The sequence below is a fragment of the Tyto alba genome, unplaced genomic scaffold, assembly GCF_018691265.1.
Source record: "Tyto alba isolate M040663 unplaced genomic scaffold, T.alba_DEE_v4.0 Super-Scaffold_13, whole genome shotgun sequence".
Classification (NCBI taxonomy): domain Eukaryota; kingdom Metazoa; phylum Chordata; class Aves; order Strigiformes; family Tytonidae; genus Tyto; species Tyto alba.
In genome coordinates, this window is record NW_024881275.1 from 17,972,599 (window position 1) to 18,043,438 (window position 70,840).

General features: G+C 38.2%; 4 protein-coding genes across 7 annotated transcripts; 2 read left to right on the forward strand and 2 right to left on the reverse strand.

Moving 5' to 3' along the window:
* Nucleotides 1-231: 231 nt before the first annotated feature.
* CDO1 (cysteine dioxygenase type 1) lies at nt 232-10,771 on the reverse strand. Its single transcript, XM_042788041.1, has 5 exons — nt 10,473-10,771; nt 7,955-8,032; nt 5,836-5,993; nt 3,180-3,349; nt 232-1,007 (listed from the first exon to the last, which is right to left on the reverse strand). The coding sequence occupies exons 1-5, from the start codon at nt 10,649-10,651 to the stop codon at nt 978-980; spliced, it is 615 nt and encodes a 204-aa protein (XP_042643975.1). The 5' UTR covers nt 10,652-10,771; the 3' UTR covers nt 232-977.
* LOC122152900 lies at nt 10,716-14,912 on the forward strand. 2 transcript variants are annotated; one of them, XM_042788039.1, is made up of 3 exons: nt 10,716-11,172; nt 12,174-12,294; nt 14,803-14,912. In XM_042788039.1, exons 1-3 carry the CDS (start codon nt 10,716-10,718, stop codon nt 14,885-14,887), a joined length of 663 nt encoding a protein of 220 aa, XP_042643973.1. In that variant the 3' UTR covers nt 14,888-14,912. The 2 variants fall into 2 exon arrangements, with proteins under 2 accessions (XP_042643973.1, XP_042643974.1); XM_042788040.1 differs by lacking the exon at nt 14,803-14,912 and adding an exon at nt 14,619-14,713.
* Nucleotides 14,913-19,673: 4,761 nt separating this feature from the next.
* On the reverse strand, nt 19,674-22,943 carry ATG12 (autophagy related 12). Its single transcript, XM_033000989.2, has 4 exons — nt 22,727-22,943; nt 22,440-22,576; nt 21,056-21,118; nt 19,674-20,701 (listed from the first exon to the last, which is right to left on the reverse strand). The coding sequence occupies exons 1-4, from the start codon at nt 22,893-22,895 to the stop codon at nt 20,642-20,644; spliced, it is 429 nt and encodes a 142-aa protein (XP_032856880.2). The 5' UTR covers nt 22,896-22,943; the 3' UTR covers nt 19,674-20,641.
* A 174-nt stretch (nt 22,944-23,117) lies between these two features.
* AP3S1 (adaptor related protein complex 3 subunit sigma 1) lies at nt 23,118-58,150 on the forward strand. Of its 3 annotated transcripts, XR_006164848.1 has the most exons (8): nt 23,118-23,309; nt 26,710-26,801; nt 29,313-29,424; nt 37,328-37,399; nt 47,480-47,587; nt 50,597-50,638; nt 52,306-52,432; nt 56,874-56,980. XR_006164848.1 is itself a non-coding variant. In XM_042787686.1 (7 exons), exons 1-6 carry the CDS (start codon nt 23,241-23,243, stop codon nt 50,630-50,632), a joined length of 489 nt encoding a protein of 162 aa, XP_042643620.1. In that variant the 5' UTR covers nt 23,119-23,240; the 3' UTR covers nt 50,633-50,638; nt 56,874-56,981. The 3 variants fall into 3 exon arrangements, 2 of the variants coding, with proteins under 2 accessions (XP_042643620.1, XP_032856868.2); XM_042787686.1 differs by lacking the exon at nt 52,306-52,432 and having other exon boundaries at nt 23,119-23,309; nt 56,874-56,981; XM_033000977.2 differs by lacking the exons at nt 50,597-50,638; nt 52,306-52,432 and having other exon boundaries at nt 23,122-23,309; nt 56,874-58,150.
* Nucleotides 58,151-70,840: the final 12,690 nt, after the last annotated feature.

A 70,840-nucleotide genomic window follows, 5' to 3' on the forward strand; every position in this document is an offset into this window, starting at 1 on the left:
GTAACTAAATCTGGAGGATAAAACTAAGCATCAGTGAACTCAGTGGCAGAACTCCCACCAGAGTAATTGGGATCAGGATTCTTTGCATGTTTGAAATACTTTCAACTTTTTAAAACCTTTTCTAATAGTGTATTGCTTGGAAAAGACTTAGGTGTTCATGAGGAATATGAGTTTTATTAAAGTGTGACAAATTTTTTAGTTACCACGAGAAAAAGGCTGAAAACTTGGAAATGTGTGCACAGATCCAGTTTTATTTCAGTAACCTTCCTCAGTAGCTATACAGAATACTTTGGAAATTGGACATTAGCTGAATTAAGTATGATTAGTCTTATTAAAAACCCAAATTGCTGTCCAATCAGTTTTGAAAATCATTGTGCATGAAGCATTTTGCTGTTCTTATTTAAAACAAGATCTGACAAATGAAATTGTAAAAAACAAAAAGTAAAAAATAAACAAAACTATCAAAACAGCCTAGAGCACTAAAACCTAAAAGTCTTAATTAAAAAAAAAAAAAAAAAAAAGCTGCTGTTAGTTGTATCTAGTGTGCTACCCATAGGTACAAGTGACTGGAAGCTTAGAAGTTTATATGGTTACTAATTACATTTAGAGCATACATCCACACATGACTAATGACTATTAAGTAGTGTCAGAAGATGTTTAAAAACCCTATTTCTGATTTCTCAGTGTGGTATCAGAAGTAGAATTGAAAGGAGGCTAGAATCAGGCAACAAACTACTTAATTCTGACAGAAGCCTAAGAAAAGGCATCTAACCTCTGAAGTAGTTTATGGCACTAGTTAGCTTAATGTCCCATAATCGGCATTCACTCAAGGGAACTGCGGGTGGCCTGGAAGCTGCCCTAGTATACTCCTATGTACAAGGTATAGAAATATAGCTGGCTGTCGGCCTTAGCCATGCAAGTCTTCTGTCCCTGGTTAAACATTCAGCAGGTCTTATGCAAACATGTGCTGGTGCTTCTCAGTTGTTTTCCTGTGGCACCGCTGTCGCCTAAAAGGAAAGAGAAGAGGTTGTTGTTTTAAGGAAAGAGACAGTCACCACTGACTGCATGTTCTCAGCATGCACCTTTATTCCCAGAGTAGCTCAGTGCCTTAAAACATTTAGTACACTTATTTTCAATACTTCTTGCCAGAGTTTTATAGAGGGCCCTGTGCACCTGACAAAATCACCCTCTCCGTTGGCGCTGTATTACCGTGAGCAAGCCCACAGCAGAGGGAAAAGCTGAGGAGTGCTTCCTCCTTCAAGCTACCTTGATACTCTGCTCTACTTTGTTTTGACAGGTTCTGCTTGAAAGTCCAGCTTGGAAGACAGGATGCTAAGAGAAACTGTCTCTCCCAGCAAAATTCTTGGCAGCAGGAACTGATGTGCTGTGACACCCAAGACAAAATCAGTTTTCTTTCGGTGAAGTTTCCTATCAGTATTCTCATGGTTTGTACCTGAACTGTGTAAACAGCTACTTCCACAGGCAAGTCCTTGGACACACTATATAATATTTTGATTATTAGGCTTATATAACTTATTATGTATTTACTGGAGAGTTAGTTAATTAAAGCTTCATAATGGCCAGAAACCACTAGGGATCTACCTGTGTGTGTTACCTGCAGAAAAAGAGGAAGCACTGGATTTGCTTTAGCTAGACAGATCTCCTCACTCATAAAAGATACACAAGTATACTTTTCATTACTCTCTTGGTATTTTTAACTTATAGCTCTGTCTTCCTACATCCTTTTGAGATCTGGTAAGCAGAAGAAAATTTGATTTTCCAGTCAGCTTTCCAGAAACCCTCAAAGAGACCAGAAGGTTTTTGTAGCATGAAGTAATTTCAGGCAGCTGGAGGGCTCAGACTCACTACCACTTTCCCCCTGACTGGAATTCCATTTACAGGAATTCATGAAAGAGACCCAATGATTAAGATTTACCTCTCTGCTGTAAGCCAGAACCAGTTTCCCACAAAAGGTACAAACATTGCCAGATGGTTACAGATCAAGAGTAGGAAAATAGTCCAAGTCAAAACATCTAGTCTCACTTGTTATCTTACATACTTCATATTCAATAAACACTTAAAAAAAAAGCAAGCAAGCAAACACTCAACTCTTGCATAAATTTTGTTCACTATTTTTTTGTTGTTCATTTCCCTTTAAAATCTGAATTATAAATTTGAGTTTACTTTCTCAAGGACCTTTCAAACTTGGGAAGGTCAAAGTTTGTGTTTCAGCTATTTGGTAAAGTTGTAATCATGTAATGTGACAAGCTTCAAAGAAATAATTTACATGGTACTTGTCGATTATATAAAACTTTAACAGGATCTTACTAAGGGCTCACTCCAGGAAACTCATGAGCACTGAATTTCTGGCTTCAGTGAAAGGTGAAATTGTTCTGTATCTAATAAAGCCAAACAGTCTTTGAACCTCTGTGGCTGAACATCAAGAATCTGTCTTTTCTCCTTGTATAAGTAGTTACGTTTCCCAATGCATGGAAGAGCTCTAAAAGGAACTCCATTGGACTCTCTCAGATGTCCTAGCTTGGTCCCCCAAAGCTGATCTTAAGATTTCTTCTCTATCCAAATAAAATCTCATGCCATTCCTCAGGAATGCAGATAACAGCCATCCAGCCTGCTGTCACTCTCAGATCAAGTCTTTTTGTGTCTAAGTTTTTTTGATTTTAAAGAATTAAAATAAATTCATTAAAGGATTCTTTACTCTACAGTAAACTACAGGGTTTAAAACAACTGGCTCAAAATGTGATGCTTTTTGGCAGAACAGTTTAGGCAGGAAATGTTACACATGACTTAAGTTGGCCAAAACAATGTAGCTGCTTCACGGTTTTCCATTCACTAGGTTGCATTTACCATCATTTTCTGCCTGAAGACACTTAGCTAGTAGCAAAATTCTCATTAATCCTCCTCTCTGCTGGGAACTGATTTCCTCCTGATGAAGAGGAGGCAAAGCTACAAAGCAGGGAGCTCCACATGAGGGAACTGCAAATTGACAAATCAAGTAGTTTTTGGAAGCAGGTTTTACTCTGGTCCTAGAGGGGGATGCCCCGAATAAGGCTGCTGGACCTCCTGCCTGTCCTGGGGCACCGGCGCTCTGCCCTGTGCGGGCAGGAGGGCAGCCCCTCGCGCCCGTCCCCACAGGGCTTGGGACCTCATCTCATACTTACGCAGAGAGTCCTTTCTCCAAACTGGCTGTAGAAGGTCATCTTGACTTTGTGCTTGTGTCCAGTCCTCTGATCAAAGGTGTTGCAGCTGTCGAAGGGTGGGCTGTACAAATGCAGGCTAACGGCTGTCTCAGTGTGGCTTATGTTCTCCACACGGTGCAGGCCAATGGAGTCTACACCAGTGAGGGCATGAAACGAGAGGTTGAGTTAGTGGGAAGATTTAATGAGGTGTCAGATGCCCGGAAAAATGCTTTCTAAACCAAAACTCACGAGCAAGCCAGTTAGGCATACCCATGCTTTAATGGGCAACGAGAAACTCAGTGCAGGGATTTTGACTGCTGTTCTCTAGCAGAGATTCCTAAATACACTGGTAATTCAAAATACGTTATTGCTTTCCACACTTCATGTAACTTCTGGATTATCTGCTACAGGATAAAAGCCAATAGAAATCCAGAGAAACTTAAGGAAGAGCATGCCGTCAGTAATTTTCTAGCCATCATACCCAAAAGACTTCAAGGTTATTTACTCTCCTAGGAGTATGCTGTTGTTATAGATACTTGAGAAAAAGGAAACTTTGTGTTTCTAAAAATTAGCAAGATGTTTTACAGGGAAAAAGTTTTTGTATTGATAATTCTTAGCCTGGTAACAAGGACATCAGTCACATTAAAAGTCTGTGTTTGGGGCATGGGTTTATGGACAGAGATATAATTGTCTTCTACTGCAGGCATCTGTTTCCTAATTAATCCTTCCAGTTGATTAGTTTAGAGAACAGCCTTTTTATTTGTCTGCTCTTTTGACTAAGGTGACAAATTAGTAGTGACTGGCGTACTTCCAATCTTAACTGAATAGTAAGCATAACTGAACATCTAATAAAACAAGGCACTGTCTGTTGTGTGGTTACTAATGAAGTGATGGTATTTTGTCCAACAGTAGAGTAGAGATCAAGCTATTACATAAAAATCTAAGAATCACATCCATAAAACCATTTCCATTCTACACTACAGTGGAGATTTTTAGTTACCTAAAAGAGACCTTGAATTTAAATTTATGACCCTGTTGTAAAATCAGCTCAGGTCTTTGTACTTGAATTAGTATGTTATATAATACCTAGGCCTGTGTTGTGCAACATAGGCATTGTACCCTGAGAATCATAAGTACACTCTTAACTCTGATACATTTGAAGTGTAAGCCCAAAGTGTCATTAACGTAGTTTATCTGAATAGATGACACAGTGGGGAAAAGTCCTAAATCTGTGCTCATCTAATCGAGATTCAAATAAACACTGTTTAGTGGGTTCTACCCTTAAGAATAAAGTACAAGAGCAACCAAGAAGCTTGAAATAGAAACATGAAGGTCACTCACTATTGAAGTAGTCCAATGAACACACTGTCAATGTTTTCCTTCTACTTGTTTTACCTGCTTCTTTTAAACCAAAACATTTGTTATGAAACATGGCAGAGATCCAAAGCAGAGAATTGGATACCAAATTTGTTTAAAGCAACCAAGGGAGCTTTGGATCAGATGCACACAGGATGCAACTGCTTGCATAGGGAAAGAACTACATAGGTAGGTAAACCTGACTGAGTCGGAGAACCCGTGTCCCTGGCACGGGAGCAATAGCAGATGTGTCAAGCTCCTTGTATTTCCTGTCCTATGGATTTTGTGTTTTCACTGATGTGGCATACCTTCAACAGAGGGCTGCAGAGCACTAGTCTTTCTTCCCCAATGCCCTCACCCTGTCTTAGTCTGCAACCCAACATGAGGCTCCCTTCAGCTGGGGAGTTCCCAAGCTCAGCTCCGCAAGCTGTGTGCTCCAGTTTTTAACTCGTCACATAAAAGGCAGATGGCCCCCTTCTCTGATGCTTTGCTTTTGTTCCGCTGAACTCACTGCTGTTCAGCATGATATGCAATGTCTTTCAAAGCATCAGAATACGTTACACCCAGCTGGTCATTCCAGGATGGCCTCCAGCACAGCACAAGGTGGTAATAGTTACAGATACATGTAATGGCATAGATTTAGGTACCTGGGGAGCCTTACTGGTGGAGACTTAGTCATCTCGCAGCATCTGTGGAGTCAGGCAAATTTTTTGTGGTTTGGGTGGACTTGAGCATTTCAATTCTGCTGATGCTGCACTCCAGCACTACAGTCTTCTGTCAATGTGGACAAGAAGTAGCACTGGGGATTGGGGCTTCTGATCCTGTCTGGTCAATTTATGCCATAGAGACCTTTTACATTTTTGGGATTTCCATGACTGACCAAAAGGATTATTTATTTGAAAAAAATCAAGGTGATTATGTTATCTAAACTTTGGTTCCCTTATTTCTCACAATATACTGCTCAGGATCTATGTTTACAAGCAATTTCAGATAGTCATTTGGGACAGTGCTGAAGGCTGCTTGGTCTAGAGGAGATAACCAGTATATTTAAGTATCAAGCTGTAGTGTCTTAAGAGTGAGTTAAAAGGACATTTTCTTGGTTATTTGTTTTACTCAATCCAAATAAAATGTTGTGCAGATTCTAAAGAGGCATGATCTTAAACTGTGCATAAAGGCATTGGTATTATACTGTTAAAGGTAGGAGACTAGAGAGCAGATGAATTCCTCTGTTAGGAATAAGACTCATGGATGGGTAGTTGTCAAAACAAGCTTAAGAGCTTACCATTTATGTAGGCACACTGATTTTCCCTCAAAACTCGTTCAGATTTCTTAGTCATTTCACCATTCCCCTTTTTCTCAGGCCATTCAAACAGTGTCTCCTTTAGATTTCCCTGGAGGATCTTCATAAAGCAGTGTGAATCAGTGTGATCATGGATGCTGCTATATATGTAAAGAGAATAATCAAACTCAGTGTGATATACATATTTAATTTCAGCACAGTGAACAGGAAAGATGGAATAGCATATTGAATCTGGACACAGCCCTAGAATGAAATATTATTGCACAGGGGTCATGCACAAAGGTCTTAGGAAAAAAAGCATTCCTGGTGACTAAGGTATGCCTACTTAAGACTATTACTTTAGAAATGTATTGAGATAAACTCACATACAGCAGGACTTGGAAAAGAGCCAGATATTGATCAACCTATGACTTTGCCACAGGGAAATACAAAGGAAATCTGAAGGAGGGAGAAGGACAGAAAAATTTTTCAGAACACAAAAACTCTTGTGAGCCAAGAAACAAAACGATGCTTTCCACAGTGACACCAGACAGAGACTGGTATGAATTTGCAAGTATGCCTGGTATTTGCAGATCCACCATGCTCACTCCCTAAATATGGGAGAACTTCTGCTTAATTTCTATGGTCTCTTTACTGCTAGGGTGCACAAACATTTTTTGAAGAAAAAATCCTGTACCTCTTACTCTGATAGTACTGAGTACAGTAAACTCTTAATTTCAATAGTTTGGCAAAATATGAACAATCCAGCAGGTTCTGGTATGATTTGTCTTCTTGCTTGATTTGTTTCCTTGCTCTGAAGTATGTTTTAATTGCTACATTTGGAGACATGTGAGCTAGATATGTAGTTTAGGTTTTTGTGTTTTTGTTTTTTTTTTTTTTTTTTTTAAATAGAGGATTAACTGCTACAGAAGTCAATGGGATTAGGACAAAAGGAGAGCTCTCCACTCATCAGGGGTGAAGGAGAAGAGGGAATTTGACCCTCCCAGAAGTAGAGTGCTAATGAATTTCAGTCAAAAACTTAGTACTTGTATGTTACTGTTTTCAGTAAACAAATGTCAGGGTTTCTTACAAACTGAGATGCCAACAGAGCAGAGCTTGCTTCAGGCACAGAACAGTTCACAAATGCCACGTTGTCATGCTCCTTCCACAAGCTGTGAGAACAATCTGATCCCCCTCATGTAGAAAGCAAAAACAACTTGTGGTCTCAGTCTAGCTCTAGCAAATGTGCATCCAACTCAAACACATTTTGATATAAATTACAGGCTTTGTGGGAATAGCCCAGAAGGAGTAGGGGTGGTAGGCTTGGTTCTTTTATCCCTCTGAATATAATGTCATGGCCTCCCCCAGAGAATACTGTAAATGTTCAATTGCATGCTCAATTAAAACAAACAAAAAATTGCTCTGACATCTCCTTAGGTTTTCTATTTATATGCAAGAATAATCTGTCAAAACCTGCAAGTTTTTTTATTGCCTATTTTGTTTTAGCCAACATTTTGTGAATGACCCTCCATGGGACAGATTCTGCCCTCATGTTTGTAGGACTACACAACCAGGTGTACAGTCTGTGTACAAAACTCAGGAGGCCATATCAGCTGTGTGTTATGTTTTGAGGGAGAAAATGGGATGCATGAACCTCAAGAAAGCCAATTACTCCTGGAAAGGGGCTCCCTCCTCACAGCCTGCAGACCTAGCCCAAACATACTTTTCTAATCTTGTCACCATGAGAGAACAAAGACTATTTAAACCGCACCAAGTCTTGCTTCTGCAACAAAGTGCTGTATGGGTTTGTTGTGTGCCCACAGGACCCACTGTATCTCTGGGACTAAAAACTTCCTCTGACAGAAGGGAAGATTAGATTTGGTAGGAAAGCAGAGCATTTTTCAAGAGAGTGCTTTAAAATTGTCCATAAGATACAGACTTGCAAAAGATACAGTCAATATTCAGGAATGTTATATCAGTAGGAACTCTGCACAGCTTAGTTTCCAGACACTTTCTGATAGCTCATATAGGTCTGATTGTTCTTCTCTTTTTTTTTCTATGACAGAAAAAGATACAGTGGTTTTATATCTGTTTGTAAAAACCATGGTCTTTGGATACAAACCTGCCATGCCCTTCACCCCAACATAAGATCATCAAGTTGAACTTTCCATTTCCATTGTCCACAAGATTTCGTGTATACCTGAAATACAAAGTGTTTTCTTTTGACTGTACTGATATTCCTATAAAAGACAAAATTACACGAACATGTTTATGAAGCAAGGTTGGGACATATAAAAATCCTTCTCTTCTTAAAAGCCAAGTTTTACTTGGGAAAAATGGAATTCTATTTATCAGCTTCTTTTTTAATAAGAAGCTTTTTGTTCTTTTCTTGGGGAAAAAATGACATATTTAATATTTTATAATCATAATCTTTTTGAATTACATAGATGATTGGAGTTTGGGAACTGTGAGTCTGAGACTAGAGTGGTAGACAGGATCAAATCAAAATAGTTATTGAATGAAGTCACTTCAGCAGCTGGTTTATAATTAGAAACAGAGGACTGCACTGAAACAAGAAAAATACATGGTTATATTCTTCTGCAGCTCCTTTTCAGATATTCTTGGCTTTCCTTCCATTATGCAGCACTCATTTGTACAAAGCCAAAAAACCCAAAGAAAGAAGATGTCAGGCTTTCTGCACCCGGTCCTCCTACTCTGTGCTTGAAAGTTCTATGTCTTGTACTGTAGCATTCGTGTGTGGATATAACACCTGTGGGCTAATTTCTGCCAGCACTTACTTCCAAACAAAGGTTATCAGAGGAAAATTTCTTACAAAGATTTTTCATGTGCTTACTGGTAGGTGGCACAGCATAAGCTTGCTTCTAAAGGCTTTTTATCGATATGCATGTTCTAGATTGATTTTCTTTCAGGGCTTGAAAACACCTTTAACAGCAACATCTCATGTTTGTTTCCTCGTACTCTCCTGCAAGCCTCCGCCTTGAGCTCGTCTCATTCTATTGAGAAGTTCACTAGAGAAGGGGCTGGGATTTTGCTCTACACATTACTTTCCATAGAGGATCTCTTCTGATCCAGGGCTGTTGCTTCCTAACTCTTATGTTGCAAGTATCCCAATGGGAACTTCTGATTTCATTTTAGCTCTAGTCATGACTATTCACACTTCACTTTGCCAAGTAAAGCAAATATTTGTGCCGATGACAGGATGCCTCGCTCTTGCCTAAAAGAGGGAAGCATGGGCACACAGAAAGTGCACTGATGTCAACTAAATGTTTTTTAATTAGTTTTGCTGTAAGACCACTCTGTTTTACTCAATATAGGATGGTCATAATAAACCACTTTCAAAGCATAACATGTATATCTATATACTGCCCCTCACTTCATCCACAATGTGTGTGTATATTAGGTAAAATATTTTTATTATGATGTCAGAACGTAAGCAATCAATGCTGGCATTTGACTGAACTTTTCAAGTGCTGTTATTTCTGTACAGCAGGTCTGGCTGGCCAAAAAAAAAGAGGCTGCCATGCATACTTCTAATGTTAGCACACTTTGTTTTTCCAATCCTTAGTTCTCTATGTTCTGTTACGAATTTTGTGATTTGTTCTGAATGGGGGATAATCAACATGAGGTGAAAAGAGGCTAAAAAAAGTCAAGACAGGATGATGTTTTCATGACAGCAAGGTTAAAATGAAAAGTTTTGGAATTTGCTTTGTTTTTAATGAAGTGCTTAAATTTAATATATTTATACTGAAATTTAAGATGGGGAAGCCACCAATGGCAGGATTAAATCAGTTGTTAGCAAAGCAGGAGGGCTAAAAACCCTAACAGGTATTTTCCTACCTCCTAGCAAGCAGCAGAAAGCCTCTACCTTCACTACGCCGGAGGAGGAAGGAGTCGGGGGGCAGACGGCTGCCGCCCGGCCGGGAATACATGCACCGGCTCCTCCACAGACACCAAACACCCACTTCGGAGCGGTCTGCTCCCCCACCTTTGCACCCCTGCACGCCGCGCAACCCCCGCACGGCGGTTTCTGCTGCCGACATGCTTCTCTTCGGCTTTCTTTTTTTTTTTTTTTTTTTTTTTTTTTTCGGTAGCTTCAGCACGTTCCTGTCTCCTCCGCGGGTTATCCCGGCAGTTAGTTCCCCGCCTGCCGTCCTGCGGGCCGGCCCCGCGGTCGCGGCGGGGGACGCACCACGCGGGACCGCAGCCGGAGGACCCCGCACCCCCGGCTCCCGGCGGGGCGGGCCCGCGGAGACCCCGGGGCGGCAGGACCGCAGCCGGGGGTCTCCGCCGGTACCGGGTGATGGGCAACCCCCCGCCCGCGCCCGCCGCCGCCGCCATTGGCCGCCGCCGCTCCGCCCGCTCCCCGCCCCCCGCCCGGCCCCGCCGCGGGGCTCCGCGGAGAGGTACGGGCCCGTGTGTGCCCCCCTCTCCCCTGCCCCGGGGGGCCTTTGCCATCCCCCCCCCCCCCCCCCCCCCCGGGGCACTGCCGGAGGGGCCGCCGGCCGGGTCTGGCGTCGGGGGAGCGCCCGGCGGTCCCGGCTCGCCGGCCGCGGCCCTGCACGGTTTGCGCGGTGAGGGGGGCTGCGCCGGGCGTCTCGCCGCTCCGGGGTGTTTTGTACCTGTACTGGTCGAATTTGGCGTACTGCAGCCACTCCTCGGGGTTGCTCTCGTAGGACTCCATCAGCGCCTGCACTTCCTCCACGCAGACTTTGTCCTCGGCGAATATCCGATGGAGGATGCGGACCAGCTCCTCCAGGCTCCGCGCCTTCCACGTCTCCGTCTGCACCGGCTGCTCCATCACGGCCGGTCGCTCCGTCGCCGGCCAGCCGCTGCCCCCGGCCGGCCCCCCGCCGCCTCTCTTTATGCGCCGGGAGGCACGGCGGGAGCCTACCACCGCCCCGGCGGGCGGAGGGGCCGGGCGGCGGCGGCGGGCGGGCCCGCGGCCAGCCGTGCCCGTCCCCGGGAGCGGGGCCACCGACCCCGGCGGGCGGGGGCAGCCAGCGCCTCGCACCGCCCGCGTCTGCCGGCCCGCGGGCCGCCGTCAGTCCGCCCGGGCAGGCAGCCGGGCGCGGCGGTGCGGGGCCGGTCCCGCTTTGGCGGTGCGGGCGGGCGGGCGCTGGGCTCCCCGGTATCCCCGGTGGGCGGAATGCGAGGAGAAAAAGCGGCGGTGGCTGCCGGGAGGAAGGCAGGTCTCCCTCTCCCCGCCAGGCCTCTTTGTGTGCGCATCTTCACCCCTTTGGGACGAGGTCTGCGCCTTGCAGAGCCCGTCGCGCCGTTGCCTCCCTTATTTATGTCACAGAGGAAGAAGGTTCCAGGCAGGTAAGCTGCCGCGAAGTGTTAGTTTGAGGCTGGCCCTCTAAAAACACATCTAGAAGCTGTATTTAAAAGCAAGACGAAACACGCTGGTGTGTAAGGCACACAGAAAATTGCTGCTGGAGGTTACATTAATACAGCCCGCCTGTTGAAAGTGCTGTTCCTTGAAAACTGCGCACTCTGCAGTCACGTTTAGGGCTGCTGCGACCATTAGCACTTAGCGTGACACCTAGAGATGTAATGAATGGGACAAAGGAGGCCACCTAAAACGACGGACCATGCTCGCACTCCTCCGCCTGCCAAACCTATATACTGGCCGCAGAGCCAGCAGCATCCATTTCCAGCATTCACTTCCAGAATGCATCTTCATTTCCAGTTCAGCTGTTAATAGGATGTTTATTAGTCATGAATTCTGGCAACGGCATTCACTATACATCATAGAATTTTGCTTTTTTTTTTTTTTTTTTTTTTTTAAATCTGTATTTTCTTTCTAAAAAAAAAAAAAAAACCCAAAATAAAATAATAGAATCCAGCTACTTAGGTCTGCCTGATGACTGTGGGGCTGGAAGTAAGCAGATTGGTGGTGTGGTCTGCTGTCGCTCTAAGGCTTAAAGGTGCTCTCAATACTGGCAGCTTGCAATTTCCCTTGGAGACCGTTCCAGTGAGGGATTTCTAGCATGCCTGCTTTATCTTCCCCTTTAATGACCTGTGCATCAATTACGTGTGAGAAAAGGAAACATCATTAATATAGTAGGTACAACTTGAGAGGCTGGATGAATTTCTGGCTCCTCTGCAGTCAGGAATACATTCCCATAGATTTAAAAGGGGCGGGGTTGTGCATTGGAGTGAAATCCAAACTAATGTACCAGTTAGGTACATTGTCAGGCATCAGTCTGGAACCTCTTCTGACACACAAAGCAGACGCAACCTTATTGCTACTTTTTTAACACGTAGTGTTTGTGTGTGTGTGCGCGTGCACTGTGATGATTTCAAGTGGATTTTTTAAGATCTGAAAGAACCTAAGACCATCCCAATCTCTGAAACTCAACCAGGATACCCCAGCACTGATATCAACAGCCTCTGTGTGACTGAAGGAGAAAACATCCAGTCTTCCTGGAAGAACTACAGGTAATGAACAAAAGTATCACCTCCCTTGGTAATTAATTCAAGCTCACAGTTAAGAATAAGTGCCTTACTTCTTCACAAAATTTGCCTCAGGTCCATTTTAGTTCTTGGTTCATGTCAAAAGATTGTATGGGCAAGTAGCACTTCTTTTCAGTATTTGCTTGAATATTCCCATATAGGCAGCATTAAAACTCCTGTAGGTTGCAAAGAATTAGAATTACTGTGAAACACCCTATGCCATTTATTTCAAAGGATAAGTTGTTGTAAGGATCACCAAAATGGGTTGTGAAATGAATAGTGGGATAAGCGTTTGCACGGTTTTTTCTTCTGATGCTCCCAGGATCTGATTTAAATTATTTTCCAGCAGTTATAATATATCTCTGTTTGTTTGTTAGACCTATGTGTGTAGTGATGTTCTGGTATTTAAATCCAGAAAAAAAATGAATTATGCTCCTGCTGTTAATTTCAGGAACTTCAGACCTTTCATTCCTTTGCCACAATGTTGATGGGATTATTAGTGATACCTTTAAATACTGCTAGTAAAAGCAAAAGGACATTTTATACCTTCCACTGTTACAACTAAGGGATCAGGCTGGATCTACCTATTGCAGTTGCAAACTTGCTGTTGTTGTACCTCACCTATATTGCTGTACCAATTTGTCAATTTTTTTCCTTGATTACCAAAACCTTAAATATCTCTAGTAGTAATAGAAAATCTTATATTTTTATTTGCTCCTATTCAAAAGCATTTACAGTTTTCCATTTTGAATCATTTAACGTTATTTGTTGACCCTGAAAACTTCCGTAGGAATTGATTACTTGATTGCATCAAAATCACTAGGAAGAGTATTTATGGCTCTCCAGCTTGTGTTTTTGCTAATACCATTGATGCATGGATCTGGAAATGGCGCAAGGATCTGCGCACATACAGCAGTTAACAGATTCTAGCCTCAGTCACTGTGGGTATCTGTCACTGAAAATTTTAAAAAAAGAAAAGACAGCATTGTAAGCCACACAGCATGGGAATTGTCTTCACATTCTCAGTTGTGTTTCTTATAAAGGAGTATACAGCATTTTAGCCATTTCTTTTTATTTCTGAATATCATATATTTATACGCCTGTAGAAATTAACTAATGTGCGTATTTCTCAACTATTCTTTGAGCCTTGCTTAATGATGGCATACCTTGGTGTTTTTTGGAGATATGTAATCACATTTGGTTCTCCTGCTATGACATCTGTAGGATGACAAATGGGTACTTCATACTCCTGTATTCAAATACCAAAGTCCCTAAAGTGGATATATATTTGGGCTACAGAGAAAGAACAAGCATGTAGCTTTGGGAAAGAAGCATAACGATGTAAGGTCTTTTCCTGTATTTCACATTATGCAGCCCCTGTGAAAATCACAGAACCACAGAGGAGCCACACAGAAACTGAATCATTCTTTCATTCTTCATGATATAACTTGAGAGGCAGAAAGGAAACCAATAAAACCATTCTTGTTGATACCCTGACAGTTAAAACCTTGTTTTGGAAAACGGGAGTTTGGGCTTTAACCACAGAAACTTGGCTTTATGGACAAACGCCAAACGACTCAACTATTATCCAAAAGACAGGTGTAAGCACTTCAAGCAATCATTAGATGTGACATCTAACTCCAAGAGAGACTTACCAGCTGAAGTGCCCAAGCATGTATTGGCACCTCATTTCCTATTAGGGTGCAGCTTACAGGGTTTTTCTCCTGAATTATTGAGGAAAAACATAAATTAAAATTGATGGTACTAATGAACTTCAGTGTTAGACACTTTGCACTATATATTGGGCCTGAATACGTAGCTTGGGATTGAAGACTTTATGATGCATCTTGTAATTCAAAATAAAAATTGTGGACAAGTTGAAAGTGAGATCCAAGGTGTCTGAACACTCAGACTGCTGTGGCAAAAAACTGTAATGTGTCTCTTTGGTCAGTTAGCCTAGACAGATAATAGCACTTCAACTCAATAATGAGCATTTATATCTCCTCCTCCAGATACTATGACTTTCACTCCTTTACCAATGGTATCAAGTCCCTGTTCACCTAAGTTTCTTTACATTTGCAGAGAGGGCTTTTGCAAGAGAAAATCTGTATCTGCATCTGTAGTGTGTGGGGCAGTTGACTCAATAGCAGTGCCTCTCTGAGGAAGCTCAAGAGAACATTTTGTCACACGGATCATAATACAGATAAAAGGTTAATAACCTGTGCCAAGGAAACTCACCTTATTGAAATACAGTATTGTGTTGAGTAGTCCCAAAGCGTTACAAAAGGTTTACTGCCTTTTCCTTTAAGCTTTGTGTGATTTATGGACTGCATCCTCCATCTGAAAACCTGAAGTGCCTCAGTCTATGATGCCTAGAATTCTGTCTCGTTTATTTCACGTGAAGGTCTTTGAACTCTTGGAAGGATACCAATTGCACAGAAGAGACCTTTTGGGTTATAATCAGGAGGAAACATAAGTAAATGTTTGTTGTAGACATCACTCAGATTGCTGTTTGGAAGCAATGTGCCATCTAAACCACCAGTTCCCGAATTCTGATCTGGAAGACCAAGCTAAATGATTATGGAGCCCTAAATCCAAGTGGGATGATTACTTCTGGGGCTGTGGTACAGCACTGCAGCTGCTCTTCAGTCATAAAACCTAGAAAGTGAGGTTGATGCCTCAGTACACAACGGATTTTGTATGAGAACCTGCTGCTTGCAGTGATTCACAAAAAAACCCTGAGAACAATGTGTAGCATAGATCACGCAATGAAGCATCACCAGGCTACAAAATGCAGTAGTGAATGAGTGAAACCAAGGCACCACATACTAAGTCATCCCATGCATTGAAAACACTGACAACTACTAAACAGCACGTGTACTGCTGAAGGAAAAAAATAAACTGCACTGAAGAGCTGTGAGACATTAAACCACACAGCACAGGAAGGACTCTTGGAAGAAATCAGTTTGTTCCACATGGTTAATACGCCATGCATGTGTTTGAAATAAAATATTGACACTTCTGTCAATTTATAATAAATATCTGTTTCTTTCAATTTGTGGTATCTATATGAGAAAGCTAAAGTGCTGGCTACTCTTCTCTGCACTGACAGTACTTACGGTGTAGTTTTCTGTTTGGAGCCCTTCTCTTCTTTGAGGTTTCCTCTTTCAGAGCTGAAGAGCTCTTAATGCATTCTATTTCGGAAGATTTGCTAGAGCTATTAGTTCTGTTACCAAACTTGGTTTGAAGGAAAGACATTTTTGACTGCTTTAATGTCATATACTGATTTTTGCAATTGGAACATGTAACTTGATTTTTTTTCTTAAATGCTTAAGCCCTCAATGCAATTATATTTTATGCAACTATATTCACTCAGTCCAACTGATACATATTTTTATATATAAATAATTTTCATGTGGAATTATTCCATGAGAAGACACAGGCCAAGGACAGAGACTCCCGTACTTTTCCCTAAATCCTACTAATATTTGTCATCTATTTCTAAAAAGAAAAGGTATGAGTGAATTGAGATGTGCAAGTAGTACTTCCTCACCATCTATAATCTGCACTTGTAATAAAAAATCTTACAGAATCTATGTATCGGTAGGCACTTAAAGCAAGCATATATGTGACGATTGCATGGAGGGAAAGCTGCAGAACCATTTTAAAAAAGTTCTGAGACTGCTGCTGGAGGCTGAAGAGGGACAATGTTTTTCTCCTCAAAGTTTAATTCTTCTCAGTGTGCATACAAAGGATCAAATCTCACCTGGAATTGGGACTGTGTATCTACTAACAAATATCCCAAGGACTGCACCCTGGCACAGAGACCAACTTGCAAAGAACAGTTTGCATCCACATTATTCACCTTTTAACCTCCAGAACAGGCTGGTCACGTCCAAAGCGCCCACCAGAAATGGTACCTTGCCAACTCCTGAATCGTGCATAGGCCAAAACCTGTGCCAGCAACTGTTCTATCAACTCACTGTACAGATGACTGAGCTACAGTGCCCCAGAAAATTTCCTGGCACTGCTGAGTTCAGTGGCACAGATGTAGTGTGACTGGCTTAACATTAAAAGCTTTTAACATACTTATTTCAGTCTCTCTTTAGTCAACAATGGGATTCATTCAACCTTTCTTAATCACCTTTTTCAGACGAAACAACATCCAGAGAGACAAAAACTCATTTAGAGATTTTGGCATCAAGTCAAAAGTCTTCGACTAAAATACAGTGAGATGCACCTGACATCTCATGGCATTATGGTTACCAAAGAAAGTGCAAAGCAGGAAGAAAAATACAGAGAATTTTATCATGTTTAACCTTGGAAGCATATTAAGTACGATGCTAGCAAAGCTGAGGCATGGTCTCCACAAGTAAGAGCAAACACATTTAACATGCTTTCTGGTCAAATGTTTTTCTTCTCTTGATGATCCAATATGAAACAAGGCTGCAAACACTTTTTCTTTTTTACTGCACATAGCATTTTATACAAGCTCATAATAGAGTCATGATCATAATGAAAACCCCAGAGTTAAAGGCAATTTTCACCCTTTTTTGTCTCATCATCCAAGTATGAAGGTGTTATAGTACAATCATGCCTTGAGTGATCTTTGTACATCTCTGAAGAACAAAGACTTCAGGATCATCAAGAACAAGGTGAGCCAAAAGCTTGTGCAATTAAAAGCAGAATTTGATCTGCAAATTGAGCATAAAAGCAGCAACAGTAAACAGAAGCTGCTTTAGAGTTGAAAAGGAGTTTGCAGAATGGATGTGTGAATTTCCACCCCCCTACACCTTGAATTTGCTGTAATCAGTATATGCAAGATTATGTTGTGGCGATAATTAACGCAGACACATCTTCTGTTAATACCTTAGGAGTAATTCTACATGACTTAAAAGTAAAGATGACATCCACTCAATACGTACATAAGTGGCATGACTATGCATTTTATGATTTCATTCTCGAGGTAATTTTAGTTTCACTTAGCTCCTTCATGTTTTCCATGTGCTTTTAAGACTAAGTCAAGCTACGAAATAGAAATCTGTAATTAATGATAGTCTTTAAATTATTATCTGAATAGTATTTCATACAAGCAGTGCATTCCAGTTTAGAGGGTTTGAACTTGGTGATTGTTACCCTGGAAACAAGATAACTGGATTTTACATAGCACGGTTTTTTAGTAGTAGGATGTTGTGAAGTACTAAGTCTTTCACAAAACCAGTATAACAATTTTCCTTTCCAATACTTACCTTTATGTGTCTATCTTTAAAAATTAGTTTACTTACTGATTTTTTCCAATTTGACTATTCTGTTAATTCAATTACATAAAATCAAGTGTATTAAATTATATTACAAATATTGGTAGCTCAGTACTGTAGCATCTTTGGATGGAGCACAATACAGTTCCAAGCAAGTCTACACTTTTTTGTCTCATACAACTCTCATAGATTTGCCCAAAAGTTCAGTCCTTACTTTCGTTTCATTTTTTCTTCCACTTTAGCAACGGAAGTCACTTAAACTTTACAGCCAAAACTTTTGCTCAAGGCATACAGAATACAGAGAACATATTTCATGCTCTACTTAAGCTTCTGATGTTTCCAATTTTCTGGAATTTTTATTTTTGAAGAGATAAGTACATATAGTTTAAAACATTTCAGGATCATCTATGATTTCAGATGCTGTAACTGTCACTTTTTAAAATAAAAGATTTAACATGTCTTTCGCAACTTTTGTCTTCTGCAAATTCTACAAGCAATGTTCTGCTAATTATTTATTTGTTCAATACCCAACACGTTACCTACTTAACATGTTTGCAGTCTAGGCTGTTATTTAAGAATATGTACAAGGAAAAGTTTCTGCCACTTAAAACAGTCACACCCTGACTCCAGAGTGAGCCAATGGTCCTTAAGGAGTAATCAGAGATAAACAAGCATTGACTACCTCCTTGATGTGAGAAGGTAGAAAACTACAGGCAAGAGTGGCAAAAAGGAGGACTCTCTCTATAAAGAAGGTAGGGAAGCTATGTGGGGGAATTAGTAGAATTGGAACTGGCAGTCATTAAAAGGCAAGTAACAGAAAAAAGGCAGCTTCTTAGAGCATTCAGGAAACAGAAAGCGGGAGCTGGATCAGGTGAACAGTCATTGTATACTGGTAAACTAGGGGCCAAGAAATAATTTGTTGGGGTGGCAGAGAAACTAAAAGAAGAAAAATTCTGGAGTAAACAGTAATAAATATTGTACAAGGCACAAGATGAATCTCAAATAAATAATTCAGATCTGCATGGGTAAGTTATCCAAGTTCAAAAATGCATGTGGTGAATAAAAGAAATCCAAACTATTACTGTGGGTTTTACACCACCTTTGAAAGGAATGAGGGAAACTTTTTTTTTTTTTTTAAGTTAAGAGGATAACAATTATTGATATATTCAACATGAAGGCCAATGTTCTACTATTAGCTGGCAAGGTAAAATGACCTACAGTTCTCCTTCACCTTAAGATCCTAGTGGGCTTTTATTTATTTTTAAACCAAACCAAAACAATCTCCCCCCCCCGCCACATCTCCCAGCCTTCTTGCATCACTTCTGAAGAGCACACTTGCAGTGTATCAGTAGTTCTATTTAAGATCAAATGAGGTGAAAGGCACCAATAGAACATTCTTTAAAGAGAGCCAGACTAGTAGCTTATCTCAGATAAACATACTGCAACACAGCAGAACAAACTACTTATATTTGTAAGGCTGGCAAGTGGACACATTATGAAAAAGATTGAAAAAAAAAAATCTAAGAAAAACTATGCAGATACCTTTGTCCTTGTGTACCCTCTAGTGGCTGTGCAAGGTTAGGCTGGCTTCACACTAACAGCAGGCAATTTCCTCAACAAGACAGAATCAGAGTGCTTACCTCTGCAATAGTTCTCTTAAATAGACAGAGATTCATGAGATCAGGGTTCTGAGCAGGCAAAAGTAAGCATTATTTGAAGTGTTTACGTTTAAAACCAATTGTGCCTTGATAGCTCAACCCAGTGATTCCAAGTTTTCCACTTAGAAAGTGGTAAAATATATCAAGCTGTTCATATAGCAAGCAATCATGGTGTGTGCCTGTGTTACTGTGCCATATATGCAGGCTGCACACAAAATGTAGCAACATCAGTAAGTTAAGCTGAATATTTGGTTCCACCCTTAGAGGACTCCTGGAGAACTACCTTATACACAGGTTGCAGAGACCACGAGAGCCACTTACACATGAAATAGCATTGAAAAACTCAAGACTATTGTAGAAGTATGCTTTGTTTTGCCTGTATGTGCTGAAGAAGTGGATTATGTCAGGGACCAAAACCGTCATCCAGTGTAAGAACACTCCACAAGCAAACAGCTAACATTTTATTTAGTTTAGCTTAAACAAAGATTGTACAATGAACATTTAAAATAAATCCACAAAAGCCACCCCCACAACCGAAACCTTCCAATAAATAAAAGCAAAGTTCAGTACCCTAATCAAGGTACCAAGGATGAAAAAAAAATTCCTTATTATGTTACAACTTAGCAAAAGAATACATAGTGCATTCTATTTTGTTGCTGGCACATGCAGCTGGTGAAACATGAAAACAGCAGCCAAAAGTAGTAGAGTAGGTTTTTAGCACCTCATGTCTATTTCTTCATTAACTGAAGATGCAACAGCCAGTTGCAACATTCAAGTAATGATGCTAGTCATTAAACAGTGCCAGAAGAAACACCTTGGCAACTGCTGAAGTGTTGAGCCTTCAACAAATCACTACACAATTTGGATGGGAGGAAAGTATTTCTGAGGCCTATGACTATGTTGTAACATATAAATGATATACTACCAATATGAGGAAGGCACAGAGTGAAGTAATTAGACTATATACTAATACCTACATATTAATTATGAGAAAAAAAAAATTCAAAATACCGCCTTGAAATGGCATAATAGATTTTCAAGATCAATAAAAAGGAACTTTTATCTTCAGTATTGCATATAGGGTAACAGAGCCATCCAGTCAGTCCTCCAGAGAAGCATGATACAGTTTCCCTTTAGATACAGCAATTGAGGACTCGGCAGCAAGAGAGCTGGCTCTACTCTTAGATGGCATATGCAGATTTTTTTTCTGTACCTCAGATGTACATCAGAAAAAAGCTATATGATCAGATAGCCTAGGTTGCTCTTTTTTTATGTTATTTATCTACATAATTGTTATAAATGTACAGTCATAAGCAGAAATGCAAAAATCCTTCTTTCTGTGTGTTTACAGGTTAACAAAATTAGTCCCTTTTCCATTTTTGAAGGCAACACCTAAACAACTGTATTGATTGTCATTCATCCCCATGCCTGAGTTTTGCAATAATGCAGTACAAGTTTGCCATCACTTCCAAAACACTGCAAGAAAAAAAGAAACCAAAACAAGAGCCATTATTCATTGGCTAGCATATACATGAAACAAAACAAACAAAAAATCCCTCCACCAGATAACTGTGTCTTGGAATACTGTTACTGATAACAAAGCTCTCCATCATAGTGAGAGCCATTACAACACACTGTATGAGAAGTAATGCATTTCCAGAGATTGTATGAAGTCATGTCTCTTTAACTAATACTCATACAGCTCTGTCAACTACATTACATTAAATGGAAGATATTAGCAGCATAGCTGGGGGCAGATATCAAGTGCCAAAAGTGTACTGACAAATTCTGCTAAGCGCATTTGGAAAGAATATTTAAGATAAAAGTCACCTCGTAGAGGGTCCCAACTTCTTGGTCTGGAGACGGAGCAAAGGACTGGTTTACATATATGAACTGCAAGAAAAGAAACAGAAGATAGAGATCTCTCAAAGATCTCACAGATCACATAGAAGAAACATTCTGCAACCAGAGGTGTGTGAATCTGACCTCTGTTCACCATTTATTTAATAATCTTTACAGTCCACACCAAAATACTACAAATTAATATATCTTCAGTGTGGAGGGGCAACATGACTTCCAGGAGTCACCCCTGACTGGCCAACCAGACCAAGCCAAAGCAAGCATGCTGACTTCCTTCTCCTGCAAGTTGACTCATTCGTCTGCCATACAGCAGCACAAAGTGAACTCACCGGTTTAATTCTTGCTCTTATTTCAAGTATCCAAACCATTCCTACTATTCCAAATTTGCTCAATTAGAGCAGCAGTCACAGAAATCAGAATTATTGTGTTCTTTTACAAAGTCATCTTTGTCACATCCTGCTGCAAATGTATATACGCATATAGCAGGTAGTCTATAATGTCAAAGAAGGCCTTGGGATCTGTAGTGCAAGATGATAATGTATAGTAGGGTATCATGTGCTATTTCTAAAGAAAAGTTATGAAATTCCTAGGGCTTTGCTCCTGAAGTATAGCCTTAAGCTTATACCACGCTGGAAGACTCCATGTCCCATCTTTTTTTCCTCAGGTAATGAGATGGCAGTTAATGAATTAAACTGTTGAGAATATCCACAAACAGTAAATAGCTGAACTATTACTCTTCTTTGAGATATTAAGCCTTGGGAAAAAAAAAAAAACAAACCTTCATGATTTCCAGGTGAAAGAGATGGCTAGCGAAACCATTTACAGCTGTATGCTTCAGTAAGAGCCTCCAGACCAAGAACACAGTGATTTCATCTACACTTTAGCTAAACACTTAATTATTTTAATGAGTTTAGCTTTAAATTTACATCTTAAACGAAAACTTCAAAGTGTATGGATGTTAAGAGTTTACTGTTAATTGCAAGGTAAGTACAATCATATTTCCGAATCTGTTCCAGCTCCTCCAGTGCTATGAGGAGGCCACCTGGGCTTCACAGGAAGGAACACATGAACAATATCGGCAGCGTGCTGCCAAACTGTGAACATTTCCCCAAATACCCGTTTTAAAATAGAAATTGGTCCTATTAAAGTAATTAAACCGTTCAAGAAGAACGAAGCAGACACCAATATTCAGAAAGTCAACCCCCAAACACTTCGGGCTTTTTTCCCCAAACACTCTTTCCGTACCCCTGACTCCTACGGCTACGCTGCGCTTAGGAGCCGCCCAGCGAAACGCGCTGCCGCGCAGCGCCGCGGGGCAGCATCGGGCGGGGAGAAAGGGAGGCGCGGCCCCTACCAGCTGCTCGGAGGCCATCAGCTTGAGGAACTTCTTGATGAAGTCAACGAGGCCCTGGATGGTGCGGGTCCGCTCCACGGCCCACTTCTTGGTCTTCATGATGGGGGTGTCGCCCACGGCCTTCAGCAGCACGTCAACTGCGGGGAAGGGGCGCCCGTCACCGCCACCGCACCCCCCCCCGCCCCCTCATTGGCCAGAACCACTCGCTCCCACCGCCGACTGGCCAGCGCACCCGCCCGTCACCACGCGAGCTCCCGTCCCCCGCCCGCGGCTTGTCGCCCCATTACTTTTCTTTTTCGCGTCGCCGGCGGGCTCCTCGGCGCCCGGCGAGCCGGCTGGCGGGGGAGCCGGGTCCGCAGCGGCCATTGCGGCTCCGCCCTCCGGGCCCTCCTCCCCGCCCTCGCTCCGGCTATCGCTCTGAGGCGAGGCGAGCGCCTGCTCCTCCGCCTCCGCCATCCTCTCGCTGGGCGGGCGGAAGTCGCGGCGGGGTGGGGGGCGGGCCGCGAGGCGGTTTGTCCCTTGCCGGACGCCGCCTTCCTGTCAGGTGACGGGGAGGGAGGGGCGGGGCGGGGCGGGGCGCGTGCGGTGGGGCGGCGCACCGCCCCTAACGGCTGCGGATCGACGTGGTGGGGGGCGGGGGGGTGGGGGAGAGAAGGAGGAGGAGGAGGAGGAGGAGGAAGAAGAAGAAGAAGAAGAGGAGAAGGAGGAAGAGGAAGAAGAAGGAGACGAGGAGGAGAAGAAGGAGGGGGAGGGGGAGGAGGGGCTTAGCGCAGCGAGCCCGGCGGCCGCCGCCACCCCACCATGATCAAAGCCATCCTCATCTTCAACAACCACGGCAAGCCGCGGCTCTCCAAGTTCTACCAGCGCTACGTACGGACGGGGCTACGCGGGGCCGGGTTCCTGGGGCGGGGAGGGCGTCCGTCCGTCCGTCCGTCCGTCCGTCCGTCCGTCCGTCCGTGCCGAGGCGGCGGGCGTTCCCCTCAGGCGCGGCGGTGGCGGGGCGCGGCCGCCCTGCGCTCCGGGCAGCGGCGTGGGCCGAGGGCGGGGGGAAATGGAGGGCGCCGGGACCGCTCGAAGGGCCGGCCGTGAGGAAGAGGAGCTGTCGGGGAAAGGTGCCCGCCCGGTCGGCGTTCTTGTCGCTGAGGTCGAGTCCTGTTCGACGGCCGGCTCGGTGCGGTTGCCCTTTAGTCGCACGGAAGGTCGAGTCCTGTTCGACGGCCGGCTCGGTTCCCTCAGCGTGTGTGTGGGAGCGCCGCTCTGAACTCTGCCGTGGTTCTCAGCCCGACTTTCGGCGTCTCGTGTAGTGCCAGGGGCGTTAGAATTGGGAAGACGGGTTTTATGGGACTCGTGAGTTCCAACAGCAGAGACTTTTCCTCTGGAAACTTTTAGAGTAGTATGAAAGCACAGTCAATACAAAAAAAAAAAAAAAAAAAAGAAATGGTCTGAGATAGAAAAGTGTGTTTTACTTGGGAGAAGGCAAGTAGCAAAGCAGATCTGAAAATGCAGCACAAGCACTTGATCTGAGCCAAAGGAAAGTGCAGTCACAAGGAATTAAGAAACAGTGTAGAAACAGTTGATTTAGTTCAAGGGTAGGAGATTTTCAGCTAATATTTTGATCACCTCCTGATTTCATAGCACATAGGCTAAGTTCTGCTTGGGCTGACCTTGAGCAGTAAAAAGCAAGAAAGCAACTGATGCTTTCCAGAATTATGTGAACAAAATACTCTTTTTCATTAATACTGTTATTTGGATCTGTGGCCACTTACTTGAAATTCTGGCTGTTACAGAAGTCATGTTTAACTTTATTGGAAGGGTTGTATCTTCTACATCTCAGAGCAGAAATGATGACTATGACACTTGAATTTGCACTGTCAGGCTTTTAATTAAAGGAGTGTAACTGATACAGGTCATTGCCATGGATGACTGAACTTGATCCCTTCTCCTTAGACAGGCAATTTTGGGAAATTCTAATATATGTTTGTGAACCCATTTTCTTATTTCTCATCAGTTCTGGGTTACCAAGCAGATGTCTTTCATTTATCATTTCTAATTTAAAAATTAAAATGGAATATTCTCACCTACACATATTGATAAGTGTTCCTCTTGTGTGCGTCCTCACTCTCTTCTTAACTTCCATTGCAGAGCTCCAGTAACTTATTAAAAAAGTTTTCTGGGTTTGTTTTTTTGTGTTTTCTTGTTTTGTTTTGTTTTGTTTTTTTACATTTTTATTCCTTTTCTTTTTTTCCTGTCAATGTGGAGGTAATAGTTAAATAGGTAGATGAAAGGCTTTGGAAAGGTGTACAAAAGTTGCATAAATGTGAAGTAGTTAATGTCCATTCTCATCTTCCCTTCAAATCTCATTATCTTTTTGTGTCTTCTGTTACTGTTGTGTCATCAAAGTCCTGGAAGGCAGAAGAAGCAGGGGTAGGAGAGGACCAAATGGCAGGAATATACCAGATTTTTTTGTCAACTCTATTCTACTCTACTACTTTCATAACTGGAAATAGAACAAATCCTCAATGCTTAAAGTAGGGTAATATGTCTATTTAAACAGAACGTCTTGAAATTTTGAAAACGTGGATAATAAATGAAATTAAGAAATTATGTGATTAGGTGATTTCCCTAAAGCTTTGTGGTGTACAGAAACATGTGCAATTGTCTTGATTATCTTTTTGTGTGTGACTTCAATAAGATAGGCTTATTTATGGGCTTTTTGAAACTTATCTACACTTTAATATCGATTGAACCAATAATGGAGGTAAATCTCAGGGTTTTTTTTCTACAAGTGAAAGCATCTCCTGCTTTCTGGAGAAAATTTGGTCAGATCTGTAAAAGAGGTATTTGTTTGCTTCATGATACCAAAACTTATAAAATGTGTGTGAGTTTTTTCCCTGATACATATGAAAATGGGAAGAGTTTCTACTGTAAAGTAAAGTTGTTAATCTTTTGCAGTTGAATAGCAAAATAATAATTCATGGCCATTAAATAGGAAGACGTTTCAGAATATAGTCCTGTGGTCATAAATTAAAAGTTAAAAATAAGTTTCTGAACAACTTTGTGAATAAGGGCAGATTCTGAAAACAAAAGTTATTTTAAATACTCAGTAACTCAGTTTCTTAGGAAAAAAAGACACATTGTTTCCTTCCTGGTACTATAGAAAATATGGGGGAAGTAACTGAGATAACTACAGAATAAGGCAGGCACAGTTTAAGGAAGACAAACTATAGAAGCAGAGGAACCTGCTTTTTTTTTTGTTCTGTGTTTTATGGATCAATTTACTTCTGCTGAAGCTTTTTACTGATGACTTCTTGGCTTCTAGAGGTTGTTTATAAAATAACACATGAATTTAAGGTGATGAATGCAAACCACACCAATGCCAGGCTTTGCTTGCTTAGCAGTCATGCAGAGTTCTCCACTGTTCTAGCTGAAATCACTTTTAAGATATGTGCACCAGGTGTGCTTATAATGTTTGTTCATTTAATGGTTCAAAATGCTGACTTACATGCTTGGGCAGTGATGAGGGCTATCTATGCTTGTAAAATAAATTCAGGATATTAAGAATTGTATCTAATTCTACTATATCTAATTGTATCTAATTATTTTTTTCTGACTATGTAAGTACAGACTTGTTAAAAACGAGTCCACTCTGAGAGAAGGATAGCAAAAGCAAGTGTGCCGAAATGATGCAGTTGCAGTGGGGACTCAGGAAGAGTCAAGTGAATTCAAACTCAGAAGTGATGTTTCTGATCTGCTAGAAGGGAAGTTAATGGCTTAGAAGAACCTGTTGCTTATGATGCTGTTATATTTTAAGCTATTTCTGAAAGAGTTATGTATTGTGGGATTTTTATCTTCCTCACCCCCTTCAAGCTTTTGAGACTTTGTTTTCCCCCCTGTTCATGGGTGAAAGTAGTTTCAAGACATGTCTGTAGCAGTTCAGGCTATGGGGAGATACAAAAAATTCAGAGTTCTTGAGAAGACTTCCTGTTTATTTGAGGAAACTATTTTTAGCTTTTTTTTTTTTAGAAGTTTCTTAATTGCTTTTTTCACAGTTGTTTCTCAGTAATATATTCTGCAACTTGTAAAAACTCCTTTTTGTATTGAAATGACAAAAGCAATTTGCAACTTGTTAACTGGCAGCTTGTTAATTGATTTAAGGCTTCAGAAGTAGATAGTTTGGAGGTGCTGATATACTTTGTGTTCTATTTATTAGCTGTGCGTGATGTGCATTGTTAATCCATTTTAGCCTGATAGCATATGTTTTCTTTCATAGAGTGAAGATACACAGCAACAAATTATCAGAGAAACTTTCCATTTAGTATCGAAACGTGATGAAAATGTCTGTAATTTCCTAGAAGGAGGATTGTAAGTATCAAGTTTGAAATAAATGCCCAATACTTATTGGCTAGAGAATATTATTACTGCTGATTGTAATATAACTGTTTTTACAGTTGTACGGTAAATGCCATGTCACGAGATATTATAATACACAAAGAATAATATCATGTTGCACCAAGTATACATACTCTTTACTAATGGAAGCATACATATATATATAAATATATATATATATATCAAAATGAGTTAGACAGTAAAACTTTTGCTGGTGCTGTAACTGATGCAGTGCCATATCTAGTGCTATAATTCTTTCAGACACGAGATGGGGAAGAAACAGGCAGATGGTACCTAGCCAGTTTCCCTATAGTCAAGCTAAAGATTTCTGATACCATTTGAAGAGGCATTGGCATTTGCCCTACTCACTGAGAAAATGGAAATATTTTGTAGCTGGTGCTTTGGCTTGAGCTCCTAAAATTTGAGTGGACGGCCTCTGATTTGTAGGATTCCTCAGCCTTTTATTGGGGTTCAGGCTTGCCATATAAACTAGGAAGGAAAAAAAAAAGTTTTAAGTGTGCTAATGAATGGAGTTTCAACCAAGATTTTTTAAATTAATATAGGTAGAGCAAGGTAGGAGGAAAGCCAGATGTATGTCTTCTGTCTCTAGAAGACACACACAAAATATTCTTCCTTGAATCATTTTGGTTGTTTTTTTAATGTGGTCTTGCTTTAGTTGAAGAGAAGAAATTCTGAAATGGAAGAGAGTTTTATTTTCAGATATTACTCATCAACAGTAAATAGTTACAAAGCTACCTTCTAGGAAGAGGGGTCATAAATGATGGAGTAGGCTCAGGATTTACAGACTAAACATAGAGATTGTCATAGCCTATTAAATAATGTAATTATGGAAATTTCTGATTATTGAAAGTTAGTATGTTAATGCCTAGATTTGCTATGTGCAAACTCAGTTAAACGTTTAGCTGTACTGTGCCGGCTACGATGTCTTTCCTGATCAAGCTGATTCCTGATTTTTTTGATTCTATTTTTTAAACTAAAATAGTTATCTGTCAACTACTCAACTGGTGATTCTATTATTAGGTTCTTGGAGATGAATTCAAGCTGGAAACATGCTGGCTTGAATTCTGTAAGTGAAATACAGAAGCCATTTGGAGCCTTTTAAAAAAATCACAGCTGTGCAACAAAAAGAAACTAAGACAGTAGTCACAATTCCAGCTTTCCTCCTACTGCTCATTTTCAGAGTTAACCATCTCAATATCTTTTTGCAGTATTGTTTGTTTTCAGGACAGGGATCACTTTATAGTTTGCGGTTTACCCAAAGGCATCAACAATTTATACTAACTCTGTGTATGGAAGTATTTGAAAAAAATTGGGTAAATTAAGCACAAAAGAGGACATCTCAATTGCCATTTCTTTCTACTTTCACATTTGTTTGTAGTAGTTTTGTCTGATACATTTTACACATAGTTCCTGCTCTACAGGAACAAAGGGTTCTCCCACACCCCACTCAAGTATTAATGCAAAACAAAATCTGCTTAAGCAAAAGTAACCTAAAAGATTTCTTGTTCTTTTTATTTATTTATGTATTCTCTCTGTATGATAAAGGCAAGAACTAAAGGGATGAGTTATGATACACCAAACAGGTGATTCAGTTCTGGTACAGGGAGAATTATGATGTTCATGGCCATGTAGGTTAATTTCTATTTGAGTGGGCCTCCTACTGCTCAAAGCAAATGTCAGTGATCTGTAGAACATTTCTTCTTATGATTTATGTACCTTAATTGGGAAGGCTATAGCAGAAGAGTGGAAGGAAATACCTGTTTAGACCTCTTATTTTCTTGTTCAGTAACATGATGATTAGTGAGTTCATAAAAATTTAATTGCTTCTGCATCACAAACTATTGATCATAGTACTGTCTTTAACACTGCATTACAAACTATTGATTATAGTACCATCTTGTTTTTCAAGATATCACACATTTTATATCACAAGAGTCTTACATGTTCTTGGTTATTAAGTGGACCATAAACCCCATTTAAGGCTCTTTCTGTAATCCAAATGCCAGTTTGCATTATAGTTTTCTTCTTCTGTTGATGCTCCTCTGAGAAGGGCAGGAAGGGATTCGTAGGCATATGGTCTGTTAATCTGTAAAGCAGATTAGTCCCTGTACAGTGCCCAGGAGTGTGTAATGGAAGTACCTTTAATACCCATTTTTTGATGAAACTGCATGATCCATTTGGATTGATTTTAATAAAAAAGCGCACAATAAAAAGGTTGATGTAATTATTATCCATATGGATAACAGTAAATGTGCTTGTGTGGTAAATGTAACTTGGGCTGTCTTGGTACTCCGTATTCTTCCATTGTAATTACATCACAAAATAAAAGTTGATATAGTTGGATTTGGGAAGGTTCCAGCCAGCCGTTAACAATAAGCCTCCTATTAACTGAAATAACTTTGAGGATTTGCCCAGTTTATCCTGAGATGCTAACTAAGCTTTCCTGTTTTCTTTCATGTTTAGATTAATAGGTGGATCTGATAACAAACTAATTTACCGACACTATGCCACCTTGTATTTTGTCTTCTGTGTGGATTCTTCGGAAAGTGAGCTTGGCATTCTAGACCTCATACAAGTAAGTTTTTTTTCTGCTTTGTTTTAATAACTCGAATTCTAAGTACCTTAGAACTTCAATATTCAGCTGTCTTTTTCTGTAGTATTTGGATGTGAAAGTGGCTTTCAACATGTGAACTCATCCAAAATGCTGAGTATTACTTTTAGATTGTTTGTAGTTTTCCAGACTGTCTTTGAAAAGGATGTTTCCCAGGTCAATGAGAAAGTAAAGAAACAGTTTGTTTGGAACCTACTGAACAACCAGTGGTGATTTTTTGCTGCAGCTTCTCAAGGCCTTCTTTTGGCTGCAGGTAAAAATGGTGCAGTTCAAACATTTGCTAGACAAGTTTAGATTAGGAGGACCTTGATACATAAAGCTCTGTGTGTGTGGATATATATATATACACACACACATATATATATAGACACAGACATATGTATGCATTCTTTACAAATATATAATGGATTAACACATCCAAAACCTCTTTGGATGGAACTTCCCTTGTGGTTTATAAGCCTTTGGTCAGATATACCTTAGAAAATGAGTGCAAATGCTGCTCTAGGCATGTGTTCTGCACCTGGCAGGGTGGATGGGGAGACATGAGGAGAAAAAGAGCCGGTGCAGGTTCTTTCTGCATCTCAGTAAGAAAGGCTTGACAGTACAGTGGCTTAGTAAGATAACTGCTTAGTGAAACAGAATAAGTAGAGGAATGTAGATAGTAAATCTTACACCCCTTCAGATGCTGGGCATCCCATGTTCATGCAGCATCCACTGGAGCCTAGATGGATTTTCGCATGTTGCACTGTGCAGAGCAGGTCCTGTCCGTGGAGAGAAGCTCTCCCTTTTTTGGACCTTTGAGCTATTACATAATTTTCTCACAAGAAAGCAACTCTGTTTCTAGAGGATGTTCATCTGAGAACTTTTCACTGCATTGTGAAATAAAGGCAAGGCCATGCAGGTGGTGTAACCACCAGTACCAAGTGGGGCCTGCCCGCAGGCTTCTGTGTTAGTGAGATGGCTGAACTTATCCTGCAGCCAAGGAATTTGTGCAGCAGAGCACAGGTCTGTTCCTCCTCAGATTAAGTGTTACGTGAATCACCAAATCCTAAACATGCAATGGTCTCTTGGTCAGGATCAATACATTTCACTCCTTGATCCACCTACAGTTTACCTTTCCCAAAGATATTGTAAGTTATAGATTACATTAGTAAGATACAGGCTTCTCAAGCCCAGTAGAGCAGACTTGGCCTGTTCAAGATCACTAATTCCTTGAATACAGCATGTGTGATATAAACTGTTAAATATGTCTGTATCAGCTCCGCAACAAAAATCATGTTGGATAATACGAACACTCCTCTGTCAAGAGAACTCCAACTACACCAGTGATTTTTCAACTTAAAATCTGCACATAGACAATTTCACTGTTGATAGTGTAGTCAGATGTTGCAAAAAATAGTTTCACACAGTGATGTATGTCATTACATAAAATGGGTCTTGGAGATAGATATATATATATATGATTCACTTACTGTTAAGCCTTTCAAAAGCTTGCACATCAAGAGAATTGATTTATTATGTAAGTAAAATCTGTGATACACTGAGACATGGGCCTATATCTATTGATTACTTCACTATAGAGAGCACTGTGAGTCTTAAAGGCCTCAGAATTCCCTGCAGACTTTTCCTGAAGCTGAATCACTTCTCATAGTCACCTATTCGTGATCTGAACAGCTCTGCAGTGTTTAGTGCTCTCCTGGACAAGACATCCAAATTGTCTTTCTGAGTGGCTGTGTGGGTAGCAGGGAAGGAAGCTCTTTTTCTAGATTCTTGTATCATCTTTGGCCATAGAAACATTCTGAAATATCTAAACAGTGCGAGTTACTGAGTGAGGTACACAATGAATGGACTTACCTTTTTCTATCAGTTTGTTGTACAGAGTTGCTTAGTTGCTTGTTGCATAGTGTGTCTTCTTACTTGGAGGTGCTACAATATTTATGAATTGAGAGAAGTAGTATGTTAATATTTCATGTGACTTAGGGATGGTTTTCAGATGAAGTGGATATTATAAACATGTTATTTTTAATTGGATAATAAGGATAGGAGGGACTATCTAGGTCAATCAGTCTGACCTGTTACATTTTTCAGGGCCACTGTGCAAGTTCAACTAAGATTTTATTCATTATGGTATATAAAAAATGTCACATCAGTAGCTTCCGGTTATTTCCAGTTACACAGTGTAACCTAAATTTTACTTTAGGGTGTTGAAGCAACTTGCTTGAGTTTACTACTGCCTGTATTTGTATAGCCCTCAAACTGTCTGAATTAGGGAGATCTTAAATTTTTCTCTAAATTGTATTGCTTCTTGTGCCAGAAGTACTTTGATGGATTTCAGTCTCTTAGTCTTTGTATTTCACATCTTTTCGTTACCCCCCAGTGTTTAATTACATGCCAGTATAATTCATTGAAGGAAGCAGAAATAATAGAGATGCTACTTCTATTTACGGAAATACTTCACTTTTTTTCTGACCCATATTATTTTGTTTATAAATACAGTCTCACCACATTACCTGCAGCTGTTCAGTATTCCCACTTCTCTAGATCATTGTAATTCAACAATTTGATTGTAGTAGAAAGTATACAGAGATTAACTGAACATTTTTAATTTTCAGTCTGGCTCACAACAAGGATCTGTTTAATCCTCTTAGCAATAGTAATCAGAATTAAATGCATCTTGCACTGGAAAAGCGCCCTCAAAGTTTATTATTACATAACCCCACATGCAATGCAGAGAGGCAGTATAGGCGTCTACTTAAGTGAATAAGCTTTTTCTTTTTTTTTGGTTGAGAAGCGTTGAACCATTTTCATACATCTTTGTTTGATGTAGTTCAGAGACAACTATGGTAAGAGTAAACCATGTGGAGTTTGTTATGAATCATACATATACTGAATTGTTCAGATAAGTAGTTATGCAGAGGGCCAGTTTATGATCTCATGAAAATAAACTGTTGAGATGAACTTAGAATTCAGTCTAGCACTTAAGTTTTCTGTCTTGTAAACAGAGTAAATCTATAGTAGATTAGATTACATATGACAATCCGCAGTTCTTTTCAGCATAAAATTTTTGTTTAAATAAGATACCTCAGTGAGGGCCACTTATATCACCATTAGGTCAGAACTGTTTCATGGGTCAGTCTTCTGGGCTTAGGCTTAATGAATGCACTGTATGTGTTACAGATCACAGACTGCCTCAGATTTTATACTGTGTTCAAACTAGATGTGTTTGTACACCTCAGGCAAATTCATACTATTAATTTTTGTTCCTTTTTTTCCTTTTTTTAAAAAATAAAACACAAAATTCTGTTTATTGGTTTTGATTGGATGGGAGATAAGTCAGCATCTATGCTGTGCTTGGTAAATTTTGCAGTCTTTTGGATTCAGTGTAAATTATGAGTTGTAGCTATTTAAGACTCTTCTTGTTAGCCTGTGAAGTGTAAGGTTATAGCGCATGGAAATAATGTACATAAGAAAATATGACTAACTGTAGACTTCCATTAGGAAAAATTGAGTGACATTTACAGTGGTACCTAACTATCTTATGGAACTAAAAGCCTATGTCAGCCATAGGCATTTTTGAGGATTTTAGCTCATTGCTGTGCTTCCAAGACATGTGGACTCAGTAAGCAGCTAAATCCATGAGATCAGTCTTCCATGAAAAGTTGTATATAGCCCTGCTAGATAATGTTCATTAAGATGCATATGGGAAATGCAGTGCAATTCATGAAATATATTTTTCATGGTTCTTAAAGATAAATCATCCTGACTAGAGAAGCTTTTATGCTAATTAAATAAAAAAAAAGGGAGAGTCGTGTGACTGGGATACCTGTTTTGGCAGAAAAATCCCCAACTAGGTCTCAGTTAGCACTATTCGTTTATTGTAGAGTTGGGTGGAAAGTAAAGGGCAGGAATTAAGAATAAAAATAACTTTTTGACCTAAAATCCTTATTGATAATGCAGTAAGTTTATTGGTAGGTCTCCTTGAAAGACCTAAGACACTTCTTTTTGACTAATCAGCAGGACTTGTACAGTCTTTCATTTACAGTGTAATCTTGGCATTCTCTGTCTTTAAACTACTCATAATCTATCAGTAGTTTTTTGAAAAAAAATGGAAATAAAACTGGGATATCAGTGTAAGTGTGGGAAAATGTAGTGGCTGCTCCAAGGATTTCACAGTTAGAAGGGGTGTGGAAACACTGTAGTTGATTTCATATGCTTGCGGAGATAGGTGAATGATGACTTATTAAAGGTCACTCAAAGCAGAAGATGAACCAGTCTTGTGTATGGAAAACTGGCTATATGATGATACTACCGTGTTCTAATATAATTGGAGTCTCAAGTAGCATTTGAACAATCAAAAGCACTGAAGGAGAAGACTCTTCATGGGCAGACAGAATGGATTCTGTCTTAGGGTTGCTGTTTAGCCTAGGAAGGAGGATGGGATATTCTTGATTTGAGTTACTCCTGTTGTTTTTACTTCATTTTTCTGTACCTGCCTTTGTTAGTATTTGACACGATCTAGCACTGGATGCATTTGATTGATTAGGTGCTCTGATTATCCTGCTAGCCTTGTTATCTTCCCAATATTAATGTATGTTTTATTCTTTTGTTGTCTTATTTGCCTAATTAAAAAATTAGATTTTCATCGTAAAAGTAGTGTTTTATGTTTTGACATATTGCTGAGTATAGGAAGCTCCTGGCTTCTATATATCCAATAACAATTTGGTATTTTGATTTATATACTTTACTGTCCAGGTGTGTGTCTGGCTTTGTTAAAGCATATTTACTACAAAAGAAAGGTGTGAGGTTTTTTCTTTTTTTTTTTTTTTTTTTTCTTTTTTCTGTTTATTTGCATGGAGATGTGCATCAGTTTTTCTTTGAACTGTAAAAGATTATGATTTCAAAAATAGAGCACAAGGGGGAGCTAGTAGTTCATGGTGCATGCATTCTTATTTTCCTGCTATTTGACTCTTACTTATGTTTCTTTTCAAATAACATTACAAGGTGCATTTGATCTGATGTGTGGTATGCGTCCTGAGGCAACTCATGTATTTTCTTATCTGGTTATTTTGATCTACAAGTCTGCAACATCTGAATTTCTGCAGTACTTAAATTCTAGCGCTTGTTGCCATACTGTGCAATTCATTTGATTCTGAACTACAATTATGGCGAAAGTGCCTCTAATTTTATTTACCATATTGATTATTTGAAGATGTCTTAAAATAGGTCAGGGAATGTTAGTGTAAAAGAATCTAGTTTAACTTGTAGACTAAGGCTTCTGAAGACCAGTTATTTGTAGTAGATGTATGCTGTGTCAGTGCTGGCATTACTCAGAGCGACTTCTCCATCACGAATAGAAGATTGAGAAAGTTTCTAAAGTTTCCATGAGGAATCCTTAGTCAGTGAAAAATCTCTCTGAAGAATACTCAGTGCCATCTGATTTCACTTAGATTAAAAAATGCTTGGTGTGCATTACTGGTTTTGCATTGCAAGCAGAGATCTGTGAGTTCATTCACTATGTGGTGTTGTCACTATATAATGAGTAAAGTTTTAAAAATAACCATTGTAATTGGATCGTGTTGTTATAGGAGAAGCCCTAGTTACTGGAAGGTCACAGAAGCAGAACTTTGTTGTCAATGTGGGGGCATACATTCTGCTAGTAAACACATATATCTTTGGGGGGCATTTTTGAGGATTTTTAAGTTGGATGTCAAATCAGAGTATGTGAATTCATGTACAAATTTGTTGATGTATATGAGGAATATTTTATTTTCTTTCAATAATAGTGTCAAACTGTTAGTTCTTGTAAGTAAAGCCTTTAGATAAAGATTATGTTTACACTCTATTTCCAATCTTCTTTCTGCAGCTAATACCAAACAGCACTGTCCTTGTAACCACATTCTTCTAAGGTACAAGGAAAGTAAGAGAACATCTCTGGTCATTTGTCTTGCTGCACATAGTTGTAAACTGTGTAGTTTGTTCTGCTTAACATATAAATTTTTTTGTTTACTCACATCTCTTCTTTATAGAAGATTGTTATTTTCACAACAAATTAACAACTGCTTGAAGAAAAAAAAGATCTACTTTGCTTAGCTTCAGTATAATTTAACAGAAGCATATTAATTTACTTAGGTTCACTGACAACAGTTAACTTACTGTCTTGAGTCTGCCTGTGAAAAAGCTCTATGTTCCTAGTTTAAGTTTGGAATTGATATTTTAGTATTAAAAAAAAATCTTTATTCTAAATGCACGGAACACAAGTTAGATGTAGTTTGACTTTAAAATGGAGATTGATAATAGTAGTAATAGCAACAGCAGAGGGTCATCCTCTTCTCTTTTATAGTGTAAGCAGGATCTGAGACCAGGGATTCAGGTGTAAAAGTAATCTTTCTTGATATGCAAGGTGGACAGCTGGAAATAGCTGATGTCAAGTAGACTTGTTTCTCTGGGTCTGTAGACATACATATGTATCTATAGAAGCAGGCCTTTTATCCACTTTATTTTTGTCAGCAGAATGTGGCTTCTAATTCCTGTTTCTCTGGATCTAGACGGTTTGAAATCTGGTTCCTCTCAAAGACTAAGATGGGATTAATAAACCATGTTGGAAAGAAAGAGAATCAAACCCAGGTGTTTAAATTCTTCCATATTGCTGCTTTAGGGTTTGAGTTTAGAATTGCAAAAAATAATATAATAAATCATATTAAACACATATTTTGACAAAATGGCCTTGAAACATGTAAAACTGAGATTAAAATTTCCCACAAGTTGCAGTTTATTTTCTAGTCATTAGTAAATGATCTGTAAATTCTTACAGAAATTCTTTTTAATTTTGAGGATCCTAAGCTCTCAAGTTCAAGCATACGTTTAGCTTAGAGGTCTTGACACATCTCATCTAAGTCAGTAGCAGTTATTCCTTGCATAAAGGGATCTGTGCTTATACCTCTCTAAGACTGGAATATCTATCAGCACTCACTACAAGCACATGGTGATTGGCATTAGGGTGCTTTAGGAGTGCATGTACAGTCATCTTCTCATTATCCGGCCTAACTGGGGGCTGGGATGCTTGTAGTGTGCCAAAACTGGCTAACATGAGTAGCAAGGAATCTGTTAGAGAAGTACTCAGTGCAGGGTAATGTACAGTCCATGTCCGACAGAGATCATCAGTGGCTGGACTTGAGCTGCTTGTTTTTTTCTGCTTTGTACACTTACATTCTAGATTCAGGGAGGGGTTATTTGCCTGGGTGCAAGCTGCTGGACTTTCTAAATTTATGGGGTGGTATGCCTGACAGGATCAGGAGCTGTGACATTAAGATGGCTGTCTTTTTCCTTGGTCCATCCTGAATTCAGAAGATCTAAAACAGGTGAAAGCTTCTGTACTGTTGCTGGAAGCCTTAATGCTGACAAACTTGCATGATGCTGACAGTTTGCAATGCACATGTGTCTCTGTGTGGCAAAGTTAACAGTAGACTAACTGGGAGATCTCTGCAATGCAGTAAGAGTTAATAATGAAAAACAGTCTGATTTTTGCTTTATAGGTGAGTTCTAATGAAATGGGAATGAATACTTTGAATCACAGCTGAGAAAATTATAGCATAGATGGTGTTACTGTTTTTCAAGATGCAGCTATTGTTTAAAACTGTGACTTTTATCAGAGTTATAACAAACTGACTTGTGCATACAGTTTTGCCCTCTACAAATAACATACTGGGGATGTAATAATGTTAACCACATAATTTTTATAGATGCTTTTAATGCCTTAAAATCTGCGCAGTGTTTATTTTCTGTATTTGCTTTTGTTAAAAGGTCACACCTAGTGGAACTTTTGAGTTTCTGTTAAAACTTGACCTCTGGCTCATTTTCCTCTTTGCAGGTATTTGTGGAAACACTAGACAAGTGTTTTGAAAATGTCTGTGAACTGGATTTAATTTTCCATGTAGACAAGGTACTGTGGTGAGCTCCTGTAATATTTCTTGTCAAGTAAAATGTTTGGTTCAACTGGTACTTGGTATTAAACTCTGCAGTGATTATACTTTTATTGTCAGTGAAATCTAGACAGTTTCTATCAACATAATATTTAAGCTATGGTGGAACATGTCTTTCTGAGGAAAAATAAATAATGTGAGAGATTTGCATTGTGTTATTGTACATATAATTGTCAAATTGGGGACATCTGAATATTTGCAGAGTAGGACTGAGCTTCAAGAAATAATTTATTCTATTTTGTTTATGGTTAGGTGTTATATTACTCAGAACTAAAATTGATATGCGGTTTTCCAGTTAAGGCTGGCAGTTTCCTTTCAAATGCTATGATTATGTAATTTAAATGCTGTGTAGATCTTCCTCTTCTAAATCTCAAGCAGACGTTATGTCTATTTTCTAACACTTAGAAACAATCTTGTTTGAATATTCCCAGCTATCAGAAACAAGTGTTTTGTTTATTAATCTAGTTTTGAGAAATGCTGTTACTATAGTAGTCTTTCATTTAAAAGGACATTGACATCTCTTGGTGTAATACCTAAAATGCTGAGAATTGAGTATACAGAAATTATTCCTTCGGTTGCATTTTGTGCATACTATTGCTTTTTGTGCAGTCACCTTTCCCCATCTATAAACATCTTTTTGTATCAACAGGAAAAGACACGAAAGGAAAACAAGACAAAAATCACTAACAGTAGACTAAAAATAGTAACAAGTTAAGTATCTGAAATAACCACTTGGAACTGACTCTGTTTCAAAATCAAGAAGTTCTTTTGGAAGAAACACTTGTACCTTGACCAGACAGTTACATGCAAATGACCCTGAGTAGGTGTTTGAACTGATACCAAGTTATTAGGATTTCTAGCCTGGCTGGAACACTTTGGCTGTTTCCAAAATGGCAGATTAAAGTGCAAAAGAATTTGACTGGTTTATATATTGGCTTCTGATCTTAACAAACCCAAATACTGCAATCAGTTATGGTAAGGAGTTTGTTCTTTATCTTTGGTTGCAGAATATGCTCTGTATCATGTTTCATTCGATAGCACTCATTAACATAAGGATTTCTTTACACTTCCTAGGAGAAACATCTTTCTAATAAAATTAGGTGCTTCAAAATGTTACATTTCTTGCAGAATGTTTTACTTTGTATTGGATATGAGATGGTAATTTCTTCTTTAAAACCATTTGTCAAAGGGAAACTATTAAGTGTTTCATTTGATTTACTAAAAAACTGCATGAGAATTCCATTAAATGTTTAGGCTAGAATTTTCAAACTCGGGAAAATGTGAATCCTAAATTCTAATTAGATATTTTAGCAAAATAAAGTGAAACCTTGAGTTAAAAAATTTTTGAACATGGCATTGACTGCAGTGATTTTTAACTTGAACATAAGTCAACAAAAGAATACCAATACAGAAAGCTGAACTTCTGCAGTAACGCAAGGCTACTACCAGCAGTACAATAGCATTAGTTGTGACTAATCTGATGTCATCCCCATTCTTTTTTTTTTCCTTTTTTTTTTTTTTTTTTTTCTTCAGTGTAATTAGTTTGTAAGACTTAATTTGTACTGTAACATAGGATCAAAATGATTCGGTACAGTTTAAGTTCATTCATGTGCTTGTAGATCTGTAAGAAAAAAAGAGGAGCAGCCATCTGTGAGAATGAAATTACAGCATTATATTATCTTTAAACTGCTGCTGAGATCATCTTGTCAAGAAGCAAAATGTATTGAGTCTTCTCAGTTACAATACATTAACTTGCTCTTGTCAGATGCTTGTGACCTGGCCTGTTAATAGATTACAGGTGTGCATTAGGGAAAACCAGCAACTGCTGCTGGATATTTGGTCTAGACAGAGTCTTATTTGTATGGGATACCTACATGTGGGAGCTGTTTGGGGTGAAACATTCAAAATATTTGTATTTTGAGTGGTCTGGTATTGAGAAAAGTGAGGATTGAATAATTGATTTCAATGACAGTTGATCTGTGTCTTCAGTTCTTGATGGAATTGGGAAAGGTGACTTTTTTCCAATCCTCTTGCTAGAACTGCCTAAAAACCAAAAAACACCATTATTGTAAAAAATGATGCAGCATGTAAAAGAGTTAAACTATGTAATCTTAACAGCTGTTGCCTCTTTAGTAGCATTTTCTATGGCATTTCTATAAGGAAACATTTACCTTCATCAGGCAGCCATCATTATACAGGACCCGGTGATGGCTTTTAGTAACCCGGAGCCAAGAGAGATGTTTGTTCAAGAAGAATATTAGTATAGTACTAGAAATTCATTTGGAGAATGAAATATAGGTGGGAATGACATAGTGATTCTTACGGGCTGTATCAGGTGAGGACTTGGGGTGTTGGGAAGTGTAGTTTGCACAGAAGAGAATTGGGCTTCTCTTTTACTGACCAGCTGTATTAAAACCAACCAACCAAACTTGCTATAGATGGAGCAAAATGTTTTCCAGAGGAGGCTCATGTCAGTCCTGTACTGTTTTCCACACTGAGTCCAGGAGTGTAGTGCTTTCTGATGGAAAAGACGACAGAGAAAGCTATCATAAGCATCTCTTACAACTAAAATACTAGAATACACTGTTAGGGATGTAATGAAATACTTTTGTTGCTCCACAAGTTTTTGGCACCTATTGAGATATTCCTGGGATTATCATGATCTCTTCCAAGAGTTTATTATCTGACCAGAACAGTGAATCCTTCAGAATCAGATCGCAGTTTGAAGACAAGGAAGTGTGTTTGCCAAATTTTCCTGGCAGAGTTTTTTCTTGATGCATTCTCTCTCATTTGCTAAAGTACAAATTCATACTTTTAGACAGCACATGAAACAGAAGTAAGAAACACTATTGATTTTTTGTAAAAACACCTCAGAATTATTATTACTAAACAACAATTTCAGATTTTGAAAAATTTATGTTCTCTTTTAGAATATAAATGTAAGAGGTGTATTCCATGTGCCTTCAGTCTTTCACTTAAACACTATTTTGAATGCATTGTTGAAGTGTATTTTGCATTTCATTGCTACTTAAATGCTTTTTTAATTCAGTTTTTTTTTTTGTGTCTTTAGGAGAATAATCAGGGAAATTTTTAAAGTAGAGAAAATAATGTGTATTTGTTAATTGAATATATATTTGCAATGAAAAAGTAGTTAACGTTAAAAGTGTGTGTCTTGCTACTGCTCATGTCTGGGCAAACTTTTGCTAGTACTGTTTTATTCTTATAGTGTGTATAAGAGACAGGAGTAAATGGATTACAATGTTTATGTAATATTATTGGTCATAGTCATGATTTCCTTTCATTACAGATTGACAAGTTAATTGTATTCTGTCATTTAGAAAATCGTGCCTTTAGTAGATAAAAGGAGCAAGACCAAAAAAAAAAAGTGGTTAAGCTACTGTGTCAATCAATGCTTTATAAACACTTTTAAATACTGTGTGTTATACTTGCATATTGTGTACCAAAGGTAGGAAAAAAATACAGAGAAGAATAAGTAGTGTGATCCAAGGTATGGAACAGCTTGCATGAAAGAAGCTAAATATTCAAGATACTGGATGCAGAGAAGGAAGAAGTATATAAAAAATGTGTTGAAGGCTCTGAAGAAGATGAACAACTGTGTTTCTCAGAAATAAAGAACAGAATTAAATTATGGATTGCCATTGTCCCATTTTATCATAGATATCAAGAATATTATAAAGAGGTTCAAAAGTGATTAGACATACTGACCAAAGGAAAACCTGACAGGGGCTATAAAATACAACAATATAGCAATAAACAGCAAACCATGTGTGTTTCAGGAATCCTTAAGTTGGAGATATTTGGGAGCAGAGAATTATATCGTGATAAATACTACTCTTAAAATTTCTTGCATAACTTTTTCAGGTGTCAACTGGTGAATTTTTGAAATCAGATTTGGCCTCTGACTTAAAAGTTCTTTAAGCTTGAGCCTAAGTAGAAATTTTAACTCCTCTATTTTTAAAAGCAGCTTGCATGATGTAAAGATAAGTGTTATGATGTACATTCTGTAACATAAAACACTGAATGTGAAATACCATAACAACTGCTGAGCAGTAATTCATGGTGCTTTAATTTGTACTGTATACTTAATAGAGGACTTTCTGTGAGCAATGATAGTGACGTGCGGAAATAGACTCCACAATCTGATAGATTGTAAAGTAGGTATGTTTATTCAGCGCTGAGGTACCTCCTATTGTGTACCCAACGTATGGTGCTGTTACCTAAGATTTATAGAGCAAATGATTACATATTCATAATATTTCGCAATACGCCTATACATATGCAACACCTATCCCCGCTTCGTATTATAATTAGCATTTCCATAATCTCCTCCTAGTTGAGTCTGCGCAGTGTCTTCTGGTGGTGGTCGTGGGGGTCTTTGGGGATGAAGTCAAGCTCCTCTTCCTCCTGTCCGCTCTGTGACCCCAGGTTTTGTGCAGACTCAGTTTCTTACTGGCTGTTGTCCAAACCGCGGGTCTAGTTCCAACCGGCTTGGTACTGATAAAGCCTAGAGAGCTCACCGTGTTTTACAAACTGTCTGTTCACTAAGCAGAACTGTTAACCGTTATCTAAACTATTTCCCTTGAACTATTTTCTTTTGTTATCCCCTTCTTGCTATTATCCCCTTCTTGCTATTCTCATGTTAACCCTTACATCCCCTGTTCCTATCTTGGCCCTGTATCAGATAGTAAAGCTAGCCTTTAAAACACCAACAGATAAAGTAATTAAATAGTTTCTTTATGACTAAAAAGATTAAGGAAGGTATTTTCTTAATGTTTTGATGCAGAATACTAAGACTTCCTTTGTGGACTAGTGTGCTTTAGAAGAAAGAAATATCCTCACTGTTCTTTCTGTCTGTAAAGCTTATTGTAATATTTGTAAATCTACACGTACAGTCTTGATTATGAGCAATTTTATTTGTGAGAAGCTGTATTCAGAATTGTATTAATTCTCTTTCTTCTTAACTGTATCCATCATAATAAGGATAATGGCAATAACTGCCAAAGACTGGATATTGATGCCAGTCATACAAGTATTCTGCTGTTCTGTACAGTTATGGCATCAGTACTACAGCTGGCCAGAAACCTGCAGTTTGCCTTCTGTCCTTTTTCATCTGCAAACAGTGCTCCCTTGTCAATTAATTCTGTATTTTAGCTTGCTGGCGTGTTGCAGAATTCTTTCAGAACTTACACCAAGGGCAATTGCTGCCTTGGTGAGATGCGTTCTTTGAACCTGTAAATCAAATTCTCTGTCTTGGTATCCTGCAGTGGTTGCCTTGTTTCATTGTTGCTGTTGGGCTACAACTTTAATTTTATAATCAGTGGCCTATGCTCAAGGTTGGCAACTTCTTGAATTTATGTCTGTCTTCATATTATACAAAATGCATCAGACAGGTATAGAATAGAATAGAATCGTTCCATGAACTGTCATACATAATGTGCAGTTATTGTAGACACCTTGCACCACTACTGTTTTAAGATGATGTTACCAATGAGGCCTCTTACTGGCATCTATTAATCAGTATTTCTGCGTCTTCTGCCAGCTTTGGAAAAAAAAACAAAAAACCCAACCAAACAAAACCCCCCAAAACCAAACTCAGTCCACAGGCATTTGTTCATGCCTTCATTATTTTAAACTATGCAAAGATGCTGCTGCATGTGTTGTGAATTCATAGTTGAAGGCATGTGTCATTAAGTAATATGTTCAGTGATGTCTAGTGTCTCTTTCAATCCAAGTGATGATAGAGAACATTAATACTGATACTGTTTTCTAAAATTTTTGGAGATTTGTTTGGACACCTGTATAGCTGCCTGTGATCCTTCTACAGTTATTCTTTAAAGCATTTACTACACTTGAGAAGTAGCAAGAGCAATTTCATAATCTGTTTTTTATGAGGTTGGCTAATGCAAAACCATTGTATCTAGAAATACAATGAATTGGTCTTTCCTAATTTCATATGTATGTATACATGACTTTTTTTTTCCTGTTCTCATATATATATATACACACACACACAGACACTTTTGATACTATTCATATTGCTGACATATGCATTACACTTAAATTGTCCCTAATTCTCTGCATTTAGATTTTTCCAGAAATTTTTATTTCATGCCTATAATGGATAGAGCAAGTTTCTGGCTCTGAAGCATTTATTTTTGCCAGTGAAATTCTGCACATCGTGAAGTACAATGTTTTTACCATAAAATCGTAAGATAATTCAATTATAGACCTGGGGAGGTGCCTGGTGCAAGACGCTGCTCCCAGCAGGGTCAGCCATGGGGTCAGCCCAGGCTGCCTGGGGAGGGAGGGAGCCTGCACAGCCCCTGGGCAGCCTGTGCCACCGCTCGCCTCTCCTCTGGGGAAGGGTCGTCTTAGGGCCAGTCTCAGCCACTCCTGCCCCTTGTCCTCCTGCCATGCCCTGCTGAGAAGATCCCGGCTCCCCAGCAGTCCCTCGTAGGCACGGGAGGCACCTGGCAGGTGTCCCAGGCTGGACCAGCCCTCATGCTCCATCCTCTGTGCCCAGGATGAATGCACCGTGTCCCAATCATTATGGTGGCCCTCTGCTGAACTCACTCCAATTTATTGATGTCTTTCTTGCACATGGAGGCCCCAAACTGGACATGCTGTTCTAGATGTAGTCTAATACATTGTATATTTACCATGTCAGTAGCACTCTAGAGGAAAAAATGATCTCTGAGTGGTGTTGACAGGACTGTGTTGCTTTTACCTATTAAGGGGGAAAAATAGCTACTAAAGCTGGCATAATTTAATTACATTTCTTTTTTAAATGTACTTTTTAATCTATTTCAGAGAAACCAGAACATTTGTGAAAACCTAATCAAGTGCTCAATCTCTTCAGTCATTTTGGTGTAGGTTTCATATGGAGTTCAGCCTCTTATCTCAGAGCTTTAGTGTCTTGGTATTTTGTATCAGTAAGCAGTTAGAGATTACCTGAGAAAAGAGTTTGTTGTTTTTTTTTCCTTTTTTTGGTAAACACATCACTCATTTTTTTGTTTTATTTTAAAACAGAGATGAATAATCTGTAAAGATTGAGACCTGCTCTTCTACATTCTTTTGTTCTGTCCTACTAGACTTCCACAGCTTGTTCTGTGAAGTTCTCTGCAGAATAAGAGTAAAGTAAGCGGGAACTTAATGAGATGTCATTTCTTGTCTCTTCAGTCAGAAATATATATGAATTATTCCTGTACTTGAAAAGAAAGGCCAAGTTCTACAATTTACCAAAGTTTTCAAAAATAGGAAGAGGAAGTTGAATTAAATCCATTTTCTTCTCTGGTATGTAGGCTGGAATTTAGTCATGTACTTATCAATGCAGTTTCAGGTATCCTTCACAAATCAAAATGTATTCAACAATGGAAATATTCTTTTGACTTCAAAGTGGATAGTTTCTGAATTTTGGGGCTATTAGTTGAGGCTAAATTTATAGCTGGAATTTCTTCCTTGACAATACCAGATCTGCCAATGGAAAATGAGAAAGGCTGCCTTAAAATCTGGAGGTCATGACTGTGGTGGTTGTTTTAGAGCCAAGTGTATTTTAAAAAAGAAAATAAAATCTATAATCTGCAGGAGCAAGTGATGGTGTTTGTGCTGTTTCACTGTATTTTTATTGAGAGATGGAAAAGAATCACTTCATAGCACACGCTCAGATTAGGTAACACTAGCCAGAAAATTTTCCACTTTTGTAGGGAGACATGAATTATTTTTTGGTCCTTCTGTAGGTCTGTATAGTGCCCATTCAGAAATTAGAAAAGAAAAAACCCTAAATTTTAATAGCATGTGAAAAAAACTTGCTTAGTAAATTAATGATAAAGTAAAATATAACCAAAATTTCCAGATAAATACTGTGTTATGAAGACTTTTGTAGTTTTTGTGTTTTGTTTTTGGTGGCTATGCATATTGTGATAGTCTTTCTATATGCTGAGGAGAATCTCACATGGCTTAGAGGTTGTGGTGGAGTCAAGAAGGCTGGATAAACCTGTGCAGAAGCTTAAAAACATCACTGATCTTGGAATTGAGTGTGATTGTGATTGAAGCTGCAAATCTGTCTACTTCTAAAACACATCTCTTGTACCATCTACTTACTCCCTAAGAATTATCAAACCTAATGCGTTTGATTGGCTTAAACTCTGATTCTATATCTTCAGCAAGACCTCTTTAAAGTGTCAATCTTTATGAGCATCACCAGTGGTAGAGATGTGTTGTCTTCTAGATGCTGTTAGTAGTTACTGTTAACTTTTTGATTAAGGAAAAAACATGTAATTTTTGTGTCTATTTTAATATTATTTGAAAATAATAGTTTCCATAGTAACATATTTGATATTTTGTTTTTTATAGTAACAGCATCTTAAGCCAACTTTTTGCATCATCAATTTATATTATCAAGCCTTCCATATGAGTAAAATTGAGAATTGCCTGAAAAAATCAGTGTGTTTTCCACTGATTCTGTTTAATACATTGTCTCTTCCATCAGATGTCTGTGAAATAATTTTTTGCAATTTGTAGCCAAATGCAAATTTATGTAAGTTTTTTGGTTTAGTATTTTAGGTAGCCCATACAATGTATTTACTAACTTCTATTTGTGTACAGCTATAAACTCTCTCCTTATGCTATGAGTGAAAATAAGTTTTCAGTGAAAAGAAGTAAATACTGGTGATGTTTTTCAGTGCATTTAGATTGTCAGTGTAAATTAATGTTGGATTACCATTTTTTTATCTTTTTTTCTGACTGTGATCCTAGAAAGCTTTTAAATTCACCTCCTATCAAGCCAGGAGAATTTGTTATTTGGCACTACTTTTGTACTATGCTTTTTAGCTTGGTCTGTTACGAGGGACATATATGCCAGGGGTAAGACAGTGGGTCAGTAAGGATTGTTAATTTTTCTCATATTTGATTCTTAAAATTGTAGTCAGCAGCAATAGGCAGAAAGGAAGAGCTGTTTTCAGCCTCTCTAAAAACATTCATTCCTAGTTTCTACTGAAATATACTAATGATTTATCAGGTAAAGAACTCTTCAATTTTATTTTAGAGGTATGGCACAAAAATGGGAAGTATGGTGGTTTTTGATATGCTACTTGCAACTCATCTTCAGAATAATTTGATTTAGAGATTTACATCTATCCTTGATCCACAGGGAAATTGCAAGAATATCCAAAATAATAGCAGAATTATGCTTTGAAGTATCAGATTGTACAATGTGTGTATTTCAGAAAAGTAAAAAAATGTTCCTTGTCTTAAGAATTACAATGGGATTAAAATATTATACATTACATATTAACTCTGGAATTTTACTAGAAAGTATGTGGAAGCATGCCTTTTTAAAATAAAATTAACCTTTAGATAAGGTGCAGATACAGGCTCTGAAGCAGAGATTTGTGAACCAGGGATTGCATTCCCAAATCAGTGTTGCAAAGAGGGATATTTAGACATACTCATATCATTATATCCCCAGCTGGTTTGTGTAGTCCTTCAGTTTGAGTCCTAGCTGTCAGTCTTAGTCCCAGATGCTGAAGACTCCCTGCTTATGGTGTGGCTCAGATATCTTAATTCTGATTGTAAGCCTAGTCTTGGTACCCATGGTGGATGAGCATCATGACATCTCTCTTCCTTCATAGATGTAGCCCAGAGTAGTTTTTACACATTTATGTGTGAACAATTTGTTTAATGTTGTAGAACCTACTATTACTGATGCTAATTAGAACTCTTGTCAGTCCTTAGATAAAAAACAGGTACTGCAAGAAAGATGCATGTGAAAGTTTCTTCTAGCACTGATAAGGAAAGTGGTATAGCTCATGAGTTTGTAACAGTATTATGAGCAAAGAAGATACTGCAGAATTGAACATCAGGTTATGAAGTTTGTTCCCAAATGATTTTAAATAAATTGCTAACATTGATAAAGTGACTTGCAGAATACATGTGTTCCTGAGCTGAGGAATCTAGATACCACCTGTCCAGATGCGTGTAGGACATTCTGCATTTTTAAATTTTATTTTGGTCTTTTTTAGGTCCATAATATATTGGCCGAAATGGTCATGGGTGGAATGGTTTTGGAGACCAACATGAATGAAATTGTCACTCAGATTGATGCTCAAAATAAACTGGAGAAATCTGAGGTAAGAGTGACCCACTGTGTAGTTTTTGAACTAAAAACATGATTGTAGTGAATGCATGCTATAAAATGCTGTTTGTCCTTCAGTAGCAAATGATATACAGCTGTTTGCTTATGATGCTAAGAAGTTGCAATGTATCATTAGGTTAGGATGTCGTACCTTTCATCATAAGTAATAACTGTTTAGAGTTGCTGCTGATTAGTTTTTGCGATTTGTATCCAAGAGCATTGTGCACCATTGCTATTGAGATACTTCTACAGTTCTCTAAGTTTCTCTTGCAGAAAGCATTTTATTTCCAGTGTATTTATTATGCTGGGCTAGTGATGATAACACTTAAATTAAATAAAATAAAGAATCAAAGTGTGTATACAGAGACTGCATATTCCTGTCTGCTGGTATGTTTCTAGCACCTGAAGTAAGTTGCAGCATATTTAGTGTTCACAATAATACTGCAACAGAAAATAATAGATTGGACTGAAATGAGCTAGATAGAATTGAAACCATGGCTTTAGACCCTTTAAAATAAGGACAAATTCTGCCATTTTGGTTATCTGAATGTTTGGTCTTCAGTCGAGTAAATTCGAATGAGAAAATGATATTTTGTATATGTCCGTAACATTCTGAACAAGGGATACTCACATAAGTTGTGGGAATCCCTTTTCAATTCAATAGTTGTTGAATTTGTGTTTAGGAAAGAAACCTAGACGAAAAAGGGATTTTAGAATTACTTTAGCTATGACATAGGAGATTAGTGTTCCTTTAACATCACCAGACATGATTTGTAAGCCAAAATACTACTGATACATTTTAGCTAAATCTGGGATTGATTCCTACTGATGAGAAGAATTCCACAGAAGAACACATCATGTGATTTTTGAAGTATACCATTCAAGTTTCTAAACAAACCTTTGCTTGAATTGGAGACTATTTCTAAAGTTGAAGGCATCTGAGTAGATTAAGTATTGCAGGTTGCATAAATATGAACTAAGTGACATTTTAGGAGAAGACCCAGAGTTTAACATAAGTTTTAACATAAAACTTCATAGTTTTAACTTATGTTAAACAAAGAGATAAATGAATTCTTCAGCTTTTTTGTGGCACAATGTATACCGTTCTTCTAATTCTGCAGTCTCACACTGCACCACCTCAAGTCTTTTAATACATTTAATTGTCTGTTTTGCACAACTTCCAAACTGTATCCAAGAACAGGACAACACTGTGTGAAAGACAGGAAAAAGCTAGGTATGATACAATACAGTGCATAGCAATATATATCCAGCAGGATTGTACTGTAGTTTATGAAGATGTCCAAAATGTTCATTTTAATCACAGGGATTAATATTTGGAATTAATCTCATAAATTTTTACTATATTTGACTAACTTCTGTATACATATATTTTTCTTTGTTTGGTGGCAAAGTAATATAGTGTCCCGAAAGCTGAACCTGCTGAGCAGCTATGTTCTACCATGTATTATGTGCATACCAGTCTTACCTAAACACATGCAATTAAAGTATTTATTCTTAATGATGTGAATCCTGTTACCAAATCGACTGTAGACCAGTCTCTGACTAGTCATCTGAAACACATCAATTCAGCGCAGCCAGCTGCAGTACTTACTGTTTTCCATTATTCATCAGTAAGTCATTCTTTCTTTTAAGATGCTTTTGTATAAAAATAGGTGGTAGAAGATATAAAAAAACCCATATAGAGCTCAGAGCGTATGCAAGGCAAATCGCAACTTGTTTCTTTACATTCAGCAATGAATTATAGAAGGTAAAGAAGTAGCAGTGATAAACTAAAACACTTGGTGACTGGGATGGAGTAGAACATTTCACAGTCTGCTCTCCACAAATGCCTTTTTTTTTTTTTTTTTTATTGTGAGTTCAGTAAATGTTTCTTTTCAAATTTAACAGTTACTATAATGGATACTTCACAATACCTGGTAACTATGTCTTCAGATCATTAGTCATTTATTTCATGTATATCCTCAGAAATTTCCTGATTGCTATTTCTTTTTTCTTTTTTATCAAGATTGTGAATCTTTTGACATGTCTTTCCTGAACATGTGTTTTCAAGATACATGTAAATCAAAATCATTAATAACTTAATATTTTTGAATGCTGGTCACTAAGAAATCAAAACTAGTGGATCTTCTTAGTTGTCTTTAATTTAAAAAAAAAAAAAAAACAAAACAAAACCAAAACCCAACAACTTTTAAAATTTAGAAATTTTTATTGATATTGTCTGTAGTTCATAGGACCGCCACCTGTGCCACAGCACTGTCGCTTAGTTTGTCTGGCTTGTTAGACCTCTGTTGTAGTTCTTGGATCTATAAAATAGCTACTTTAAGGTTAAATTTCCTTTTATAGCTGAAACAATGAAGCTAATAACGTTGTAACTGAGTTATATTTTCAAAAATATTTTAGGTTTTATATTGTGCCCACCTGGTTTCCCTTAATATACAAAATTTAGCCGTTTGGCCATCAGGTATTTGTTTAGTTATGTATTAGGTTTCTAAACAGGCTTTCAGTTAGAAGCTAGTGAAGAAAATCCAATGTATTTATTAAATTCACAAATATTTGAGCCAAGTTTTAAACCCAAATAATTTGTTAATGTTTTTCAGCAGAGATTAATTATTTAAATCACTACGAGGGAGTCCCTAGCTTTGATTTCTGATTCAGCTCTTATATTGTTTGGATGGGCTACGAAGGACATTCTATTTCTACCTTGAGAAATGTTGTCTTAAATGCAGTTTAGTGTTTATCTATGAATGGATTTCTGGTCAATTCTCCTCAAGCCAAAGGATCATTGTGATTAAGGGAGGGAATTTTTGGGAGAGGGGTCATTGGGATTTTATCCAGAGCCACTGGAAGTATTATAGGTAAACTTGGGCTACCTCTTCTCTTATTTGGAGTGTTCAACTGCGTGTGATTTAGACTTTTAAGTTGGACCTCAATTTTTCTGAACCTCCTGATCTTTTCTAGCTCTTTCCATTCTTCTCTCTTACAGACCTTTATCTTTCAGTCTCCCAGACAGGACAGGTAGACAAAGGTATTGCTGACTTTTAGAAAAAATGTACTTTTAACAAAAAGGGAAAGCAAAATGATGTCAAAGGCAATAAATTATGTAGGCCAGACTCAAAAATTCTGTGTAAAAATACCCATACTAGTCCTTGTAGCCTACTTTTTGTGCTAGTTTCTTCTTGTAGTTCCCTCATCTTTTTATTGGCTATAGTGTATTTTACTAGCTTTTCATTGACATCATATTTTTTATTTTATTTCTCTTCCTGCATTTTAGAATTTAACTTTTCTTTGTATCATTGTTTAAGAAACAAAGGAATATGAACTTGTATGAATATTAACAAAAAAACTTACAAAACTAATCTGAAAAAAAATTGAACACACAGATAACAAAATATGATGTGATGACATAATAGAAATAGCTTCCTGATTGGGAGAATTTTGTACCCAATAACCTGAAATAGGTAATATGAGCTCTTTTGCTTCACCATTTAGTATTTCCAAATGAAAACAAAGAACTTTTAACTGCATGTGAAGAGAAGTTTCAGAATAAGTTTCAGGTGAACAAAATGTTAAAAAAACCCACACCAAAACCAACAAACTCAAATAGTTTTATACATACAGAATACAATTATCAGTGCAATTTGTAAAGATGATGTAGAAATAGCAAAGTTGATCTTTCAACCTTAAGTTTATCAAACATAAAATGAGAAGGGCTGTCAGCATGTACTCAACTTCAGATGTACATTTGCTGCCCGTGCAATCTGAATCACTGGAATTTGCTTTAAGATGTCTTGGTAACTGCAGTCACCGAATGTGAATATTAACAAGGAACTGAAAAAGAAAGAGGAAAATGTATGTTTGAAGTTCAGTTTATGGTCATTGTCCCCAGACATTTGCTGTTTGAAACATTTAGTTCAGCTCAACTGTTTGAATGTCAGTCAATGTCAATTGCAGTAATTCAGAATTGATTTCCACTTACTTTAAGTATCTGTGTATTCAAACTGCAGGTATTTTAAACAGCTGGAATCTTAAGCAGATGAAGTTAATTTATGAATAGCTTTTTACTTTTTTACATGATCTTTCTAGGATAAAGTAACATAATACCTTTAATATTAAACAAATAAAATTCTGTAATTGGATTTAGTAGCACTAAGCTGTAAAGCATTAGCTAAAAATATTTTTGGGTAGCATGAAACGTTTTACCTAAACTTGAAATATGCTATAGCACATAAAAAAATCAAGCAAATGACCTTCCTCTGCCTAATATGTCAACACTTGTAACATATAATCTGTATTTCCATTGTAACTGTAGGGAGCTTGATTTCAGTTTTAGTTTGGTTTGTGTGTTTTTGTTTTGTTTTTTTTTTTTTTAATTTGTGCAAAGCTACTTTTCTTTTCGCTGTTCTGCTCACACATACTCTGTTTTTATTTTTGGGTCTGGCGATGAAAAACAAACAAACAAATTATTAATCATTCCCATCCATTACTCTCTTTGTGATTCAAGTGCTTAAAATTTCTAAGAGTATGTCTTAAGTCTTCTTATCTGTTTGGCCTCATTTTGATATACTTGCAGACTTCATTTTGTTTTTTCTCTAATTATGTTCATTTATTTAACTTCATAAGCAGGGGACATGATCATTCCTTTATATTCTGTATTGCATCCTTTCATGATTTCATAACCCTGCTGCTTTGAAGTCATACTTGTTCTGGAAAGAAGCATTGGTATGAAACACCAACAGCAGAGAGGTCCTAATACCTCCAAAATATGTGGAAGAGGGTGGCTTATTTTGCAAAGCTTTAGCTTCCATTGTTTTGTTTGCAGGTAGGCTGCGTATTTTTTATATGTTTATTTTAGTGATAGCTAGCTCTATGCAGAGTTGTTTGGGATGATGGTTTGAATCCTTCTTTCTTCTATTTGTATATGCATATTAACTACATTTGTGATGTGCAGTACTTATTTCCAAATGGTCTGAATATCTTTTTCAAGAGTAAAACAATGTTTCTGGGGTCACTTTCATATAAAGCTATCAGTGGGGCATTATGAGAAAGGGTGATGATAAGTATGAAGAAAATCGATTCCTATAGTGATAAATAATGACCTCAGTAAACTAACAACTCATATCTCTCACTTGATAGACTAGGACCAGTAGGATTAAAAGTTCTGCTATTAAATATCTACTTAATGTCTATTAAATATCTATTTAAATCTTTAAAATAACATTATCCTTTTGCATATGTGGCATTGCTCTTTTACTGTAAAAGTGTATGAACGTCTTTACAGCATTTTTTGCAGTAACTGAACCTGAAATTTTAATATACAGCATTTCAACATTAAAGTAAAACCTTCAATAACAAATGAAATTGAGAATACAAAGCAGCTGTGGCAAAAATGTGGTGTATTGACTTATTGTAATACCAGCTGTATGCAATTCGTACTCTATTTCTGAAATTTCATTGGTGTGTCTTAAGTTTCATTTTCACTTGCTTGTCATTTGCTCGCTGTGACAATTCATCATTTGCTGCATGTTTAAAGCTACGTGTTTCGTTTTGTTTTGTTTTTTCCAAGTGAAGCAGTTTTTTCTTTGCACCTCACCAACTTACCTACTGAATTATTTGATTTAAAAAGGCAGCTGAAACTTGTCCAGTTCAATGTTACAGTGATGGCTCTTTTAATCAGGTACCTCTATAAAACTCCGTAAAAGCACACTGGGCTGGAAGTACTTCATGTAGTATCTTTGTGATTGTAAATACAATTCTCTTTCTGTAGAAGAAATTATAAATAAATGGAAGGACTGCATACCACTTCATTGTTTGATATGCTAAAAAGGAATGCTAAGTCATTTGGGTATAATAGCATTGGAAACAGTGTATTAATTATCCAGTTTGGGAGTTTAAATACTTTTCAGTCATTTTATTCCTTAGACTTTTTTTATGAACTATTTGTTCTCTCTTGGAAATATCGTATGACTGTCTTGTGCTTGATAGGGTTGACATTAATTGTGATAAATAGCCTTCTGCTGTGCATATTATGTATACATTGAATTGCAAACCCACTTAATACAGAGAATTACAGGAGAAGAGAATGTAATAGTTTGAAAATATCTACTCCAGCATATGATAGTGAAAGACAATCTCACTGTCAAAAAAAGAGGTAATTTGAAATTCATAGTACTTTTGTCAGGGATCTTTGCTGATCCTGATCCAGTGGTCCTCTTGAAATGTGACTGTTGGAAGCCGTGACTGTATAGGGGGGTGGAAGGGCAATGGTCATGTCAATTGTGGTATTTTAAATAATTCTCAATTGTGTCTCCATTGTATCCTATGCCATTGGGGCGGGAGGCAGGGACTGTAAGTCTGTGTAAAGAGGATAGCTTCAGGTAGGTAAAAATAATGACCAGTTATACTAAACTTTTATTTGTCCATCAAGAATAATTAACTTCCATTAAAGTAGGGTAAGGAACCTCCATCCTAGTCACCTAGAAGGCATCTCTCTTTTGAATTGCCAGCCATGCCTGTTTGTGTGGACCATGTCCATCACTTATGGTACTTTTCTGGTTTCCCATTGTTTCAGTTACAAATTGTATACTTCACTGCTTTTGTTACTACTTTATTAGTAGTTTCACCTTCTCTGTGGAAAACAGTTTACATTGCCCCACTTTTGGTTCCGCTTAAAGAATTTTTCTCTAGTTATGGAATATAGAATTTAAAGGATAGAACCAAATAAAAAGGAAATGCATTATTGTTTTATCTGATAAAACTTTACTGGTAGTTACCTCCTGATTTCAAATTAGTATTTCCATGTTCTCAAATATAAAAATGTTGAGCAGCTTCATATGTTCTGCACTGTTTTTTAATAAATAGCAAGAAATTACAGTGTCTAATACTTTAAGATATTGCAGCTTCAGGGGTGCAGGTTTTGGATACTTGCATTTCTTAATACTACTAGTGTTAGATCCAGATTTTCTCCTCCATTAAGGTATTGAAATTGAAATAGCCTCTGAAGTGAATGACCTGATAGACTTTGTTAAGGGAAACCAAGGAAGAAGAGGCTTTGAAAATACTTCATTGCACCTTTTTAGTTTTACTTAGTCTGTACTTCTGAGAACCAGTAATTATGGATTATGTCAGGGCCAAAGTGAGAGCAAATTATTTGGTTGCATTAGAGATTTAAGATTTCCTGAGCTTTCTCCTCTACGCCCACATGCCTTTCCCAACTTTGTAATTTCTCATATATGAGTGTTTGGTGCGGGGATGTTATAACAGGTGACTCATGGCTTTCTGGTCTCTCTTCCTGGTACTGGGAATCCTGTGACTTAAATCCAGGGATTTATGATGCTTTAGCCTTTCCACATGATATAAAAGGGTTAGTTCAAAATTGGAAACTTTAATCAATTTTATTTAGGCTATGGGTTATGTTTTTGAGGGGGGAAGGAGAACAATAGGTAGGATTTTCAGTGGAAATCTTATGTTATTTGACTTTACATTTATTTCTTAGAGAAGTAAAAGGGAGAAAATATTTTTTTGGACAGCCTTCAAAAAGTAGAGTTGTTATCTGAGGAATATATAAGGTGTCTGTCTCACTTTGTGCAGTAGTGCAGGTGGACACCACGGAAGTCAGGTGTAATCCTCAGTAATTATACCCTGTAATTGCAATGAATTTCAGGGAGAATCAAGAATCTGAAGAGGTTATACTCTAAGCAGTGGTCACCTATCAACACTATTTCATAATCAAAGATGACACAGACTTTTCCAGAAGTTTTTATTTTGTTTTTATGTATTTCTTGCGCAGAATTATTTTATCTGCAAATGCACTGGTTTCTTCAGTCTTTGACACTCATATAATGAAAGACCTTCAATTTCTCCAAGTTTAGTCTTTTGTTTAACCAGGTCATTTTGTTTCTTGAGGACTGCTCCTTTTTAGTGGGCCTGCAAGATGCCACATTCTAAAAGTGTAGTAGTTCTGAAAATCACTTAGTGTTTGTTTTTTTTTTTTTTATATATTTTAAATCCTTCTTTTAAAACATCAAAATAAAAAATTACATTTTTTACATATTAACATAATTTGGAATATTACGTCTTTTTCTGCAAATAAGATCTCTGTTTTAATATCTTCCAGGCTTTTTTTTTTTTCCCCAGCAAGAACAAAAATGACTTTTACACTTTTGTGGCAAGCCTGAAGTAAAATCACACAGCTAATTCTTAATACACTTAGAGAATCTGAACTTTTAGGAGAAATATTTCCTAACTTAATAGTACCATTTCTACACAGCATCAAATACAGTAACAACTTATTGACCTTTTTTAATTAGTCCTTAAAATAATAAGGTTTTAAGGAGGTGTTCTTCAGAAACAATAGGTAAAGATTATGTTCTGTATGTCTTTAGACCTCTGAGCTGTAAATCATCTTTGTTACCATTTCAGTAGTATACCCTAGTGGGTAAATTTGGCAGTTACTGTATCTAAAACACAGAATTGAATGGAAGTCAGTAATGAACTTACTTCTGTACTGTAAAGCTTGCATATTTATACAGAAAGGCTCTGGCTTTAAGTGAAGAGAGACTATGTACAGTAGAGGACTTTAATACAAAATAGGTGCTTCAATGTTTAATTTGGCATAACCAGGTTATTATGTAATGTTCCAGTGTGCCTGGGGTTAGCATGTAATTAGATACTGTGGGACGTCAGATTACTCATCGGTCTGTAGAGACAATCTCTCTGCATGCTCTATCACCCACCAATGTAAGGTGTTTATGCTTTTCATTTTAGGCTAAGCTACCTTGAAATAACTTACATATATTCATTTATATAAGTAATATGGTTCAACTGACATTCAGTAGCGTGTTACTTTGAGGTTATGTATTCTGAACCTGTAACCAGTGTTGGTCAACTGTGAACCATGTGAACTTTTAGACTAGGTAAGAGACAAACAAAGACAGCACATTGGACTTCAAATACCTCAAGATTGTCTGTTCTATAACCTATACATTATGCACACTTGAATAAGCCTCCTATTCCTCCCCGCATACTTTTCCATGAAGTTGACATTACATGTTTTACCATGTAAAAAGGAATGTGTGAACTGTTTTCTCTTCCTGGTTTAATATTTCCAAATAACCCATTTCATTTCAAACACAATTACCATCTGGTCTTTCTAACTGTGTAACCATGGAAGTACTTGAAAAGTTAGTTGTTTGTGTATATTGCTAATGAGTCTTCTTGTGACCAGCTTTATCTGATTTGCATTTTCCTCACTTTATACACAGGCTGGTTTAGCAGGAGCTCCAGCCCGGGCTGTTTCAGCTGTAAAGAATATGAATCTGCCAGAGATCCCAAGAAATATTAATATTGGTGACATCAGTATAAAAGTGCCAAACCTGCCCTCTTTTAAATAACATGGCCACTCCAGGTAAAACCAAGGAAGAAATGTAATAGAGATTTACCGCATAATTGTTTACTAAACAAATGACATGTCTAACTTTTACAATTTGGGTGAAACTCAAGGTACTGTATAGACATAATTTGAAAACTCAGTGTGTGGAGTTGAATGTTGCTTTTGTCTTGTTTGTGAAATTAAAGGAAATGGATAGTTCCCATGTGATTTCTAAATTACATTCCTATGCCCTTGTAAGGCATATCACTGTGTCTCGGCTGCTGCAGTATTTTGGGAAAGTATTTAACATGTTCTTCACTTTGTATAACCTATAATGCTGAGGTTTTTTGTATATTCACTAAGGTCTACTACTAGTGCATTCCTTAACTACTTCTGCTGTTTGTCATGATTATTTAAAACTTAAGTGCAAATGTTGCATGCAAACATTAGATTCTTGTTTTGTTTAAATAAAATCATAACAAACTGGACTTCTAAATACATGTTTGAAATCTACTCTTTGCAATAAATCATGTTATTTCCTATTCATGGAGCCAACTGCCTATATATAAGTACTGTTGTAGCAAGCATTAATGTTGTAGTTTAATCTCTGAAGAAATCACATGGGGGTATTGTGTTGAACATACTGGCTCTTTACATTTCTCACAAAAGCTGTTCATTAGTCTGAAGGAAAAACTGCCTTTATTGAAGATCCGATGACTTCTGTTTACATATAGATGTTGAGAAGATACTTACACAATCTGATAGACTTTTCTCTGATGATCTGACTTTGTTTTGGTAAAAAGGGTCTCTGCAGTTGCTATCTGTGTTGTGAGAGGTACAGAATGGGCTAAGGAGATTGGGCAGCTCAGAACTGTAAATGCTAACTGTATCAAGTAATGTGATAAAGGAAGGCACTCTGTAAAGATAAATGATGATACTGGTGACATTTGTGATTCTCTACTTCGAGAAATTAGATTTATGAGATAGTTATTGTCAAGACCTCAGAAAATCTAAGTGCTATCACCTCTGTGTAAGTTACTCAGCTCTTAAACTCTTCTGTGATTTTAAAAAAAACAAAGGGGGATAATGATTGGTTTTTATAATCATGCTCTTAAGCTGTGTGTGATGTACAAGTCTGTTTAAATGAATAATAAAAATATCATTGAAATATTTAGGAATTTGTGTAAAGTTTTCTTCTCCAAAAAAGTGTTCATATAACACTGTAAATGAAAATACAATAATACTGTATCAAGGACAACATATTTCAGGACTAGTCTGAGAGGTCCTGTGTTACTTCAGCAATTTGGATTTGATACAAACCAAGCATTCTTTTCCTTCTGAATTTAATTTCAAGACATAACCCAGAAGATAAACTTGGAATCACATCACATTCTTTATTTGATCCATAGTAACTGTCGTTGGTGCCTTTTGAGACCATCTGAGAGAGGAAAAGAGAAAGAGAAATTACTTTTGAAGTAGAAAATCTGATACAATCCAAGGAATTTTAATGTGTTTCGTAAGGAGGGTAGAAGAAACTTCATGTATATTGTTCATATTACATTTAATAAGCATCAAGTAACACTATTTTGTAAATGCTTTTGAAAACAGAATTGCCCTCTCCATACCTCTTGAAAAAAATATTTATTCTTCCAAATTAACTTTCTTAGTTTGAGGCTTCAGGAAATTTCAGGTGGAGTTTAAGTAGAAAACTGCCACTTTCGTTTCCACTGAAGAAATAGAGAGGCTGAAATGTATAGCATTTTTTTCCCTATGAAATGGGGTATTCTTTAGTATTCCCAAGTTAAATAGCTTAGTGCAAATTTGGAACTGTTATAATTTCACCTGCTTTAGACAGTTTTTGCTTTTCTGTTTCATATATAGACCGTGTGACGTTCAAAGTAAAGATGTTGAAAATTTTCTCCATGGTTGCCCCTTTGAGGATTTAGTTTAGTGCTGCTGCCAAAGGATAAACAGAAAATTCTGAAACATTTGGTACTCTTACCTACAGAGAGATCTTTTGGCTATTTGTGAAAGGAGCTCACAATTTCAGAAATTCTTCCAAGTCCTCTATTTTTTGTCTCACTGTTTTTCCTCTGGTTCATTATAAGATTTGTAAGCTTATGCAGTTAAAACATTTTTCATTCCGCACAGAGAAATCTTTTCTGAGTTTGAATCAAATATTTTCCAAATCCTTAGAGAAACTATGTCTGAGATGCATCTTGGCATGAATTACATTTCAGATTAATTTCTCACCTCTTATCTGTAAATAGCTAGGCTTTCATTCATTTTAGTGAACTAGATCTTAGCTCTTAATAATTTTATGACTATTTTAAAGCTTCTCTTTTTTTAAGCTCTGTGTTTTACATTACTGTTGATTATACTACCTGCCTCCTACCTGACAACATGGCTTCTGCTGGAAATGATTCTTCTCTGGACAGCTCTTCCATAGACACCAGACTTTTCAAGAAGCTTCTCTGTGACTGGCCAGCAAATATTAAATGCAAGGCTGTGACTAATAACTGGAGTTTTCTTACTCAGGAAATCCTTGGATTGAAGAAATTCTTTATCGGATTTTCATGGTAAAATTGCACTCCTTGCAAAGAGAAATTCTCCTGTACAGAGAAGAGGTACCACACAGAAAGCCTGAATAGTAGTGGTTTTGTTTTGTTTTGTTTTGTTTTAATAAAAACAGATGGTATGACAGTGTGGGCTTCCTCAGGGTAGCTGAACCTGTCTATTTGCCACCACTTTGCCAGAGGAGTGTCTCTAGTTTGCCAGGGGAGATACGATATTCTTACCATGTCATTTGACACTGCCAGTCCTTAAACTAAAATCTGTCAGAGGATGATCGTATACTTGACTGATAGAAATTATGGAAATGAAATTCTTACTCTTGACCTTCTAGGACTCGCCTTGTGTTGCAGGTACTCAGAGTTTTTCCACAGTGCTGATCTGCTTATATTCATCACCTTCATGAGAATGATGTGCCTTTTCAATTTTTTCTCCTATTTCATCAGTGTCCTCTTAACTACTGCTTAAGATTTAGAATAGAAATAAGTTGTGCCTGTAAATGATTAAGCTCTTGATTATAGATTTAAATGTTTTGATGCTTTTGCAACAGCAAAAAACCCCTCAACCCTTAAAATATATATGTGTGTATATATATGTGTGTGTGTGTATACACAGCATCTGTCTTCTGTGCTAGCTGTTTTTAAAAAGGAGAAGAGATCATTTTGAGTCATTCTTTAGCTGTAGAAGCCAGGCAACTAATTTGCAATACTCCACCTCTATAGGGCCTGCCTTTTAAGTGATGTTCATCAGGGTGCCAGCATGTGTAAATCAATCACTGAAAGCCATATTTTTGAACTCTGGGCATTTCTTAGGATTGCAAATGAAATGTTATTAAAGAGTGCTGAGACTATTTGGTACTTAAGGTATCAGAGACAGCACCTCTTGTGTTGGTTTCCCACATTAGATTTTCTTTCCTATTCAGTTCAGTTTCTCAGCTAGTGAAATTCTCTGGGGAGAAACCTTCTCGTGTCATCATAGCAATTTAACTGTGGTATTATCTGTACTACTTTTTGGTAAATCTTGCAAAGAGATTATTTTAATAAGAATGGATAACATTAATAATTCAAATTAATAATTAAGCCTTCAGGATGTCTTAACTAATCTATTTTTCCTGCATTTCCCCACACCTGTTTTTCTATTGTCAGAAAGTCCCTGTGTCACAGGTGGTTACTTGTTTTAATATTCCACAAGAGAAGTATTTTCCACATTGTTTGTATTTGGGGGATGCAAGGTGAAGTACCCTCAGAAAGCAAGGTTGAGTCTTGTGTGCAGTGGCTGTTCAGATTTCTTGTCTCCCAACTGTGACTGTCGCTCTTATTATGAATTATGCCTTTAAAATTCAGTGATATTCATTGTGCATCTTAGTAATGGGGAGAAGATTAAGTCTGATTAGCCTGTGCGAGCAACTGCTACTTCTGACAAGTAATTTTTTTGCCTTTGAGAAGAAAATTTTTTTCTGGGGTACAGATTCCATCTCAAGTATTGATAGAAAAGATGTTGAAAACATTTTCCTTTCAGAAACCAAAGACTGATGTGGAGCAGACAGATGATTTTCTTCCTTCTTGCAAGATGGATCCTTCTAAACAAATGGAGAAAGAGTGGAAAGGATAAAAATTTCACAAAGCAGGCATTCCCAGCTGCCTGCAAAAATGAAACAGCAGCTAGTTTTCTCACTGAGGCAGAGGCAATGAGTACTACTGAAAAAAAAAAATCTTTTGACTCTTTTTCGCTAAAACCGAAGTATCTCATGTTAGAATCATGTGAGAATGCTGTTTGCAATATTGGCAGCCCAGATGGTACAGGTACTGTGTCAAAGCATTCCCCTCTCCTCCCACAATAGGGAAGCACTGTTTTGAATATATTTTGGGAGGAAGTTAATATTTTTATAACATTAGAAGTGTATATAAAATTCCTCCTCTTAAACGGATGTTGCTGCTCTGATGTGTTCTGCTTGACAGGAATGGGTGGAGGAGAGTATCACTTGCTGCAAGGGAGGAGCAGGTTCAAGCCAGAAACTCAAGTTGGCACTGCCTTCCTGTGAGCGCATTTGACTTTTTCTTTCTAGTAGCACATTCCAATAAATGCTAAAAGCAGTCTTGAGTTTTACTTAGGCCTATGCTGACAGCTGAATGAGAAATTGCTAATGTTCTAAAGGCTACCTCATAAAGCTTGATTCTGAATTATGGCATATGCAGGGCATAAAATACTGAAGAAACTGGAAATTAAAATGGCATAAATCAAATCATTGTCTGTTTATAGCTGTTAAAGAAAAACAGAACCCAAGTCTTGCACAAAGTATAGTTCTCAACTTCTGTACAGACTAGTCATAATTTTATTACAAGCAAGGAAAGCAGCCGAAAGCAGACTAAAGGTGAACAGTTAATGTCACAAAAATAATATTTTGTTATTTATATGATTATCATAACAAATTATAAATCTCTCTTCCTGTCTTCATTTAAGGAAATGATCCATCCTTGTAATTTTTGGTTTTCAGTTTTTACCCCCAAATGCTCTATGACCTCAGGTAATGTTATTACCTCCATTTCTTGGGTGGAAACGCAAAGGTGATCACAGTGCAGTGTCAGATTAGCAGCAGATTTCTTGTCTGCAGAGGTTTTGGCCTTGTGGTAAATTAGGAGTGCTGTGACAGTGTGCTGTGACCCGGGAGGAGCTGGAGGTCAAGACATCCTCTCTTTGCACAGACTGAATATGCCTGGGGCTGGTGTGCTGGAGGCATCTGAGTTGATCTGTTACCCATCTCATGGGGCAGAGTCACAGGCACATCTGAGCCATATTTCACTGCTTTCCTGCCCTATTTGGCTCTTCCGAAACTCAGCAGCACACACAGGCTCCAAGTGTCCGTTTCTGGGCTGGCTCTGCTGTCCAGCCAGCCAACAGGGCTGCACCAGGAGTGAAGCAAATCCCAGTCTGGATTCTCTCTGAACAGGACTATAAACATGTCACCAGAGCTGGAGCTAAAAGCAGGCCTGTAACAATGAGTATGAGCTGCTTGAATGGATGAGTGTATGGTCTCCCTGTTTTGTCCTTTATAGTCCAATCCACGGACCCTCTTCTGGTATGATTTTCAGCACTCAGCCAGCAGAGTTGCTGTGGGTCACAAGTTGAATTTCACAGCTTCAGATGTTTGCAGCATACCTGCACGACCCGTGTGTATGGCAGGATACCTGCATGATAGTACTCTGTGCACCTAAGAAACTTTTGCCTTTGGTGTAGCCATGGTAAGTGGCACCCACATCTCCACCAAGGAACCATCCCAACAAATTTGACCAAGCAGTCTGCAAAAGTGCATAGAGAGAAGCAAAACTAGAATGGGACTCTGCATTCAAAATAGTCTTTACAATAATTTCTTATGCTGATGTGTGTCAGGACAGCAAAGATCTTTCATGATTCAAACTGTCATCCCATTCTCCACTGTGGTGCTGTTCTACCTGAAGTCAGAAATCATTTGGGTGACCCTAGGACAGACCTTGTGGTTCCGTTCCTCCCTGAGACACCCTGACATCTTGTGTGTCACAGACTAGCCTGCCTGCGTCTCTGTACAGTCTGCTTCACCAGGGAGGGCTGGCTGGCTGTCATTCTTCTGAGTCTTTTTCAGGACAGGTATCATCACAGATACCTCCAGCAAAGTCCAGCAGGGCACGTCCTGGCTGCCGTCCCTCTGCAAGGTGTTGTGCACTCGTTCAAGATGTGATTGGCCTGGCAATATATAGAATATGTTGCTATATAGAAATATGCTAATACAGGCATCTGCATCCTGGCTCGGGTTTCTCCCACTCGCTTAAAAACAGGGACAGATAAAAGCTGGAAAGGGACAAGGGCATATATAGACCTGCATTCTGCAATCCTGGTGCAGGCAAGGGAGGGAGAAAGTTAGTATGAGAGCTTCTTGCCAGAGGGTAATGTGAGTTTGTAATATTGGTCTGGTTGTCTGAGGAAGACTCATGAGGTGTTACAGTTCTCCTAGGTGGTAGGAGGCTACACAAAGGCCTGAACTGCAGCTCTCCAGCAAGAGGTGCTATCACTGAGATGATCTTCAGGAAAAAAACAAGAGCAGGTAGGAACAGCCAAAGCATTTTACAATTTATTGTCATACAGGAAATCTGTAGCAAGGTAAGAAATAGTGCTCATCCTTTTCCTCCTGGCGTCGGTGCAACATATTCCAAAAGCTTAAAAGTATCACCCCATTAAATAGGCCCCCTTGACCCCGGAAATTTCAGTTCTTCAGAATCTGTTATAGCCCATCTGAATGCCTCTGTAGTATCTTTTTAGTTTAAGTTAGACTGCAGTTTACTAAAATACTTGTATCCAAGCGTTGTGCGTTAGCACAACACAGATTACAGCTGTCCTGGCAGCATACCCTCCCAGCTTCTTGTGCAGCCCTAGCCTACTCACGGATGAGGCAGTGTGAGGAAAGGTCTTGACCCTGTGTAATCACTGCTCAGCAATACCTGAAACATGGGTGTGCTAGCTACGCTGTTTTGGTCACAAATCCAAAACATAGCACTGTATGAGCTACTTTGAAGAAAACGAACTCTATCCCAACAAAACCCAAGAAAATAGTAAGACAGGTAGTAGGTTGAGGGAAGGGAAGTTGGTAGGGTAGTAACTCAATAGGGCTTTGCATCATGAATGAAGTTGTTAATTTAAATTAATTCTTTCATAAGTACGTATGATGAAGGTCTTCCTGCTAAATCTCACTGAGGTTTCCCAAGAGGGAGATACTCAGGAGAGAGCTTGGTTGGAAAGAAATTGGTAGTTTGCAGAGCAGCTTAAAAAGAATGCTGCCCAAAAGAAAAGCCAAAAGGAAAACAAAGGATAAGGTTGTAAAAGAAGGAGCTAAACAAGTTATTTTACAATTTAGGGATAAAAGTGTGACAGAATTATGAAATAATTTATTAGGTTAACTGATACATATATATAGGAAAATGGACAAGCCTTTAAAAACCATATCTTTTTTCAGGTAAAGATTAAGGCAACAAGCTTTAAACTGCTAAAATATGTGTGCTTTTTCGGGCAGTTGCTGGTTGGTCTAATTTTACTTTTCTGACAAACATCTAAAGCTGGTGTAAGTGATGACGAAGCAGTAACAGGGAAAGACACAAAAAGAAATGAATTTGAATATGATAAAAGAGAAAACTTGCCATTTCTTAGTAAGTGCTACGTAGTATTCAAAGTGTTTGCAAACATAAGAAATTACTTATACCATGTATGTGTGCTTGCTGATGCTGGTGGGGGAATATTCAAGGTGCGTAGTGGTAACAGATGAATTCCCTAGCCTCCCCTTTCACCTAACCCCCTCCTAGCAGTACTACCTGTTAAGTAAATGGCAGGCTAAAAGCAGAGGAGGGTTGGATTCCTTCAGCATGTATTTTCATTTCAGTGCCAAGGGTCTGAGATTCCCAAGGGGTACTTCCTTTTAAGAATATTTCTCTACCTTCCACCAAAAGGATGGACAATAATCTAAAGTCACTAAGTTTGCCTGGTATCCAGTTTTAAAATTTTTAGATATTAGATTTCTAAGAACTGAAATATAAATGCATATAAGCAATGCAAAGCATCTGAAAATAACAGGTTGTTTCATATTTTAGAGGTGTAGTTAGCAATTCATCTGTTACGTGTTCCCCTCTGAGTTTGACTGTAACGATATGTAATGTCCACGTACTGATTGATGTGTGCTGTGGCAGTTATACTTGTCCTTAGGAGGACATACTCCTGGAATTTCAAATGCCTGTCATTGTTGTTCCCACTGGCCTTCCTCATAATTTTTTGGCAATGAAATTCCAAATAGCAGTTCAAATATGTTGGGACGACCACACCATTTGAAAGGGATAGAATTGCTCATGGAGATGAGAAGGGTTATAAGTGAGTTTTCAAGGCGAAAGCACATACTTCCTCCCAGGCTGATCCTGTGGATTTTATCTCCGTTTGCTGGAGATGGCACAATGAGCACCAAGCCTGGACTCATTAGAAGAGCTAAGGAAACTGCAGCCTCCGTTGAGCCCTGCAATATATAACGTGTGTATGTGTGTGTGTCAACTTCTTGTGGTTCATTCCTTCCCCCTTCTTTCCAATTTGGATGGGGACTGCATGCAGCCCCATGATGCTGAGAGCCCTACAAGGGTTGAGCATGTGCTACTGTGGCTTCAGGCTGCAGACCCACCCCGCAGTGGATGGCAAAAGCAGAGCTATGTCTGGACAGCAGTGGTGGGGCTGAGTGTGGGATGTTTCAAGTTAGGGAAAACGGTAAAGAAACGAGAGACAGTCCATCGCCAGAAGATGTGCTGCCAGTGACTTTCCACTTATTTGGTGTTTTTCTTACATTTAAACACTGTGCCGAAGGTTTGGGAGTATCAGTGACTAATGACCAAAGACCTATTTAGCACACAGAGTTTCAGCACAGGGCCAGTGCAAATATATTGTAGTATGATTTTATGTTGTCCCCAACTTAATTATTACACCATATGTTTCCTTTGCCTTAGCAAAATTGTTCTCTTTTCCCCTCCCTAGGGTTTCTGAGATTCAGTATTAAAAAAATAAATCTATCCCCTCCTTCAGAGTTTTCGTGGAGATCTTATTCCTCTTTGTAAAGATCTAGTGGGTGAGAGTTTTGGGGAGGCAGTTCAAGTGGAGCATTGGCTTATAGGTGGTCTGATGGACAGCTAGGGTTCACAGCTTCATGTTGAGTCAGATCCTCTAATCCACTGGCTCACAGCACATACTGGGATCTGCAGACCCCTCACTTATCTGTAAAGGCAACCGTAACTCCAGTTTTTCTGCATGTGGAGCCATTTAGCTTCCTTGCTTGGAATCAGGCAAGAGTCTGTTTTTGACAAAACACATTAATTTCCTGGATTAAAAGGAAGAAATAGAAAACTATGAGATGGGACTAGCAACTGAAAAAGGGATTTTCCTGGCAAGGAGAGGATGGAAGTTGAGGAAAGTTTGGGGAAAACTAAGAGAGGTGGTGGAGAAAGTTATGGGAAGGAGAACAGGCACACTGAGGGCATATGAGGAAATTTCTAAAGAAACATCAGAAAGATATCTCACAAATATAGGATGGGAGAGTAAGAATCAAGATGCTACCGGGAGACTCTGCTGCACATTGTGAAGTTTTCTGGAGGACTGCCAGATGAGAAAATCAGGAAGGGCTGTGACTTTGCTGCAGAACCGTTTGACTGGATAAACAATATGAATCCTATCAAGCCACTGGGGAGGACTATGGGGGAAATTTTCTCTTCAGAATGCTCCGGAATGTCCTCACCAGGTGGACAGACTTTTCCACCATAGATGAAATCTTAAAACCAAACTCACATTTATTCTATTTTGTGAACACAGTAATTTCTCTAGAATAGTAATAGTAAAAAAATGTACTAATACTGGAGAATTTGCATGAGTTATGCTAGCGTGTTTGCCAAAGTATACAGGTCCAAATGAGAGCTGTAGAACTTCTTGGTCTTGGAGTGAATACATAAAAGTTGTGCTGTTTTTATTAGTGCATTGTTTTAGTATAAACTTACAGTTAAATGGTATTGCATGTGCCTTTCTGGTTATGGAATACTTTGTCTGGGTAGATGGACTAGCAGAGAGAAGAATGTCAATCAAGGAAGGGTTCTTGGGTTTATTGCTGACGCTTATGGAGGAAAATGGGATCAGAGATCTACTGGAAATTTGTTATCTTGTGAAATTTTTAAGCTACTGTGCAGAAATGGGCTCAGGAGAGAGATTAGATAGGTAGGTGAGTAGGTAGGTAGGTAGGTAGGTAGATAGATAGGTAGATAGATAGATAGACAGATAGATAGATAGATAGAACAATAATTATTTTCCTACTACTTCTCTAAACTCTTTTTCTAACCATGAAGAAGAGGTACTTTGTTCAAGCTGAATAAACCATAGCCTTACATATGCGGCAGTTTTGCTAAATGACTCTGCAATGTACATATGGTCTAATGTTTTCAAGACCACCATACTTGAATTCCTGCTTCGAAGTTTGGGTTTTGTTTGTATATGTTATCTTTCTGTCCCTTTATTATGAGGATAGGCTTGAAAAGTAGATTTTTAAATGTGTTTGAGCTTGAGGTGATCTGAGTAGGTGTGACTGGAATGTTTTCGGATCTAGTTATGTAGTAGTACACTTAAGCTCCACCACACACAGCACTCATACCACTTGGCACAACCAGCAAAGAGGCTGTGTTACCTCCTTGTGCAGTGCTTATTTACTAAGAGTGTAAATGTCCCTGTGTAAAGGAGATTCAGGAGTGTGACCTAAACCATCCCAGATGCGGTGATGCACTAGTGCTACTTAGTGATCGGCTGTGCTTTGGGAAAGGAAGAGGGGCGAACACACTGACAGACTTCAGGCACACAAAAGTATCCTATTAATTCACACTCCACTGTGACTCACAGATATAATTAGAAACACACTGTGTTTATTTGTATCCCTAAAACTAATGAACTTAACTTACTCCTCCTCTAGGAATATTCAGATCCATCTTGTGTTTCAGGGGATCACAGAGGCCAGCGTTTTCATGCTGAACATCATCTTTTGTTTAGAAATGTCGTAATTCCCTACCACATAGTAATTCCCGAATGAAACCACTCATAAATCATTTCAGAGCAGCTGGTTTGTCTTGGGAGAGAGGCATCAATTCAGCAGGTTAGGAATTTTGCAAAATAAGAGTTTTGGAAAATGGTAATTATATGTGACCACAGCTGTTAATGAATGAATCAGAGTTGATGGGAATACTTGCTGAGGGTGTTCACAGCATTCAATTTTTGCTTAAAACCAAAGGAGCTCTCAAAGCAGCACTTCTGCATGGACTCTGGGGTTTCTACACCGAGGTTATCATTATCCATTTTTTTTCAGGAAATTTTGAAGGATCTTGGTTTTCTCCCTGAATGGAACAGGAACAATTTTCAAAGTTTGAAAAGTTTCCAGACACTCCTCCTAATCACTTTTGAACTGTAATTGTCTTAAGATACCATCTTTTTTTTTTTTTTTTTTTAATTTTACTAATAAAACTTACAAGATACCTGCAAAGTCATATTCAATAAAATTTTGATTTTTTTAAAATAAAAATCAAAATATAATGTACAATGTTTATTTTTACCATTCATCTTCCTAGTGAAACACAATATGAGAATTAAGGTAAAATAATGCATTATGAAGACCTGAATCATGAGGAGGTTAGTGGGGTTTAGCAAGACAGGATATTCCAAATGTAGCCATTTTGAATAACCAGTCTGAATTAGACTCATGTAAGGAAGTAATGTATTTTCACTATTAGATTCTAGTGATATGTAGGTTTATATCAGAATTCAGTGCAGGGGTTTCTTCCTCCTTTGTATGTTATCATCTAGAAAATAAAGGTGCATTTTTGCAAATTTTCAGATTTGGTTCCAGTTTTTGTGATTGAGACTGATTATGTTGGATGTCAGTACATTCCCTATTTTATAAATATATGATTTTGAAATGCAATACATTACAGTGCTTGCTTTAGTGTAATATGACTACTCCAACATAAAAACAGTTTGTTCCCCCAAGATCCAAACAAACAAAATATGTTCTGTATTTACTTCATGTGTTCAACCACAAGAAATTTGACCTTCACTTAATTTGCATGGCTTTTCTCTGTTTGAAAACATCCAACATCCAACACATTCATCTATTTTGTATTAAAACCACTATAAAAGACTATTGTTTTAGTATGTAATGTCTCAAACTAATATAAGTGTAGCATTTTTATTTTCTGTGTAATTCAATAGTAAGAATCTAATATTTTCAAAAGATAGAGAAGATTCTTAATTTCAGGTGGCAGTTAATGTTATACTGGGAGAAAAATTCCTGTGTTTATGGTTACCAGTATTTGTTTATATAAAAAATTATATCTTTGTATCATTCCTCATATCTCTCCAACTTAATTTAGTTTATGAAGGTTGTAGGGAGAGATTGCAAGCCAGACTCTTTATTGATTTTACTGGTTTATATAATCGGCAGATTACTCTTCCTTAGTCTTTGGCATCAGGAAATGGTGGGATCAGGAAATCCAGAGCACTGATCATAGAGAATGTGGGTTTCAGAAACAATCATGCCAGTTTTAACAAAATACAGAGTTGAACTTTTCAGCAGTGCCAACCATTCAGGACTCCATGCAGAGTCAGTGGGAGATATCAGTCTATGTAGCTGCACATTGAGAAGGAAACCAATAAACCTGCAATTTCCATTCCTGAGACTGAGCAGTACTAATCAAAGCAGCTCCCTTGACAGCCTTCCATCTCAGTGCATAGGACTGTGACAGGGACAATGGAAACTGAAAGCTGTGCTGTGAAGCTAGTGTAACTTTATTTAACTGAGTATTTGTCTGATTGGACTAAGGTTTATGCAAGATTCATAAAAGGTCTTGAAAGTAGGATGTGGGGATGAACCCCATGATCCAATCTGCCAGTGTTGCTCCAAGTATTTTTCTACTCTTGTACTCTTTTGGAACCTCTTAATTCTGGAAGCTTCTTAGATGTTACGGGTTGTGCAAACTCCTCTGAAGAGTGCAAAGGTTAGCAAAGACTGTCAAAGAATGATCTAAACAAATCTGTCTCTCCAGGATAACCTCAATGACAAGCTGAGCATCATTTTGAAACCAGAGGCCATATCAAACCACAAATCATAGCATTCCTAAGTGGTTCAAAATATGGCTGTATGTGCAAAGACAAGAAGTTCCATAAGGCCATGTTTAAAATGCATTTGAACACCTAGATACTATTGCCATAAGCCTAGGTTCATACAGTAGCTTTGGGCCTCTGCTTTTGCTGTTCTTTTTTGTACGTAGCGGTTCCTGTTTCCAAACAGTAGAGTCATCAGAGAAGCAGTCGAAAGTATAGTTCTCTCTTCACACAGGAAAAAATCCGTGCCTGTAGTCTGCCCAGCTGTAGAACACTGTACTAACAAGAGGCTCTGCCTTAATACAAGGAATTGCAGGTCTCCATCTACCTACTTATGTGAATTGGCTTCCAGAGTTTAGAAAAACTGTAATGTTGAACAAGGTTTAAAACAAGAGAAAAGGATTGGAGTGCTTTCCTGCTGCCTGGATTTCACAGACCAGATTCTTCTCCAGGGGATTTGTCTGACAGCCTATCCACCAATGCAGGGTAGTGCATGGGAAGATAATCACTAGACATGCTGAGGAAAGAAACAAGGGCTAAGTGTTAAAAAAAGCCCAACAACTGATGCCTGGGTCTGTGTGTCTTCCTGAGCATACCATGTGGTCAAGTATACTC

What these genes read in the sequence shown, in the direction of transcription:
- CDO1 (XM_042788041.1), bottom strand. Translation starts at nt 10,651, where the DNA reads ATGGAGCAGCCGGTGCAGACGGAGACGTGGAAGGCGCGGAGCCTGGAG. An exon ending in GCCAAATTCGACCAGTACAG is followed by an intron (nt 8,033 to 10,472) that starts GTACAAAACACC and finishes TTTGTATTTCAG; the next exon opens with GTATACACGAAATCTTGTGG. An exon ending in TGGGGTGAAGGGCATGGCAG is followed by an intron (nt 5,994 to 7,954) that starts GTTTGTATCCAA and finishes TTACATATATAG; the next exon opens with CAGCATCCATGATCACACTG.
- LOC122152900 (XM_042788039.1), top strand. Translation starts at nt 10,716, where the DNA reads ATGCGCCGGGAGGCACGGCGGGAGCCTACCACCGCCCCGGCGGGCGGA. An exon ending in AGGAAGAAGGTTCCAGGCAG is followed by an intron (nt 11,173 to 12,173) that starts GTAAGCTGCCGC and finishes GGATTTTTTAAG; the next exon opens with ATCTGAAAGAACCTAAGACC. An exon ending in TCTTCCTGGAAGAACTACAG is followed by an intron (nt 12,295 to 14,802) that starts GTAATGAACAAA and finishes TGTTTGTTGTAG; the next exon opens with ACATCACTCAGATTGCTGTT.
- ATG12 (XM_033000989.2), bottom strand. Translation starts at nt 22,895, where the DNA reads ATGGCGGAGGCGGAGGAGCAGGCGCTCGCCTCGCCTCAGAGCGATAGC. An exon ending in CGGCGACGCGAAAAAGAAAA is followed by an intron (nt 22,577 to 22,726) that starts GTAATGGGGCGA and finishes CCTTCCCCGCAG; the next exon opens with TTGACGTGCTGCTGAAGGCC. An exon ending in AAGTTGGGACCCTCTACGAG is followed by an intron (nt 20,702 to 21,055) that starts GTGACTTTTATC and finishes TTTTTCTTGCAG; the next exon opens with TGTTTTGGAAGTGATGGCAA.
- AP3S1 (XM_033000977.2), top strand. Translation starts at nt 23,241, where the DNA reads ATGATCAAAGCCATCCTCATCTTCAACAACCACGGCAAGCCGCGGCTC. An exon ending in GCATTCTAGACCTCATACAA is followed by an intron (nt 29,425 to 37,327) that starts GTAAGTTTTTTT and finishes TCCTCTTTGCAG; the next exon opens with GTATTTGTGGAAACACTAGA. An exon ending in TAATTTTCCATGTAGACAAG is followed by an intron (nt 37,400 to 47,479) that starts GTACTGTGGTGA and finishes GGTCTTTTTTAG; the next exon opens with GTCCATAATATATTGGCCGA.